The following is a 71,714-nucleotide window of genomic DNA, read 5'->3' on the forward strand; positions in this document are numbered from 1 at the left end:
TTAAAAAGCCACATCACTTGAATATTACAGTGTATGTCGATGCTATGAGCCTCCATAAATTACTGCTAAGGCCAAATCTTGAATTCTAACTGTCGAGCTATGGTGACCTTGACCCCTAATATCAACATGCATACTGAAAGGGGAGGAAACAGATCTACAATGATTGCCCAAAGGCCATTTAAATTTTTTGTCTGATTTTGTTTTCCGCACCTCACAATTTAAGAGATAGCTACCATTGTAAAAATATAGTTGTTTTTTTTTTTTGTGGTGGTGGTGGTGGTGGTGGTGGGGGGGTCGGTCAGGTTGGATTTTCTGCATATCTAGTGTACAGTGAATTTTACTTAATATCAATTCCCACTTCACTGAGATGAATGCAAATGATGAGGGAGGTGGTTATAGCATGGCGTGGATAATGATGTGGGAAAATTAATGCACATCTGACAGAAGCTGAGAAGGGTGGATGTACTGGGCAAATAAAGCCATGAATCAGAAATTGGCGATATGCAACGGAAACATATATACATATATATGGACAAGGGACTGAGTCTTACCTCCAACAAACTTCAGAGGACGCACCGCGGAGAGCGGTTCCCTTGGAAGAACGAGGTACACCTGCACCGGATCACATCGCCTGGAATCGAGACTGGGAACGGATTCACTTGACTGGGCAGACTGGTGAGATGCTTGTCGGCAGCTGTGTTACCGATTTAAGGCTAAAATACAATTGAGCTTTCTACTAACCCTTCGTTTGCTCCCACCCACTTTTCCATAGCGACCCACCCTGTGGGGAACACGTTTTACTCGTAGTTTCAACAACAAAAAGCCACTCGTACCATGTCACGTCAAAATCCAAGACGTCATGCCTACCCATCCCCTTCTCCAGTCGGGTGAGTACTGATTCTTTCTCTCGCCACTTGCCGTTTAACTTAAAATCGATATTGCCGGCTCAAGACGTTATCCACATCTTTGGATTGGAGATCTAATGCTAGCCTGTCGTCCACAACCAACTTGCCATCTTCAGGATGATTCTATTTTGCCGGGTGACTTCAAGCTTCGAAAGCAATTCCTTCTTCCATTACAGTCAATACCCCTTGCTCATAAGACAGAGTTCCACATAGGTTAACTAGACAGTGACAAAGCGGGTGAATGGAAGCTGCGTGGAGTCAGCGCAGGATGCAAGCGCGTTGACAACCGGCTGAATGACAACAAACCTTCTCCTTTGTCCAGGAAATGCGTCACTTAGACGGTATCCAGAGCGTGCTTGATTCGGGTCACCGTAATTGTTGGAAGGGGCGGGGCTTGAGCCTGTTTTATGTTCTGCGCTTCATGTTTTTGTCATCTTGATACCCGGATTTTTTTTCTTGCTGAATGTTGACTCATGTGTTATCTGTAGTCACATATTAATATATAAGAAGAATTAAGATAAGTCCTTTATTAGTCTCAGAGAGAGAGAGGCTGGAAATTGAATTTAATTACATTAGTGTTACAGCGGTACAGGGTAAAACAGCAGGATTGAAAAAATAAAATAAAAAAGGTAGCACAACACAGTTATACACTTTTTTTGGGGGGGGGGGGTTCTCCAGGTACTCCAGTTTCCTTGCACATTCAAAAAACATGCACAGAAGGTTAATGGAACACTCCAAATTGTCCCTAGGTGTGATTGAGAGCATGAATGGTTGTTCGCATATGTGTGCCCTGCGATTGGCTGGCAAAAAGTGGGTGTCCCCCGCCTACTGCCCGAAGGCAGCTGCAATAGGCTGCAACACGCCCGCGACCCTCGTCCATCCATTTTCTGATCCACTTTATTCTCACAAGGGTCGCCGGGTGTGCTGGAGCCTATCCCAGCCGTCTTCGGGCAGTAGGAGGGGGACACCCTGAACTGGTTGCCAGCCAATCGCAGGGTACAGTCAGAGAACAACCATCCACGCTCACACTCACACCTAGGGACAATTTAGTGTTCAATCAGCCTGCCATGCATGTTTCTGGAATGTGGGAGGAAACAGGAGTACCCTGAGAAAACCCACGCAGGCTCAGGGAGAACATGTGAACTCCACACTAGGAGACCAGAACTGGAATCGAACCCTGCGCCTCTGCACTGTGAAGTCGACGCACTAACCACTGGACCTATACGTTTACAATACAAATTGGACAGAATTATGTGTTTAAAAAAAAGAAAAGACTCTTACGACTTATTGTTTTACGACGGACGTCTGATAGCGGCATCTTGTGGATTTATATTCACGTTACAGATGAATTATATCACTGTAGTAGAGGGCGCTAAGAACAGCACAAGTTTGTGCGACAAGTGATGTTGCTGGCGGCCATGTTGCGTTGCCATTCTGATTTTGCTTCGCTTGAATACATGGATTTCTGTGCGATGTTTCTCGTTACGTTCTGTCTATACAGCGAAAAGCCACCGGGTGTGGCTTACGGTTATATCAATAAGTGTGGGAGAAGTGCAACATGCTCATTTCACTAGTAAGCATGCGATTATTATATATTTTTTCTTACAAGGTACATTTCCGAGTGCTACTCAAAGATTCGTCTGCTTCATGTTGTCAAAACCATCAATAATGAAAGACAACTAACTTCACTAGAGTAAAACACGCACAGATAGCGGTGTTTTCGGTGGAAAAAAACCCAACACATTACCAGTAACAAGAGCAACTTAAGAAGGCTTCCCTCTGGCTTCAATCGGGAGCGGCCAATTGTTATGCTGCATTCAAGGTAGTGGGAAGTCGGAACGTTTCGACCTCCGACCTGGAAAAGTGCATTCGAACGCCTCTAATCTGTGAGTTGCGAAATACCTCGACCGATTTCGGTGTGTCGTCCATCGAGAATGGGAACCCCCGTCAAATGCAAAATATAATTTACGATATTAAAAACATATTTACGTATTTCTTTGTTATATTACACTAATTTAGTTATTTGACATAACTACGTAACAGAGATATATTGTTATCTCCCTGCATTAAGTTATTTGGTGAAATGAATGAAAATGTATTCCTTTATATAAATTCAGGAAATTATGATTATGGTAAAATGTGTTTTTATGAACAAGAACAACATACCATCTATCGGAATCGAGGTTTTAATATTATATTGAAGACTGCACTGTATTGGAAAAATTCGAGGAGAATCGGTCCGATTTGGTTCGTGCGTGTGACTGCGGTCAGGTCAGCCTGCACTCGCAAAACTGAAGTCAAACCAGCCGCACAGCGATTGTGACTACTCTGCATTAGGGTAATTTGCCGCAAGCGAGCGGCGCTGGTGACTTTCAAAATAAAAGTGCACCAACTAATGCATGCACACCAGTGGTTTGGATTTAAAATGTGATAAAATAATTTCTTGGCTGTCAGGCAATGACGATTTTACCCAGTGAGAATGAAAACTCTCTCAGAATAGCGCCAAAAACCGTTGTGAAGATTTTTAAAACATCATTAAAAATGAATTTTAGTTGTCCCGTAAACCGTTATGCACGGAATTATCTCTGTGGCGGTTGATTTGTCTTCCGTTTTGCGAGTGGAGGCTGGCCTGACCACAGTTGCGTGTGTGTGTGTGTGCGTGTGTGTGTGTGTGTGTGTGTTTGTGTGTGTGTGCGGGCGTGCGTGCGAGCGCGAGCGCGAGATTTGAGCGCGTGCGTGCGTGCGTGCGTGCGTGTGTGTGTGTGTGTGTGTTTGTGTGTGTGTGTCGACGCGCGATCGAAAGCGAGGCTCAATTTTGTTAAAATAAATGATCACTCGGCAAGATTATATTGTGCAAACGAGTCTGTATGACTAACACATGATCAAACGCCTCTTTGACGTGCAGCACAGCACTAAATCTGTTGAGTAAATCAATAACATCCGTTTTATGCCTACTTTTTGAAGGGCGTCATGGGCGTCATTAGGCCTATTTTAGGGAGGCTTCAGCCTCCCTAAAAATGTCTTTAGCCCCCCTAAATAATTTCATTGCATTATTTAAAAAAAAGTCTTATTTATTTTTCCTGTACTTTTGCTAATATATTGCATCAAAATCAATGTAATGTGGCCATTTTAAATTATATTTCGATAACCTGCCATTATTGTAATGTTAAATCTCCCAGGTTTCCTGAACGCAACAGGTGTTGCGTTAGCATTTGACGTGTCTGTCACCATCGCCACATCAAATGCTAACGCAACAACTGACAGTTCATTGCCGAAAGTCAGGTTGAGTCGACAGCATGGATCTTCGACAATTTTTTAGAAAGGTAAATTAAATATTCAATGCATCCATGCTGGTAAAACTAGTGACTATAGTCCGCTAAAATATCTCCAGTAACAGCAGAAACTGCACTGTAACAAGTGTTCACTTTTTGATAAATTAAGGCGGTGCTTAATAAAAATTAATCAACATTTTATTATTAAATACATAAATAATCACTACACCAACTCTTTGAGGCAACACCTATTGAGATTTTGGCCTATATAAAATAAATAAATAAATATAAAATCAATTTATTTATTTGATAGGAATCAGGCTAAAGACGCACAGAGAGTGAGCCGGGGGGAGCTCTGCTGGACAGGTGAGTCTATCAGATCTCAAGGCTAATTTTACTTGCAAGGCTGTTCCCAAAATGCAATCGGAGCTTACAGTAAGTATTATTGAGAAGCAAACTTGTGTTTTTCCAAAGTGATGAAGCTTTTGCATTTCATTGTACTAATTTAATTGCATATCACGGCAGACATCTCAAAATACATAGTCTTCTGGGGGCTAAGCATATATTAATACATTTTGGTAGAGAGGAATATAGGACTACTGTCATATAGGTTATGTTATCGGGCATCCTTCTAATTCCCTTGAACAACCAAGATTGAACTTTTGAACTCTTTATAATTTCTATTATCTAGTCCAGTTAAAGTCCAGGGGAGGAAGCCCCATCATAGTAAAGAGGATACTAATGTGATGTGTGTAGTTCTTCATAGCCTCTTCATTTTGCTCTCAAAGTGCACGGAATTGATGGATTTTTAACAGAATGTAGAAAAAAAATTCTCCCGGGGGGGCATGCCTCCGGACCCACCTAAAGGGGCTGTGTTCCCCTTGGGGCTAAGCCCCCCTTGTTCTTGAAACCTAGTGACGCCCCTGAAGGGCGTTATCAAAGTACAAATTCGACAAATGTTTAGACTTCTTGGTGCTATTCTGAGAGACTTCTCATTCTCCCCGGGTGAACTCATCGTTGCCTGACAGCCAAGAAATTATTTTATTACTTTATTTTAAAAATAAAACACTGACGTGCATGCATTAGTTGTAGTGCTTTTATTTTGAAGGCAGCCAACGCCGCTCGCTGGCGGCAGATTACCGTAATGCACAGTATTAACAATCGCGCTGGCGGCTGGTTTGACTTTAATTTTGCGAGTGTAGACTGGCCTGACCGCAGTTGCGTGTGTGCGTGACACTGCGTGTGTGTGTCGACGTGCGACCTAAAGCGAGACACAACTTTGTTAAAATAAATGACCTGTCGGCAAGGTTATATCGTGCAAAGAAGTTTGCATTAATAAAACATATGGTCAAACGCCTCTTTGACGTCAGCGGAGCACTAAATAGGTGAGTAAAACAACAACGTCAATTTTATGCCTACTTTTTGAAGGGGGTTTATCAAAGTACTAATTCGAGAAATGTTTGCAGTTTTATATCGCGTGCACTTGATTTTACGAGAAATTGCGAAGTGATTATTTAAATTGGGACATATTTAGTGGTGCAAAGAGGTAAAACGGAAATACGCGAACGCAATGAAACACGAAAACAGTGTCACTCAAATATAAGCGAGTTTGTGTGGCCCGTCGAATCACCACTTTCGGGAGACATTCGGCGGCGGATACACACTAAGCACAGATATTGTATTTTAAACCAGGCGAGCGCCTGGCCACAGCGCTCAAGCATGCACCTTGCTTGAAAAGTCAAATCGGATAATTTTCCTCAACAAGAACTGTTTTTGAATTTTTTCAGCACAGGCTTATGATTTGGGCGGGGTTGCCAAGTACTCAGAGAGGACAATGATCTGTGTAAAACTGTAAATATGTTTTCATGAGGGTTTCACAAATTATGCTCTTGTGAAAGTGCAACCTTCCCCATTTGAAAAGTACATTAATATAATTGTAATTGAAGTTCAGGAGGTTTGATCTTCATACTGGTTTTAAAACCCCTTTTGAAGATTCATAGTACATAATAAGTCAAAAGTATGGACTTGAAATTCAAAGAGGAGTTGAAATTATTTAATCCAAAAATAACACTCTTATACTTCAACAAGTGGTGTCAAGTCTTTTTCTTTCCAGGTCCACATATAGAAAAATCAAAGGAGGCTCAGATCCATCCACCCTTGCCCTGAGCAAAACAAATCACATTTCCACATTTAAAACCATAACAGAAGTGTTTTGTACTAAACCGACCTTGGAGTCATGGATTTATGGAATGATGTGTGATTGGCTGAAAACCAGGATGCGAGAGAATGAATTTCTCTTCTCCTGCCTTGCCACAGATTTTGGAAATGGAAGCACTGTAGTACAATGCAGGCAAATGACACTGGCCGTGTTAAATGTTCGTTTTAGTTTATGCCGCAGGCCGCTAATAAATGGATGGCAGTAGTTTGGACACGCTTGATTTAAATCATGCAAACGTTTTTTGACTCGGCCTGCCCCCTAAAAGAATCAGACTATGTGCAAATTCAAACAAAGCCTTAAACTACTTTCTACTCAACGTGTATTCTAGGGCTGCCAAAATTAGTCGATGACGACGTCGACGACCAAAAGCGTCGACAATTAATTTAAGTCCTCGACTAGTCAATATTATTTTTGCAGTTTTGTTTCTCCCCTGAAAGCGGCATCTGTGACTCCCGCCGCCCAGTCTGCATTTTTTTGTGCCCAGTTGACGCACATGCGCAGTAGCGTTGATCCGGGCCAGCTGTGATGCCACTGGCAAAGCTACGCCTACACCCACCAGTCGGAATGAACAGGATACAGTCAGTGTAGTATGCTAATGCTATAATGGCTAACCGTCATCGGACATCGAAAGTTTGGGAACATTTCAACGAAGACGTCAGAGCGAAGAATGTGCAATGTAGAATATGCAAAGTAGAAATTGCCTTTCATGGCAGCACGACGGCAATGCGCGAGCATTTGCGACGGAAGCACCTTTTGTCCGATTCTATTTCTGACGACGAGGGACAGTCGTCTCGGATTCTGTAAACAGCTTGTCTGGTTAGCTTAGCTGCTAACATTAATGTCAACGTGAGTGAGTTATTCATAGCTGTAGAGTTGTAATGTAAACTTTAATATGATCTTTAGAACAACAATGACATCAGCACTTATCCCACTGTGTGTATTGCAAACATCGTTACAGCAATGCTATAACTGAATAGGAAATGTGGCGACGATGTTTTTTTTTAACGCTACCTCCATCCCGTCGGAGCGGATCTTCACTGCAGCAAGGAACATCTGCGCTCAAAAGCTAGCAAGCGTTCCGCCAGAACACATAGAAATGTTCACCTTCCTGGCAATGAACAACAGAGTACTGTAGACTAAGATGAGAGGTGGAACGTAGTACAAATTGTGAGCACTGAGCACAAAATGAACTTTTTCATTGTCTTTTATTGAGACGAAAACTTCATTTTTGTGGAGAATGTACTTTTCGATTTCGCTGTCTACCTCATTTGGTTTTGAAATATGATTGAATACTTTAAAGATGTGTTTAATTTTGTTTTCTTGAGCCCAAATTTACTCAGATGGTAGCACAGTCTTGTAAATGTAAAAACAGAATTTATAAGGCATTTAAGGCAATTGAAGTTAAAATGTATTTTTATATGACGATAATTTGTATTCATAACAGTAATTGGTGTGTATACTGTAACTATGCAGTTTTTTGTTCTATGTTTAAATGCACCTAACATTGTTATAAATGTTAAAGGCAACAGTACTTAACTAAAAGTTCAAATATTGTACTATCAGCATAATTGTCTTTGTTTTTAGATTGCCCAAGGAATGCTGGAAATTGAATAAAATTTGAATGTACGATCATAATTTTCTTCATGATTAATTTTTACATACCTTGAGGAATTCAAGATGTCAGATAATGGTCTATAAGAGGAGCTGCTTGCTAGTGCTGTATGCTGTGATTTGCATACCGTCGCCCTCTTAAAATAATGGCTTAAGTCATTTTAAAAAATCTTAAATATCGGCTACATTCAAAGTTAAACAGATCATTTATTTATACACCTGAAATGAAATCAGAATCTGGTAAAAAAAAAAGTTTTCTGGGAAAAAAAAAGACTGAAGCAGTTACTTTAGGAGGCTGACGATATGATCCGATTTGTCGACTAATCGTGATTACTGTTGGTGATTAGTCAACTACTAAAATAAGCGTTTGTTGCAGCCTGACTGTATTCTGAAATACTATACTACATACGTGTACGTCTGTGTGTCTCAAGTTGTGATGATAATGTTTAGCTTGCTGATTCTTCTTGCCAGTTTTGCAGATAACGTCGTCACATAACCTCCAGCCAGAGGAAAGATGGACCCTCATTGCAGAAGGCACGAGCGAGGCAGCAACTGGACAGACCAAGAGATCGTGGAGCTGCTCCAGCTGTGGTCCGAGGACTCCATCCAGATAGAATTGGAAAGCTCATTGCGCAACCAGCGTGTGTTTGACCGCATCGCACTCATTCTGCGCGAAAAGGGCATGTTCCGCACAGGCGACCAGTGCAGGGAGAAAATTAAAAAGATGAAGCTGGAGTATCGTCGTATTAAGGACAACCACAAATCGAGATCTTGGAAATTTTACGATGTGATGGATCGAGTTTTAGCTAACCGACCGGCTCTCACATCATCCACTCAGGGTGGAACATTTGTTGCGCACCATTTGTATCAAAGCCCAGATAGAAGTGACTCATTGCAGGGGAATTACTCCCTAGGCTCTTTTGGTCCAGCTACTTCGGGTGGGTTTCTATTTGGTCAGCCCCCTAAAACTGAAGATCCACTGGATGTAAAATGTGAGGATGCTGAGGCAATCCTGCTGAACACTGATGTTGCACAACCAGATCTGTGTTCCAGATCAGGAGATGAACCAGAAACCGATGGAAGATCTTTACTCGGAACAGAGGATATACTCGCTCAAGGCGACAATTCTGCTTTTTCAAAAATTTCCCCTTCAGGTTGTTTTTTTTTTTTTAAATTACCGGTACATTATTTTTTACAGCAGACATTGCATCACAACATTATTGACACTTGTGAAATTTTAACTGAAAACTGTACAAAGATAATGTTACATTTTGATTGAAAGGGTCAGAGCTTTAGTAATTTAACATTGATTCCGTTTACATGCAAAAAAAAAGTCAACCTCTGCTTTGTGGATTTTGCAAGTATATAATTTTTCAACATAACAAAAAACGGATCAAAGGATAAAGGAGGAACTTGGTCTTCCTACGCATTTAAACGATTTGTTCTCAATGTTTAAAACATTTGAATTTTGACCTTTACCTGAATACTCTATTGACGGCATGTAAATGTAGTCAGCATTAATTATTGTGGGTATGGTTTGCAACAATAATATTACTCCGTCCTGTGAGGAATTTAAAGGATATTTTAGGTTGAAGTTAAAATATCACATACAGTTCAACCACTATAAGTGCTTAATAGTACTTCTCTTTTTCTAACGGTGGAATTTTCTGCTAATTGGAAAAATTTGTTTTCATAGAGCCCGTTATGCTTCGTTCAAACCGAAGGCAAAGTGTCATTTCACCTCACATTTCTTGCAAGAGTTTGATAGGGGGGATGCAAACATAACTCCTCCATTGAGGCCACGCCACAACGGAGAAAAAGAGATGCTTCCTCATGTGACAGAAAAAAAAAAAACATGTTTTGAAACATCGCTTCTCAGGATGCTCTGGTTTCCTCCCACATTCCAAAAAACTTGCGTGGCAGGTTAATGGAACACTTTAACTAATCCCTATAGGTGTGACTTTTACCACTAATGGTTATTATATGTGTATGTTTGTCCTGCAACTGGCTGGCAACCAGTTCAGGCCCGTCTACTGCCCGAAGGCGGCTGGGATAGGCTCCAGCATGCTCCGTGAAAACTTGTGAGGATAAACAGATCAGAAAATGTGGATGGATGGACGCAACATGGCTCGCCTATTCGGTGGCCGGTGGTTGTGCTAAGATTTTGGCTTATGTCAAATGCTATTGATAGCTGGGGTTTAGATAAGCAAATGTTGCAAATATTTGTCCACTGTAGGTTTGTGACTCCCCTTGAGACACTTGTAATTAAAACTCCTTCACTGCCAGCCATTTTAGAGCATTTTGACACCAACAGGATTTTTTGGCAATGATTATATATACTAAATTAGAGAATAGACCCTCTCCTTTCACTTGAAAAAAAAAGTTTGATTCTGCCTTTTTACATTTTTTTTTAATAGCCATTTCTCCAAGTAGACTCACAAACAGTGGACTGACGAACTGTACTGATCTCATATCTAAAATGGGGCATCGACTGGCGGTTGTGCATCACTAAAGCTATTTCCCAGTTTGAAATTTACAGTAGAGTAGCATCATATGCTCTCCCACCCATTACTGTTGAAAAACAGAAATTGACTTGTCAATGGCAATGATTTAATTAAGGGCTATAAATATAAACTTGACTTGCTAGTTCATCGGCGTAACAGGTAAATACAACAGTCTCTCACTACTGAGGGAAATGTAAACAAAGGAAATGTTTCAACCAATATTAATCTATTTTTTTGCTGCTTGTCCTCATTAGGTTCACAAGTGATGTGTCTCATGTCCAACTACACGCTGACATTGGGCGAGAGGCAAAATAAACCTTGAAATGGTCATCAGCCATCGCATAGCACACAGACAAACATTTCACACTTACATTCACGCTTATGGGAAAGGCATTAATAAATCTAACATGCATGTTGTTGGAAAGTTGGAGGAAGCAGGAGTACCCAGAGAAAACCCACACAAGGGCAGGGAGAATGTACAAACTCCACTCAGCCGGACTCAAGATTTGGAGTAGACTTTACACAGATCTGATCCGCAGGATCAAATCAATGGCATCATTGATCAGATCTGCAAAATTAGCACAAACGCAATCCCATTCACTCCAGGGGCATTCTGTGCTGCCATCATTAATGATCCAAGGTTTCTTATGATCTAGAATCAGATTTTTTTTCCCCAAAAATGTTAATTTAGGCATTTAGTTTTGGGGTGGTCAGTTTCCCTCCATTTTCCGTGTATTGAATAGTTATCGTTTTTCTGAGAAATCTTAGGGCTCAATCAATTATTTTTTTTCCTCAACACGCAGGGTCAGCCTGACATTTTTTATAGCCCCCCATCACTCACCAAAGCAAACCAAAACAAACAAAAAAGACAATTGTTTTACAAAAAAATATTTTTTTCTTTTATGCATGTGAGGTAATAATATTGATGTTTAGAGTATTTGAACTACTCATGCTTAGCATTAACAATATTGAGAACACTAATAACGTGCCGCAAAATATTAATATGCTTTCGACAATTTTAATTCACTCAACATCCAACTAGGATTAAAACCCTGACAAATAAAGTGGAAAGGCAAGTAGCATTAGACTATGAATAGCAGGGGGAAAAAACAACACCATTTGGAGTACTGTTATTCTCGACAAATTATTTTAAGACCCCTTTGCGGCCCAGCTAAATAATAAAAAAACATTGAGAATGCATCACCATCAAGTCTGTCAGAGATAGGAATCAGACAAAAGAGGGCAGCAGTGGGAAGGAGTGTCGATGCCTGGACTTACTTGGAATTATTTTTTCATTTTACAGTAATTGATCATTGCTTTGCATTTGATCCTATAGGCCTACTGTCTTTTCCATGTTAAGAGTTAATAGAAACTACTGTCATGATACTCTATGCTTTTCTCGCATCCACAGGTTTAACTGACCTGAACATTGCTTCGTCTGCTTCCCACTTAGGCAATGTTCCTGTGCCACATGACACATCTCAGGAGAGCCTCCCTTCCCCAGCTGCAACAAAACAGAGGAGACGTCGTAAGGCAGGCAAAACCGTGTGTGGCCATGGAGGTGGAAAGTGTTGCAGCCAGGGCCCCCTCAACAAAGCGCTTGCCAACCTCCTCGTGTGGCAGCAGTGCGCTGAAGATCGCCTCCTCTCCTGGGAGGAGGCACGGCTCGAGAAGGAGTTGCAAGCTGATGAGCGCAGACAGCAGCAAGAAGAGAAGAGAGCGGAACGGGAGCGCCAACATGAGATGCACCTGTTCAACATGCTCACTGGGGCGTTAACTGCAGTCAGACAGGGTGCTACGACCACCGAAACGGCACCCACTAACACCGCCGTCTCCCTGCTAGACCATCAGTCAGCTTTCCTGGCGACATCAACGGCCTCCTCTGCCCCATCCTCATCTCAGCCACATACACAGGCTCCCTCCGCACTCGCTGTTTCCACTAAGGCGACAATGAAGTCGGAGCTGCACCCATCAGTCAAAACCTGCACATCTTCTGAGAGTGTGTTGGCAACTGTGAGAGGTGCGAAGTCTCCTGAGGCCAGCGTGTACCTGTCCAATCGTGGTAACAGTATTCGACAGCAACAAGGCATCCTCCAGGCAGGCTTTGCTCACTATGGAGCAAACAGATATGACATAGACAACCCTAACGTGAGTCAACTGTTCCACAGTGCCGGTAACATTTAGCAGATAGGTTTTAGAAACGCAAAAGTCATTACATCTCTCTGTGCCCCGTGTCCCAGGGTGTTATCAATTTGGGCACAAGCGAGAACAAGCTCTGCTATGATCTTCTTCATAAAAGGGTAATACGTGCTGGGATTTATATTTTGATGAACTTTGTCATGCATTAATACAGTACGAGACAGTACAGTTTCACTTTGCTTTCCAATGCAGTTGACCCGATCTGACATGCTACATGTTGACCCAGCACTGTTGCAGTATGGCGATTGGAGAGGACATACGTTGTAAGTGATTTGCCTTTATTTTGAATTTAAAAAAAAAAAAAGGACAATTTCTGAATAATTCTATTTCAATCTTGTTCTTTCAGCCTGAGAGAAGCGGTTGCCGAGTTTCTAACTCACTATTGCCATTCTCCAAAGCTATTGAAAGCTGACAATGTAAGTGGAATTCATTTCATAATGTAATGGTTACTGGTTAAATGTTTTCTCACCATTTCATTACATTTGCAATGACTTCATGTACATGTGCAATATAGATTGTTCTACTTCACCTCTACCTTTTGTGAAATACATCAATGGTGATCAGATCAACAATTTCAGTTAAATGAAAAAAATTGAAAAGTGAAATGAGATTGTTCTACTTCACCTCTACCTTTTCCTTTATACATCAATGGTGATCAGATCAACAATTTCAGTTAAATGAAAAAAATTGAAAAGTGAAATGAAGTTTATAGGATTTACCGAAAGTGTGCAATAATTACTTATAATTACTGTGCAATACTTACATCAATACAGCAGTTTCATTATTACAACATAAAGAGGTTTTGTCATGTTATCATACAGTAGTCATATAATTTCATTCAACGTGTCATAGTTTCCTGACTTTGTCTGGCAAACATAAACAGTTGACATTGTTAGTCTTGCAATTGAATGTTTATGCTCTTAAACAGCAAGAGATTGGGGACTTGCATTTTGAAGAGGTGCAACATACGTGTTATCGTGCTGTTGTTTTCATGTGCATGCAGATTGTGCAGGAGACATACAAGTACAATGGCAGCTGGAAAGAAGTCAGGATCCAGACTATCATATCACCATCAACCAGTTCCAATTAGTGTTTGGGCAGCTTTATTTGGGGTTCTTTGACAATTTGACAATAAAGTTGTATTCAATTCAATTCAATTCAATTCTTCGTTTGACGTTGATTGACATACCGATAGCATGCCTTCTTGGCTGTCGCCTCTAAATATGACTCGGTAAATTAGCACTATTTGCTGTATTGAAGAAGACTGAGACTAGTGAATGTGATTAAAAATGAATGAGGAAATTGTTATTGGTGTAATTTTCATGAGAGGAATTACCCCACACTGGCTTTGCAGGCTGTAGGCAATTCTCCAACTAATTTAAATTGAGAGAGAGAAAAAAAAAAACAAGGCCACACGTTTGTTTTTGTTTTTTTTTTTGCTTTTTTATAGCTGATGTTGCCAATTGAGTTAATTTGAATTTCTTGATTGGCCAAACTGCCATTTGCTTCAAGTTTAGCAACTTAATTAATTTGTGCATCATCAGGCCCTCCATGGTGACAACAAGGTTATTTTTGGCTGTGAAATAACGCGGTTCATTTGTGTACTTATTTCAGGTTGTGGTGATGAATGGATGTAGTGCCCTCTTTTCGTGCATTGCAGCAGTCATTTGTGACCCAAAAGGTAAGTTTACAAATGTATATAATAAGCTCTTACTGTCACTGTGCTCGCTGACAACTAAAAAAAACACATTAACCGCTGGAAATTGAGAGTTTGAATGAACCAGAGTGGCCGGAAATATAATTTTAGGAGGTGCGTATTCACAAAATAGGGGAATGAAGTCTGCTATTTGCCATTTAAAGAACTAAACCCAAGATGTCAAGACTTGTACATATTTTATTTATCAGCAGCTGTTCGTTGTGCATATATGTGTGTGTGTGTGTGTGTGTGTGTGTGTGTGTGTGTGTGTGTGTGTGTGTGTGCGCGCGTGTGTGTGTGCGCTCGTCGCTCTATGGTGTAGAGAGAGAGAGAGAGAGAGAGAGAGAGAGAGAGAGAGAGAGAGAGAAGTTTAAAACGTTCTATCCACCTTCTTATTCTCGCCTATGGTCTTTTCACTCTCCCGAGGGTGCGAATTGATGAAATGGTGACGTGTTTGCCATTTCCTCCCCTGCTTGTTTACGAAGAATGCCAAGGAGTTAGTAAAGAATAAACAACTCTCCACCGGCGCTTCTGGCTTCTGGTCTGCAGCTGATAATGATTTCACTCAACAATAATCAATCACTGTAAAAGGGCACCACCCTTTTACATTGATTGATTATTCTGTTGAATTCTTATTGCATAAAAGCTGTAATAGACTAACGTGACTGGTGCTGGAACATATATGGTATTTTCTTTACATTTTTTAAAAGTTTTGTTCCCCTTTAAGCACTATACATTTTGCATTTTACTAGAAAATGTTTCCACCTCCAGTGTCCAAGTGGCATTGTATATCAAAACAATGTTTTCTTTTTTGTAGATGCCATTCTCATTCCTAGCCCTTTCTATGGTGCTATTACTGAGGACGTGCAGTTGTACAGTGATGTCAAGTTGTTCCATGCCCCTCTCGAATCTGAGGTAGGAACACACATCTTGGATTAATTTGCTTCATATCAACAGTAGATATCCAATTGAACCCCTGAATATTAGTGATACGGCATTTGCAAATTCACCTATCTTGACAACACTCACCCCTCATCCACCACTTGATCACTTTTTTTTTTCAGATCCCTGCTTATTTGCATTTTTCCCATATTTTTAAAATTACAATTATAAGGGAATGTCAATTATTCACAAATTTTCCCTATCCGCAAACGGACTCCATATTCCCACAGACATCGGGGGTCCCTTATACTGCCATGATTATACTGTGTATAGTACAATCAGCTACACTCTTTCCACTTTAGCTCCAGTTAATGTGATACAGCGGGCTTTCTGTTGATGCTGAGACCTACCTTCTTTTTCTGAAAAACATTTATAGGATGGTAACGAAGATGGTCGACTTTTTCACCTCACCGTGAGCAAACTGGAGGAAGCTATGCAAAGAGCTAAGCAAGAGGTAATCTACGCATCCGTTTGCTTCACGGTGCAATTCTACAGCGAATTCCAGAAGCACAAATCCTGTTTCATTGATGAGCAACTGTCGCTTTTCAAATAGGGGGTGAACATTCGGGCTATTATTCTTGTGAACCCTCACAATCCTCTTGCTGAGATCTACACCCCAAACGAGATGCTTTCCTTCTTGCAGTTTGCCAAAAGGTGTGTTTTGCCTCTCACTTCATACATGCTTTTGGTAAAGCATAACATAATTTATCACTGAAGGTAACATACAGCAGATATAAAAATTCGACACACCCCTGCAGAATTGCCAGGCTTTTGTGATTATTGAAGAAAAGCGTTATATAAGTGACAGCACATTTACATATTTAGGTTAGAAAAGGGGTAACCCAGGAGTCTTATTTGGGTTTTTAAAAGCCCCAATCTGAGCATATTCGGGTTTACATGGCCAAAACACGCCATACACAGCTTGACATTTTACGGTCGATAGCCTCTGTCTCACGAGAAGTGACACGTGTCCTTCATGTTGTTTTAACAGCCTTCTTAAGAATCAGCATAAGATAAGATAAGAAATCCTTTATTCGTCTCCCAATGGAGAAATTCCCAATTCACAGCAGCAAAGTTATGAAAGGAAGAAGTAGAAGAACAAAATATAGGAGCTGCCTGAAAGGCAGCCACTCTCGCGGCACCATCTTGAAGTCAAAATAACAAAATAACACAACACAACACATAAGACACAGACAGTTGTGCAATCTTAATCACCTTTCCTGCATACACTTTGTTGTTTGAAGCAGTTATAGATGAAAGAGGAGAGGATCGTATCGTCATTTTCAGCAATGTGATCCAGAAGGTCCTGACATTTTTGTTTTGTAAGTGGCCTTGCCAAGAAAAAGGCCAGTGTAGACCTTCACAGTCACTCGGCTGCTGTAACCATGAATCACAGTGGGGTTTTTTTTCTACTTGTGTAGTATGCCTCTACTGTAGGTCATGTTGTCTTTGTTGTAAAACAGTTGTCATACTTTTTGCGCTATATGTGGCTATTCTGCGCTAAATCGCTGTGCCGTCTGCTTTAGAAATGAGATCCATGCCATCATAGATGAAGTGTACATGCTGACAGTGTTTGATGAATCAGTAACATTTCACAGTGTCCTCAGTCTAGAAAGGTACGGTGTTAACTTCTCCTCTTTATTATTACTCATGTGTACCCTTTATCATGGTAATTATGGCTGAAGATCGCCTCTTAACTGCTAATGATGTGCCCTTATTTCAGTTTGCCCGACCCACAGAGGACACATATAATGTGGGGGCTGAGCAAGGTACGTGCTTGTGCTGCTTCACATTATGCGGTCGACTTTTTTTATTTTATTTTTTTTAATGACTCCTGACAGAACTGTAAATTCTCTGCTTTTCCTTTACGAAAGATTTGCTGTCAGTGCTCTTTTGCTTGTTGAATTCATCTTGCCCTTTCCAGGACTTTGCAATGGCTGGAAACAGGATAGGCACTCTTTATACTGAGAACCAAGACCTTGTGGAGGCTTTGACCAAATTGGGCTCTTTCCATGGTGTTACCGGGACATCTCAGCATCAGGTTGCACAACTTCTTCAGGACAGAGGTATGGGTCAATGCCTTGTGAAAAATCTGCCGTTGTAGTTTTACCCTAAATATTGGAAAATGTATTTATTTTATTTCTTGCACAAAACCTGACAATTTTTAGTGTGACCTCTCTTCCTTTTGAATTGCTTGCATGACAAATGGCGCATACTGGATTGTTCCAGTGAGGTTGTCAAGTCGGTTGATGAAAGCATGTGATTGACATGTTATTGAATGGTTTGTTGTCTTTTCTAAACCTTAGATACCTTTTTTTTTTCAGGACAGCTGCTTAACGACCACTCAAATATATGAATAACTCAAATTATTTCTTGAAATAGAAATTGTATGCTACACCCTCACATTTATTTTACAAAGCACCAATTATAAAAAAATCATCTGCATTTGCATTTAGAATAATACATTTTGTTTTAGCCTTTTTTGCCAACGCAGCATACGAATGGGTCCTTGATAGATGGCAAGGGTGTACCTGATCACGATTCAAGTCTGTCATGGATATCAAATGTCAGTGCCTTTGAAATGTAACGAATTCATACCAATACAGTGGAAAATTACCGTTCTCAAACTAAAGGGTCACTTTATCGGATGACACTTTCTTTGATAAAGTTGGTAAACCTGGCTGTAGAAGATCAGTTTGCATAGTCGAGTTCAACATGTATGCTTCAGATTGATGTGTGTCTCTCTCTCACTCACTTCCAAGGTAAATCTTTGTGCCATTCAGCTTTTGCCGCAAATTGTGCTGCACAAATACATAATGTGCACTGCTGCGGCCCAGCTAATGACTCCTCCCACTGTCACATTGTAGAGTGGATCAGCAAGGAGTTTTTGCCTGAGAACAGACGCCGATTGAAAGCTGCTCATCGCTACCTGACGGATGAGTTGCAGACAATGGACATTCACTACCTGGACAGTTCTGCTACTTTGTATGTCTGGGCTGACTTCAGGAAGGTAACTTGACCAAGGTCACATTGTGATGCTCTGGATGCTGGGTTGATAATCAAATGCTAATTTGTGCAAAGGTAATTGGATAGCAAGCTGAAAGTCATCGTCTTTAAAATCATTGTATTCACTGGGTTTGATGCCACTTGCGTGTCTCTTTTGTTAGTTTCTCAGATCCCCATCATTTGAGGAGGAGTTGTATATGTGGCGATGCTTCCTCAAACATAACGTTGTCTTAAGCTGTGGGCAAGCCTTCTCCTGCTGTACACCTGGCTGGTTTCGCATCGTATTCGCTGACCAACAGGACCACCTTCAACTTGGTCTGTCATTATCTATACAGGAGTAATATTTAGTATAGCCAATTGTGTATATGCCATTGTCTACGAATTAACAAGTACCGTATGTTTTTTAAATTTTTTTATTTGTATAGGTGATAGGGGAACAAAGCCGTGCCACCAATAGTGAACGGCAAATAATTGCCCCCTTGCCCCCAAAGAAAATAGGTTATATTTCCCTATAGAAGCCACAGGGTGGCAGCAAAGCCCTACTTTTGTCTAAGTGAAGCTCTGCAATTTACCCGTTCTTCAACAAAACTCATTGGCACCAAAATGTCACCAGATTGTGGCTAAGCAATACTTTTATTGTTTTGCCCTGAGCAAATTAGCAGTTAGAAAATGCCAAACTGAGATTATTTTATAAATGATCAATCATTAGCCTTGTCTGTGTGCCGAACAATGTAACATTACATTCATACGAGGGTATCGGTTTACAGCTAAGTACACTTGCACTTGTCACATTTCAGTATTTAAGATGCACATATTCTACAGCTGAAAAAAAATGCCTTTTTTTTTTTTTGCTATCCAAGGGGAGTTTACTCAAATGTCAAATGTTTAGCTTAAACTTTAAGGGTTAAGGAGTCCTTAGTAAAAATGTATGAAATGAACACTCAACCTTTTGTTTATTGCGCAATAAATGAATGAATAGCTTTGATATTACTTGCTCAGATCCTCGTTCATACGTTAACTGAATTCCAATTGCTGACTTCTTTTGTGTTCACTTTGTTTTGTTTTGTTTTAGGACTCAAAAGAATCAGAGAGGCCTTAAAAGAAATCAAAGAAAGCAGTACCAACAGAGATTTCTTCATTGTCAAAGAAGCCAGTGAGGAGAGCGAGAGACCAGTGAATGAGGACAGTGCACCTTCCGACAATGCTACTATTGAAAATTCAACATCATCCCCCCAGAGCAAGTCATCAGACCAGCTGAAGGAGAAGGCGTGTTCTGTTCTTGACACGAGCTCGCTGGGCCCTGATGAGCTTGTGTTGCTTGACTGCCAAGCCGCTAAGCCTGCAGAGAGCCTGGACACTCTGATTGGTACTCTCAAGCATCAAATCCGCTCTTCTGATTGGTTGGAAAAGAACACGCCAGAGCGGTCTGCAGGGGAGGACCCAGAGATTCTTGATGTTTTTCAAACCCTTTTGGCACAAGCCAGAAAGTAAAATTATGGATAAACAGGCAAAGATGTGGCTGCCAAATTACAGCGAGCAGCACCTAAGAAACTCTGTTGTGACTTTATGTTTATGGCGAAAAGCTCAACACCCAAAGGGGGTCGGTTGATTTTTTTTTTTTTTTTTAAATGTATTTCTATTTATGGGAGCGGGGGGTGGGGCTCAAGCTGAGAGACCGACCGCAAGAATTAGGTATTTGGTTGACCAGGCTTTATATCTGAAATGATGCTTTATAGTTGGGATTTGATGGGAGACCAATTTGCTTTGCAATCCATCCATAGGCATGATATTTGTATGATAAGATAAGAAACCTGTATTCGTCTCACAATGGAGAAATTCGCAATCTACAGCAGCAAAATTTACAGGGAAGAAAAAAAAACCCTAAATATTTGCATGCACACATACATTTTAAACAAATGAACTGTACACAGTACAGAATGCAATGTAAAATATAAGATATAAGCATATATGCAACTGCTTATATATGCTGCATAAGGTGGCTATGCTATTTACAATGGGTGAGTGGGGTGGAGTCCAGGTTTTCACGTGTGTTTATTCAGCAGCCTGACAGCAGTCGGCAGGGACGAGAGGCGGTACCTCTCCCTCTTGATGAATTAAATGTCAAATGTAATGAAACCAAAACAACCAACATTAAAATTTTTCTGATCCAATTTCATTGTATTCGAATTTTCATATATACACTCATAACAGCAGTCATTTTACATTAAGATTTTTTTAAGCTTTATTTATTCAGCAAGCCAATTAAGAATAGATTTTCAACTTTTGCAATTTTGACTTGGCTGCATTTGAATATGTATTGATAATCTTTGCTCTATAATTACATAGTATGCTTTATGTACAAAAAATGTGCATCACCATTGAAGAGAGTAAGGACTTGGTCCCCCTTTGCAAGTAAAACAGCTTACACTTTATCTGTATCTGTGTGTGTGTGTGTGTGTGTGTGTGTGTGTGTGTGTGTGTGTGTGTGTGTCTATAAAAAAATGTTTATTGAGTCATGCAGCTCACTGATGCAAGACTCAAGGGCCTGGCTCACAATTTCTGCTGTAGTTCTTCCCAAAACTGTTTGATAAGCTTGAGGCCAGGGCTCCTGGGTTCTACCGAACCAGATTCACCCAAGCATGATTGGACATTACTTTGTGACCTGCGGCAGTCATTCCTGAAAAGAAAAATACATTCTCCAAACTTTTCTTATAAAGTTGGAAGGAAATATTTTTTTCCCCCCAATTGTCATTGGCAAATGAAAACTGAAAAAAATGCTGTGGGAAATAAGGAGTCTTTCTTTCCAAGTGGTAATTGATTCACTGAAAAGACAACGGTGTCACAATGCCTTTTTCCATGCTGATACTGTATCATTATATTTTGTCATCATGTAGAGGATAAAATAAAACATACTGTATGCATTTTAGAATTGATATCCAGCTGAGTTTCTTAGTACAGTACAAGTTATAAAACCTTGTGTGGGCTGTAGCAGTTCTGCCTCAAGAATGCAAAGCGAAGAGAGCGATAGTTGAACGACAAAGGGGAGCCATTTGTGATGACACTTTGTGTGTGTGTGTGTGTGTGTGTGTGTGTCTATAAAAAAATGTTTATTGAGTCATGCAGCTCACTGATGCAAGACTCAAGGGCCTGGCTCACAATTTCTGCTGTAGTTCTTCCCAAAACTGTTTGATAAGCTTGAGGCCAGGGCTCCTGGGTTCTACCGAACCAGATTCACCCAAGCATGATTGGACATTACTTTGTGACCTGCGGCAGTCATTCCTGAAAAGAAAAATACATTCTCCAAACTTTTCTTATAAAGTTGGAAGGAAATATTTTTTTCCCCCCAATTGTCATTGGCAAATGAAAACTGAAAAAAATGCTGTGGGAAATAAGGAGTCTTTCTTTCCAAGTGGTAATTGATTCACTGAAAAGACAACGGTGTCACAATGCCTTTTTCCATGCTGATACTGTATCATTATATTTTGTCATCATGTAGAGGATAAAATAAAACATACTGTATGCATTTTAGAATTGATATCCAGCTGAGTTTCTAGATACAGTACAAGTTATAAAACCTTGTGTGGGCTGTAGCAGTTCTGCCTCAAGAATGCAAAGCGAAGAGAGCGATAGTTGAACGACAAAGGGGAGCCATTTGTGATGACACTTTGAAAAGTCGAGGGTGGGTTTCTCTCACTGTGCTGTCACACGCAGCGGCGCAATGGCACCAACAAAGTACTGTATCTCACACAAATATGAGCGCGCAGCTGGCTTGCTTTTCATTTTTGTTTTTCGTTTGTCAAGCTTCCTCAACTTGGCCTACCACGTGTTCTGTTCACTTTCAGTGTGAGATGATGGGCTGCAGAGATGTCATGGGAATATGATACAACTAGGGGTGTTTCCACTTCAATGTAGGCGGAGTATGACGAAGGGGGTTGATCTGCGGGTTGAGCACTGCAGAAAAATGAATATGTGAGGAGGTGTTGAGTAAAGTACAGTAGAGGTACAGCCAAGAGAGACTGAAATGCTTTAATTTAGCTTTGGGCTTTCATATTATTTCTAACAGCTCAAACAAAGGTAAGGTCATTATCATCATTTGGCATCATAAAACAGGTTTGTATTTGATAAACAATGTGAACTTTGAAGGATGGTTAACTTGCAATTTTTCACTTCTGTTTCCCCCACTCTTAGTGCTCACTAACATGAAGTTGCCAGAATTAAAGGACACAATCAGTCGCTTTAGGTTCACACAATCTTGTGTGGGGCTTAGTGGTTGCCTGTGTGTGTCTTATGCGGTCTGGACACCCTTCTGGTTAAAGGATGGCGGACTCTGGACTGAGTGGAATGACACAAGGGGTGACCGTGGCGGTAATGGTGTGATCTTCAACGGTGAGCATGAAGTGCCAATTAGTGTTTAATGGCTTTCAAACATAAAAGCAATTGCAAACTTAAACATTTGTCTTTTATGCTGAAAATAAGCAAACCTGCTTTACCACAAGTCAGGCTTTGGGAGTCATACCTCATGGTTAACATCAGCGCCTTTTCTGAAGACAAACAAGTTTGAGCTTGCTTCTGTGCTGAGAGGTGCATTCTTTTTACCAACTAGAGCTTACATTTGCTGGATTGGAGACATGCACTTGACCAGCTTGAAAGTACCGGTAGTTAAAAATCTTTCATTTATTTCGATATGTTGTTTTTTTTTTTTTTTGAAAGTTGCTGTGGAAGAAAAGGAAAATTCCTGCAACATGTTTGTTGCAGGAATGTCAAACTAACGTTATGCGTTCCACACAGTAGTTATGGTTTCCTTCCAAAGGCCAATATGACTGCGCAAAACATCAGTCACCTCATTTTATTATGTCATTCACGTACAGTAGACAACTGCCCCTGCATTTCATTGTCGTGCCTATTTTTTAACAACTAATTGCATTTCAAATGGTGAGAACCAAATATTTAAGCATACCATTGTTTAATTTGTGAAAGTGATTTGGTGAGAACAAAATACTGGGAAAAAAATGCTTGACTTTTTGCTTTGTCACCTAGATCAGATTTTTCTGCCAAAATGAAAATAACTAATCCATTTAGCAAGAAATGTGACGATGATGGACTGATGATGATGGACTGATTTGATTTAGATACGCTTTATTTGATTTGGTAGGCCTCAAAAATTGCTGCGGGATGCTGGATGTGGCCCACGGGCCACGAGTTTGACACATATGTTTGATAGTAACAGGCTCCAAACAGTAGCACATTGAGACCCCAAATTTGTGTTTTGGCACATGAAAAAAATAAATGGAGCATCTATTAAATACTACAAAAAAAAGATAGACCTACCACATCATTATAACAATTTGCACTTCTAAATGCTCTCCAATGTAAGCATTATATCAGCCGTAGTGGGCATTGTCAGTCCAGTGATTCTGTCAGTGAGCTGCCATCAGTATTTGAGGCCGGCCAAGTCTGTCCGGGTCACCGGTGACAACCAGATGGCATTGAAAATGGATTTTTTCCAATGTCAGACCACATGAATGTAGTCCGATTTTGAGCCGACAGACGTTTCGCAGACAAACGTTATATAATGTCTTGTAGCCGATTAAGAGATGTGTTTTGACACATTGTAACCCGTTAAGTGTAACATACTAAACAATTGGTCGTCTGGCGTCTGGGATTCTTCACAACCACGACAAGGAAAGTTTGGCCTGTCAGAATTTCTGCTCGTCTTACCACATAGTGTGACATGTTCCATGTTGTCCTTCGATCAGTTCTTTGGCATTGACCAATGGGAAGACAAGTGCGCTCTACTTATGTTGAGAGACCGGACGTGGCGCACACAATCACAATGTGGTGCACAGTATGGAAAAAGCGACTTATTGGGGAAATATTGGAAAGTATACGTATCATTTCAACTCATTCAATGTTTAATAACCACAAAGCTAGTAGCTGATTAGCAAACATGGTGTCATGAAACAAATTTGTCTTTTTGGAGAATGGACAGTCCATACTGCCCTCCCCCACCATCCTGAAACAGGTCCATAGAGTATTTTTCTTTTCCTTTTCTGAGCAGAAAACAAACACACATGCACATAATGCCTCCATCTTTGACAGATGCTCAGACCTCAATGACATTCTTTTTATTTCACCAATCACCACGCCGTGCGTGTGTTTTTATTTTTATTCTATTCTTTATATGGCTGCGTGTCAGTGCCTGTATGTGACTTGAATATGACGGTCTCGATACCGATTGGCTATCGCCGACGAGGAATGGATGGAGTCGACGTGGTTTGGCCCGAAATACTGATGGAAACGGTGATGGACTGACGGCGTTTCCGTCAGTCTAACAGAATGCCCACCTCAGGTAACAAAGATACATTATTTGTTATAAATAGTAATTTTCAGAACAATCAAGTTTCCTGTGGCACAGCTGATGATCTCTAACAGCACACTGGTTGGGAATCACTGCTCTGCCAGACTAAAAAGTGATGTGAGGTTTACAAAAACGAATGAAGAGTGAACAACTTTTAGAGCAAGTAAGCACATTTTTCTCGCGGAAGTTTCAAGAAAAGTGGAAGAAGAGAGTGAAGTCTGGGCTTTCCTGCTAAAGCTGTTGCCCCCACGACTTGACCCCGGATAAGCGGAAGAAAAAGGAACGGGTGGATGGAAGTTTCAAGAAAGCGTCACTCATATTGACTTGTCTTTATTTTGTGCCTGTTACGATGCAGCCCTACAAGCAGAGCGAGTTTTTGGGGTTCTGTCCTTCCTATTGGCCTTGAGCGCAGGGGCTCTCTCGCTTGTTTTTGCCCTCTGCTGGACATCAGAGACAGTGCGTTCCTACTCCAACACTCGCGCTCTGCTGATGGCAGGCCAGGCACTCTATCCCACCACCTTGTTGCTCCTCACCATGTCATCTACAGGTAATAGCATTACATGCCCAAGATGACTTTCATTTGACTGAGTAACAGTGTCGGAAATATGAATAATCAGTGTCAGTTTTTCACTAATGCACCGCAAGTAATTGTCAGGTAAAAACAGTCAGTAATCAAACAGCCGGTGGTGCTGTATTTTTCTCATGTACATTTTATTTTTAACACTGGGAAGTTATGGACCAAAAATTGTGAAACTAACCCCACTGAAACCCTCCACTTCAGTTAAATGAAGATAAAATTATCCATCGGCGTATCTATAAACAGTTGTCTGTGTGCTACACATAGACGGCTCCAGAATTTTTTTTCTGCCCTGAGGCTAAAGGGAGCACATAGGGGAGCTGAGGAAATCATTCATAAATGTATTTTATAACCCGACGGGGTTATAAATACTTTAAAATATGTTCAAACGTATTTACAAGTTCTCAAGTATTTACAACATACTTGTAGGCTAAATGCTAAAAACTGAACATTTTTCCCCACATAATGCCGCAGGGTATGGGGTTGCCATGCGCAAGTTTTTTTTTTTGAGCATTATACCATGAAGTTAGAAAATTAGGTAAAAATGCAGAATGGAAATCATGCACTGCAGACATCATAATAAATCATTAAAAATTATCACTAAACAATGTTAACTTAATTTTCAAATGTATTGGTATAATGTCGGCCAAATGTTAAAAAAATAGCATTATTTTTATTTGCACACGTGCAAGTCAATACCCCAGGGCAATTATGTGGAAAAAAAGTTATTAACATTAAGTCAACAAGTACATTTGAACGTACTTTCAAATATGTTCCAATGTGTTTGCGAATATGTTTGAACATATTCGCAAACATCTTTGAATGTATTTGGCAGTCAAAAATGTTAACTCCACTTGGGAGTTCTACGCTTCCGTACATTTTTTATTTATTTTTTGGTCTTTTCTAAATACACAAAAGAGCAAAAGACATCTATCTCCTGGATCTGGTGGGACATTGTTGCTGTCTTGTATTACTTTTAAATATAGCAGACTTTCTGAGCAAAGTCCTAAAAATAGCAGAGTTTTCTTTTAACCTCCAAAAAGACTTTGTTGTGTTGGTTTGGGTTGGTTTCAAGAAGACTTTAATGTGTTGCATTTACATATCCTCAAGGGCAGCATGTATTTAAATAGACTTTTTAATTTCCTTGTTCATTATCATAAAAACACGTTTGTAAAGCTTGAGGCATCCAATAATAGACCTTAACGACGTTTTTCATTTTGTGACTCGTGGTTTTACCACTTGTTTTTTTCCTTCCATTGGCAGGTTTCTTCTTCCTACTCAGCTGGTCCTTTTTCACCTATCATCACTCTGAAGAAATCTACCAGGACTTTTCCATCTTAGGCTCGTCTTACTGGCTGGGGGCTTTAGGCTGGATCCTATTGTTGGTTGTCGAAACGATCATCTTCGTAGCTGAGCAAGCTATTGTGCCAGACATCCTAGAAGACCTGGAGAAGGCACTGAAGTCATGGCGGGTCAACTCTCGGCTCAATCGTAGCTTCAGTGATGGTTGTCCTCACCTTGCAATCAGTAAAAGTAAGATAGCTCCAAAGCGGTACATGTCAGTACCTTGAATGGGCTCCGACACATGGATATGACAGCGAAAATGAGTGCAATACTTTCACATGAATATGTTCAAACTCAATGTGGAAAACAGCATCTTCCAAACATATGAACTCACAAAAAGACACTTAAGCCCGATTTCCTAACGGTTTGCAAAGTGATTTATCACACCTGACTGAGCAATAGCTTATTTTTCGTTTTTAAATACAGCGACGCAAAGGCTGCTGAAAACAGCACCTCTGTGTCGAACCGTGTTGAGAAGGTGCAGACAAAGTGAGAGGTGATGGGGAAAACAGATCTTTTGTGCTTGAGTAAATGTTTTTCAAATGCTCGAATCAAAAATGATGCTGATATATTGTTTGTTCGCCAATGCGATTTTGGAGCTTTGTTGAATGACGTAAGGGATTACAAAAGACTTCCAACTTTGTATTTCCTCGTGTGTGCTCATTTCAGTGCACTGTGACAATTGCCTGGTGCAGTTTTTTCGAGTGTGCTATCCCAAGTATTGTATTGAACGTTCTGAATGTCATTCAGAATGGGTACTCGGGCTTTTCTGCAGTTGCTGGCTACACCAAAATTGCACAGGTGATCGATTTGTTCTTTGTGGCTCAATAATATGTTTGTTTTCCACTAACACTTCCAATTCCACAACTTCAAACTTAATTTGTTCTCAGATGCCATCCCAAATGTTCCATGATGAAAACCATCTGCAATACCTTAAGCGCAAAAACCTCTTTTAATGCGGCTCCCTCCCCCACTTGGACACCTGTTGCCATCGCTTGGCGCAATCTGTTAGAGACTGAACGTGCTATTCAGCTTCTGTTGTGTGGGATCTTGGGAAAAGATTGTAATCTTAGGACATCGTGTCCAACATGTCCAACCAAGAGCGCGCACAGTAAGTTGGAGTGAACACGCAGTTCAGGGCCTGCTTTTTGGGATCTTTCTAAATCAGCCTCAAAGTTACTGGCTCCACAATTGGATGGCTGGCGACCAGTCCAGTTCTCTTGCCCAATACATGTTTATTTATATAGCGCTTTCACAACAGCTGCAGCTCTATTATGGGTCAGTTGAACATTTTTACAACAATAAAAGTATCATTCATTTGCAAATACATTCAATGGAACAATATTTTCCTTCTCTTTAAACGCGGTCATACATAGTTATGTACTTGAGAGCATGGTGGACGAGTGTTGAGCACATCTGCCTCGCAGTACAGAGGTTTTTGGGTTAGGATCTCTGCTTCGTCCCTACTGTGTGGCGTTTGTGTGTTTTTCCAAGCTTCCATGAGTTTTTTTGCAGGTACTACGCCTTCTACTCACATTCCAAAACACGCTTACTGGGTTCACCGAAGACTAAATTTTCCATAGGTGTGAATATAAGCACTATAGAAAATGGATGGATGGATAGTTATTTACTTGATCTATGGTTTTTTTTGTTTGTTTGTTTGTTTTTTTAAATAGATACGAACATACGGAAGCGGTGGAACTATGGTGGGACGCCACTCATTCCCTACCGTGGACATTTATTTTTCTCATTTGGAATCCAACCATTCACTGCCACTGACCGATGTATTTGTCAAGTACGATTTTCAGCGGGTAGGTGGGGAAGAGGGTCTCTTCTATTGTTTCTCTTTATTTGGAAGTCTTTTTAAGAACTTAAATGCAATGATTGGGGTGCCATTGATGCGCCCATTTGCTCCTTTTAGCACACATCTTATCACACCCCTTATTTAATGCACTGGGTGGTGTCTCTCTGACCATATGATGCTTATCTGTAGCATAATTACATCAAAGATGAACATGAACAACAGAGTGCATTTCAGCATGGTTGTTACAAACTGTTTCACAGCCTCTGCATAAATATTGTACATACAGATGGTACTGTAAATACTGTATCATACATAGACATTAAAAAAACAATTCGGCACCACCGTGTTAATGTCTTTACGGGACTATTTTAGGCTTCTATTTTTATGTTTGTCTCCTTGGTTTTTTTGTTTTTGTTTTTTTTAAAGGCAGGCATGTCCAAAAGTGCCGTTTAAAACACAAACACGACCTCTTCAATTGGAGCAACAGCTATTTACATTGTACTGAGGATCTGTTGCAGGTGTTTGTCACCGAGTATTTTGGCTGTTCAGATAAATGTTATCTTTTCAGCTAAATAAACCAAATCCTTTCAAGGTTTTCATTTGTCTGCTTGTTGTATCCGGGTGTGACAATGCATGCATCATCCTATTGTGAGTTAGAAGTGTGCTGCGAAAAGATCGCTGCTGCCATGTGTTAGGACCACCAGACCACCAGCAGACTGACTCCAAAGACATTACATTTAACGTCTCACATTCCCCTGACTAGGGGTACCACCGACTTTAGGCTGCTTCTGCTTGTTTTCTCAATGTGCCAAAGTGGGAAAATTAAGAGGCCTCGGCTTTGTTAATTGGGCGTTAATCAGATGATGCTCTGATTAAAAGGCAGTTCCACCCTGTTGGACCCTGCTAATAAATTTGTTATTTAATCCACAGAGGATTTTTGTCTCTTTTTCAATTTAGCAACGGGGTGGTGCTTAATTGCTGTGTAAATGAGGCAAACGTCCTTGAGGGTCATCCTGCATCAGCTCTCAAACCACAAATAGAATCCCACCTAAACATAAAACTATCCAATTCACTGTGGAGTGTACTCTTGTGTCCACCTGTGCCTCTCAGCATTTGCTATTGTTTGAGGTCCGCCCACTCCTCTCGAAAAGAAAGCTCTTAAAATCTAATTTGATACATGAGAGAACTGGAAACCCACTTTATGTCTAATAGGGAAATACTTTTCAAATGGATTCATTCTTACTTGAAGCTTCTATTCTCTCTTGCAAGGTGGCATATCATCCCATGGCAGTATCAATTCCAATGTCCAGCAACAAACATTTAGACTTCCTGCTTTGGGGGAGGTTCGAGAGGGAGGGGGGGGGGGATTTTTCAAAATGTCTTCAAAAAAGAAGTGCGAATCAAGCTACAGTGAAAAAAAGAGGAAGCAATACCAGGCGGACGCAACCAGAGAGATACGAGATTGTGGATGCTGATGATTGAAGGGCATTTGCTAAACTGACATCAATCAGAGGACGTCTCCCTGCTTAAAGGCCACTGGCACTTCCTGCAGGCAGCTGGCAGCATGTATAGAACACAACCTGTGCTCATCCAATGCTTTCATACCAATTAGAGACTCATTATCCAGCCATGTCGTGCTAATTATGTTACACCACGCCCAACAGGAAGAAAGCTTAGTATGTACTTGCCGTTCTGTAGTTGCGCTAACTGAGTTAAATAAATGTACCGAGAAAGCATTGTAAGATTTTACAGATACGTTTGCAGGAGACCAAAGTGTGCCACTGGCTGAAGCAAGCAGTTTCCTATTTGGCCTGTTGGTGGTGCTAGTGTAACATTCATATTTTACAATGTCATTTGGCGAAGCAGAGGAAATCTAGTCGGATGAGTAATGCAGCATACGTATCCGCAGGTATACATGCATTTATTTATTTATTTTTATTCTGTGAAATAGGTAGAATGAGACAAGTATAAAAAACCAAATAATATGTTGACTGCCAGACGCCATTTTTGAAGCACAATAAATTATCAAATAAAGCCAGGCTTTCATGCTTTTTACGATTTCATTTCTTTGGAGATTACATAATTCGGTTTGAACATTTTCAACTTTCCTGATAGATTAGTACGACTGTGTTGAAAGTTAAAAAGAAAAAAAAAAGTGGAAACGTGCATACTACAAGACAGCAGGAGAAGAGCAGACTCGAGATGAGGGAGAAGAGAGCAGAGAACAAAGAGTTGGAGGGAGGATTTTCGACGCCGTAGAATAGCTTCACAATGCCCCTGAAATCTGTAGAGCATTGTGATGAACCTTCTACCTCACTCTTGTTCCATCTCCCTTGTCATCATCATCCCTCTTTTGCCTCGAAACATCTGATGTAGTTGAAATAAGAACATGGCCACTGCAATACTGTGTCCTTCACTGCATCAAGTGGACACTTTTGGAGAAGTCAGGAATTTCGATGTGAACGGCTCCACAATCTTTGAAAAAGCCTAAAGAGGGAGGGAGGGATGCGGGATGCGAATATACATTGTGTCCTTCAGCCATGCTTTTTGCCAAGACTTCAGTTCATCTCGCCTGTGGAATCCTCAATGAGCCACTGCTCTTTGTGATGGACGCGCCACCCAGCCTACCCTGCTGATTACATTTGTCCACCAGAACTGACATTGAAACGAGACAGACAGAAGGAAGAAGAGTTTCAGTCTTTTTCCTGCACTTGAATTTGCCCTGAGAAGACATAAGTCTTTGCATTGCTCAACCCTTAATGCTGTTTGGTACGTTAACGTTGCTTTTGTGTCCTTGACTTCTTATTGAATCATCACATGTACTATAAATTCCCACTGGGTCCTTTGCTCATGCAAGTGGTGTCGTCTTTGACATCTACGTTCAAACAATGAAGCTTTAGTTCCGTTCGAACCTCGCTCTAGTCAACATTGGCCAACTGTAGCCGTTCCATTCTCTTATCTGTGTGACCAAGGAAATTAAATTACAAATATAATCACTTCCCGCCCGTTTCTTTAACAATGCGCCTCTGCTTTGCATATAGAGTGTACTTGCTTTGCAGACACACACTGTGAGGTTACTTATTGGCTTATTTACAATAATGGGCTGAGCTCCACAAGAATAGTCACACGTAACTTCTCATAATGGCATGAGGAGGCGGAATGAGGGAATACAAATACCTTTGCTTCTGATATCTAGAGGACAGGTAATTTTTGAAAATACCGTGCTGCATTCAGTATGCAGATAAAACATGATGATGCCAAGACACCCAACGACAAATCAGGCATGTTAACCATTTGTTTCAAAGCGCAGTACACTAGTAGTCCCTTTGAAAAGAAAAGCTGAAAACAAATGAACCTAAGTATGTCCAGGCAGTTTTATAATTCTCATCCATTTGACCCAATGCTTTGGATACAGCGTCGGTGACTTCCTCGCCGTGCCAAGAGCCTTTTGAAGATGGTTTTCTCTTCAGCTCAAATCAATTTTGCACACGATAGACCATCTGACTGAATAAACAATCCCCATCTTTCATCTCTTTCCTCCCTCCATTGCACCAGCAGGTCTTTCACTGAAAGGGAAGGGATGAAAATCACTGCATATCACAGTCATGTGGGAGCAAGCTGATAAAGCCTGAGTGAGTATGAATAGAAGAATAGAGGTTATAATGACACACCATACTTGCTTCCTTCCCTAAATCCCTATTCAGGTCAGACTGTAAATACTTATGCAGAGTCTGCTGCACTTGACTGCATAAACTGATCTTCAAATGCAGAACTGTATCAATACCTCAACATCCAGTACATCAGGCCCCAAGTAGACAGGTGGATATTGATTGACTTACGAATTCAGAGCCATTTAGTCCCCTCAAATCTCACATGGCTCGCGTTTGCAAAGCCCTGTTTTCACCAAGTAGTGTGGTTTGATTTCGTTTGAATGATATGCTCTGACAGAGCGGGCCCTCGCAACGGTGGTGTACGTGACGACCATGCCAAAGCATTCAGTATCTCGGCTGACGTTTTGTCCTGAAGCACTCAGTGGCGTGCCCATTTGGAGGGACCCAACGGATGGCTGACCCCCGTTTCATTCAACCTGTAACACCGTTGTACTATTTTGTTGGGGTACTGCTCCGAGTAATACTGTAATGTATGCTTTTGTGGTTAGCAGCTACTGCTATACGCATTGATTAGGTGAGAGACAATTGGCACTTCAGGGACAGAATTAAAAAAAAAAAAAAAGAACTGTGTTGAAGCATGTGTGCAAAACTCACATTACACTTCTTTTAATTGCCTCAGTATTTGATTCCCTCTCACATCCACACATCCATTTTCCCCATTACCCGTGCTCGGGTTCAGCTGGGGCGTCCTCCCGATTGCCTGAGAGGCGGGAGTGTACTGATCGCCAGTCAATCATAAGGCTTTTTTGCAGACAATTTACTTGAGTGTCTGCCTGTGAACGCCATCGCGACCGTCATTCTCACAATCAGCAAGTTGCACCAAGAGGCCGAGCCAGAGCAATATTGCCTTCCTTCCCCTGAAAAAAATTACCTCATGTCCGTAAATTGGACTTCAGGCTAGTCACTGGAACTCAATGTTTTCAACATTTTTGAGCCACGGCCCTTTTTTTTCATTCAAATTTCATGAGGCGCACCACTAGCAGAAAGTGAAATTATGTAGCTTATATTGACAATACTGTATCAAGTTGTTCTCATCAAAGCGTCGTGTATAGCAATCAAATAAACACAAAGGAAAGGTGTTTTACAATCATTGATATTTCTACTCACTCAGTGTGAAACCTGGGCCTGTTTGGATGAAAACAGAGCTTATGTGCTGGCAGGAATCAAAGAAAGACACACAGAGCTCTTCCTCAACAACTCTCATTGACAACTGTGACCCATCCTCACCAAAATTCGTATGCACAGCTCTACTCATGTCCACTTCAACCTATGAAAAATATAAAATCGATCAGCTCAATATTTTGGATCTTTTTTACATTAAACGTCAGCTCCAAGGAGGAAAAGCCGTGATCACTTTCACAAAATTGAAAATATTGTGCTGATCATTTCTACGTTTTTACAGGTTGAAGTGGACAATAGTTCTTTTTTATTTATTGTCTTTTACGATGTTGAGTCCTTTTTGAAGCACTTTACAAATGACATTTATCATTATTATCCATCCATCCATCCATTTTCCAATGCGCTTTATCCTCACAAGGGTCGCGGGGCGTGCTGGAGCCTATCCCAGCCGTCTTTGGGCAGTAGGCGGGGGACACCCTGAACCGGTTGCCAGCCAATTGCAGGGCACACACAGACAAACAACTATCCACGCTCACACCTAGGGACAATTTAGAGCGTTCAATCAGCCTGCCATGCAGGTTTTTGGAATGTGGGAGGAAACCGGAGTACCCGGAGAAAACCCACGCAGGCACGGAAGAACATGCAAACTCCACACAGGAAGGACAGAGCTGTAATCGAACCTCTGCACTGTGAGATCGATGCGCTAACCACTGGACTACCGGGCCACCATTATTATTATTTTTATTATTATTATGTAAGCATATCATAAATACAAAATACATGACCTACTTGTTGCAGTCACTTTCAAAATCAGTCAAATGTTACCTTTTAAGGCAAATCATTAGGCCAGAGCAATATTGCCATCCTTCCCCTGAAAAAAATTACCTCATGTCCGTAAATTGGACTTCAGGCTAGTCACTGGAACTCAATGTTTTCAACATTTTTGAGCCACGGCCCTTTTTTTTCATTCAAATTTCATGAGGCGCACCACTAGCAGAAAGTGAAATTATGTAGCTTATATTGACAATACTGTATCAAGTTGTTCTCATCAAAGCGTCGTGTATAGCAATCAAATAAACACAAAGGAAAGGTGTTTTATAATCATTGATATTTCTACTCACTCAGTGTGAAACCTGGGCCTGTTTGGATGAAAACAGAGCTTATGTGCTGGCAGGAATCAAAGAAAGACACACAGAGCTCTTCCTCAACAACTCTCATTGACAACTGTGACCCATCCTCACCAAAATTCGTATGCACAGCTCTACTCATGTCCACTTCAACCTATGAAAAATATAAAATCGATCAGCTCAATATTTTGGATCTTTTTTACATTAAACGTCAGCTCCAAGGAGGAAAAGCCGTGATCACTTTCACAAAATTGAAAATATTGTGCTGATCATTTCTACGTTTTTACAGGTTGAAGTGGACAATAGTTCTTTTTTATTTATTGTCTTTTACGATGTTGAGTCTTTTTTGAAGCACTTTACAAATAACATTTATCATTATTATCCATCCATCCATCCATTTTCCAATGCGCTTTATCCTCACAAGGGTCGCGGGGCGTGCGGGACCCTCCCCCAGCCGTCTTTGGGCAGTAGGCGGGGGACACCCTGAACCGGTTGCCAGCCAATTGCAGGGCACACACAGACAAACAACTATCCACGCTCACACCTAGGGACAATTTAGAGCGTTCAATCAGCCTGCCATGCAGGTTTTTGGAATGTGGGAGGAAACCGGAGTACCCGGAGAAAACCCACGCAGGCACGGAAGAACATGCAAACTCCACACAGGAAGGACAGAGCTGTAATCGAACCTCTGCACTGTGAGATCGATGCGCTAACCACTGGACTACCGGGCCACCATTATTATTATTTTTATTATTATTATGTAAGCATATCATAAATACAAAATACATGACCTACTTGTTGCAGTCACTTTCAAAATCAGTCAAATGTTACCTTTTAAGGCAAATCATTAGGTAAGTTCCTTTTGCAAAGTAATTGTGGCAACACTGGCCGCGGTAGAATGTTGGAAAAACACTGTTCAAAATCAGCAATTCATCTGAATGTGTTTCTGTGCCCATTGTTCCTTTGTCTCAGCTCTGAGCAGCGACGTTGAAGAAAAGAGCACAGCTCAACTGGTATTTCTTATAATGAGATTTTAGTTAAAAAAAGACAAGACAACAATGAAAGGATCTCCATGCAGAATGGCTTTTTTTGTTTGGGGGACATTTAAAACCATGTGCATTTCCCACTCCTTGACACATAATAGAACCGATTTTTCTTTCTACATAGCTTCCCTTGCAACAACAATTTGCTCATTGCTTAGAGGGGGGCAGGTCTGACCAATTGAGACCAGACTGAACATGGACTGTTTTTTTTTTGTCATTCTTGATTTCAGAATTGCACAAATATGAAACACACAAACACATACTGAAGTGGACAAGTTGCCATTAAAGATGAAATGTGAACATTTGAAATATTAAGTGGTTGTTTGAAAGCGACTATTCCTCAGCTGACAGACCTTCTGTGTAAATCTTCATCAGACAGTGAGAAAAAGAGGCTGAATACTTGGTTAAACACAAGCCAAATGCAGTTCAGTGGGTTTTTACTCGACTGTAAGTCCCCTAGCAACAGAAGAACCGTTCTCCAATGAGGACGATCGCCATTTAATTAAACACAGAATACACAGAAGAAGTATACTGCTGTTTTGATTCAAGACACTGGGCCTGATTTCACAATCTTCTTTAGTGGCCTTGAAACGGCATGGCTTAGACTTTTAATTTCATTTAGTTGTCTACAAGTGGATCATCATCCATCTGGATTGCCTTCACAGTTGTAGGTTTTGCTTTAGGGAAGGCTAAACATAATCCCACTGAGTACACTTTAATTTCTGCAAGTTATTTCACTTTGGATGCTCGTCATGCTGTGCTAATAGGAAATTTCCATTTCTGAAAAAACCCCACAAATGGTCTGAACAAATTTGCTCTAACTTGCTTTCCATATTGTTTAACAAATCGGAGGAGACACATGGAACCAGTGTAAGTCCAAAATAAACCTGCAGCTTGGGGGAAGGTTTTTGGGACAAATCAATGAGGCCTAAAGGCTCTCCAATAAAATTGATATTAGAAAAGCTCGACAAGGATAGTATTGGGATATCGGGCGGCCAGCGGCTTGTGAAGGGGATGCTATTTGTGAAAGCCGTGACGCTGTCGTGCGGCTCGACACTCGTTCAAAGCTCCATCAGTCGTGATTAGCAAACAGCAAAAGCAGCAGAGTCACCCGCAGTCACACAAGGCCTAAGACCACAACTCGGATGTCCCCCTGTTCTTCGCACTGTTACTACAGACCCACTAATACGAAAGTAAAGTGGGCTGTGGCGGACACTCGTCAACCATCTCATTGGAATAATCGCAATTGATGATGAAAAATAAATAAGTAAATGAATAACAGAGGTGAGGGCAAAAAGAAAGAGACGAGAAGACTACAGCATCAACAGTAAGCGATGTATGGATTTCATTGCTGCTTAATGTTCCACGCTGCCAAATCATCAATGCATTGGTGAGGAGAGGCTACATAGTATAATAAAAATGTGCCCCCGAATGTTCATTGTTTTACATGCAGAGAAATGCATCCATTTTTCGGGACATTTAGAAAGATGCCACAGTGATTTCGTTCACATGTGGATATAAAAAGTCGACACACCCCTGTTCAAATGCCAAGTTATTGTGATCAAGATAAGTCGTTTAAAAACCCGTCACAGCAGGCGTGTGGACAATCTGTGCAATCCCATTTGGAGTCTGTTTACAATTTTATGTGCACATTATCCTGGAAAATGTTTTGAAATGATTTATTTTGGTGTCACTCTTTTTATATCAGAAAAACCTGGCATTTCAACAGGGTTGATTTTTATTTTTTATTTTATATTCACTTCACACCATGTTGACATTTTACTCCCTATGAGAAAGATCGTGAAGCACCAGTGCTGTTCATTCATTGTTCATTTCTGCTGTTGACATTTTTCTTTAAGCTGCACTGGGACCGAGTCTTTTTCGACTTGTAGCTTTAACAGTTGTATTTGGAAGGCTTGATCTCTGCGCCCCTTTCCTTGTCACAGCCTGCAATCAACCCAAAGCCCTGACGTGTTTTTTTACTCTGAACTAAGCCTGCTATCCTTTGCAACTCCTTCATATCAGCTCACTCCTATATCCTTTATCAATGCCATTCCTCTCTTATACCATTCTCTTCTCTTCGATGTTTTATATAGACAAACCCTATGGAAATGATTCGAGGGTGAATCCGGTACAGATTCTGCAGGTCGGGCTTCTTTCTATTCATTTCGACTCCTTCTTGGACATCACATTAAAAGCAGACAGAAAATGCACGCAGACTATTGCAACTACAGTCCAAGACTACTGTTACCTTGACTTAGGAGTTTAATTTGTTCCATGACCAAGCTTGAAACTCAAGGCGGATTGGGGCTTTGGGGATAAAAATTAAACATTGTTTTTTTTTTTTTTTTTTTTTTTTTTAAATTAGCAAAATTATCACAAAATCCCTGTTTGACGAGCAGCTCCAGTGTAACGGATGAAAACAACGGCATTGCAGATTCATTTGAACATCATTTTACAAAATTTTTACTTTCAATTTGAAGATCAATTTTGTGCCAGTATCCTCTATATAGAAGGCACAACTCTGAGACATCAAGTTGAAGCGAACTGCAAGTTGTTTTAATCCACTCCTTAAACAGACCCTTAAATTACACCAGGAAATATGCTGTATTTAGACCAGAGAATAAACTATGCCACCTTTGGGCACACGACTCCCTTTTTGAGGTCTAACGTAATACCACAGTTTACCCTTATACCATGTTCGTGCATACAAGATTTGTTAAACTTGATTTATACCTGGCTTAATGTATTCTGCCGCTATTCTACTTTCATGCATACAGTTAGTTACGAGGCAGTTTTTACTAATACCATGTTCATGCATCTACCAATAGTGGTAAAACCCTTGTTTTATTGCTGCTTTAATCTATACTTCTGCTATTCTGCTTTCATACATATGGTTCTCCGGAAATGCATTCAAAACTAATGGGAAACATAATTTAACAAACATTGGTTAAAATGATGAACAAAAACAACGAGCCGCTGATGGTGTCGTGGTGCACTCGGTTGGCTTGTGTGCTGGAAACGTGGGATCGGTTCCCACTCAGTGACAGTGTGATTGTGGGTGTGAATGGTTGGGTGTCTATATGTGCCCTGCAAGTGACTGGCGACCAGTTCAGGGTGTAATCTGACTTTCGCCCAAGGTCAGCTGGGACGGGCTCCAATAAACGCTGTGAACCCTCTTCAGGATAAGCGGTGTTGAAAATGGATGCATTTATGTACAATAAACAACAGCATCAATGAAATGAGAAAGACTGAAAGGAAACAGGGAAGTCACTACAAACAAACTGACAGGGCAACAAAGCAAGACACAAATGGGCGGACGGAGCTGACTGGTAGACACAAAGAACAGGGGCAAACTGAACCCTAATGAGCAGATGTGGAAAAAAAAAGGGACACAGGGAAAACCTGACAAAAAACATGAAACAAAACTAAATCGAATGAATACTAAATCAACAAAACTACAGCACCCGATACACCTCTTTTGCACATACACAACGAATTAATTTTTCTCGTTCTATTAAAATTCACAAAGCGTCACTGCAGTATAGCCTTGACAACCGCAGAAGAAACAGCTCATCATCTTCATGACACACCACTCTATGCCACAGTGGTTTCTCCAAAAGTCTTCCTCCCTATAAATCATGATGCCCATGAGTTGATCAATAGCAAGTCAATTAGCAGGCAGCGAGAGACGAAGGTCTCAGGATGTCATTGCCTGTTTGTTTCATCTGACAGTCTCATCTGTGCCGACCACAAAGCTGGCTTCGTTATTCAGCACAAGAGTGCATATAAATGCGTAACATCGTGTCAATCTTATTAATATCAAAATGAGTGGAACATCTTGTTATAATGCATCATTTTGTGCTACCCTGATAAACTATCAAATAACTTGCACATTGTCTCTCAGTAGAATGTGGCTCGCTAATGTACACAAAACAGTGTCAAATTACGCTCTGCCTATTTGTCACAAAGCACACACTGCATACCATATCACACAAACCCGGTCATAAGCAGCAAATATATAAAATGCCAGCCATTCTCCCCCTTTTTGCGATACAGGCAAACGAGAAAGATTTTCGACAAGTAATTGTCATTGATCCGAAAATCCAACTCAAATTGTGTTGTTGTCTTCCCAGCAAACAAATCTGTCGAAAACACCCCCATAGTCTTTTTCTTGGTCATAAAATGTAATAACAGTCCGGCTTTTCAAATGATGGTATCTTGCTTTGTCTGAAAAGCTTGCCTTTTACTTTCCTGCACAAAATCAGCCCAAAACACATGAGTTATTCTGCACTTATTATGCGTTCACACACACAAACGCACGCACGCACGCGCACGCGCACACGCACACGCACACACACACACACAAATCATCTCCACTTACATAGCCATTCTGATGATTTCAGCGGTGCTTGATCCTGACCCAAGGTGATCGCCAACATCAGTGATTCCCAAATTGAGGTAAATGCTGGGGCGTAAGCAGAAATTATTTTAGTGAGGTGACCAGGGTGACACAACACCTCAGTGAAGGATGGCCAGTGGTGGCCGTGCATCATAGCATCCACAGTCAAAGTTTCATGAAATGAAATTCAAACTTGGGCCCCACCGATTATTTCTGAGGCCGATGCCATTGCAGAGATTTGCTTTGTTTTGGATGACAAGCCCATAAAATTATCTTTCGAACTAATGTCTCTCTCTCTCTCTCTCTCTCTCTCTCTCTCTCCCTCTGTGTGTGTGTGTGTGTGTGTGTGTATATATATATATATATATATATATATATATATATATACACACACACACACACACACACACACACACACAGAAAGTTAGATTTCGAGTTAACCAGTATGCATGTGTTTTTGGAATGTGTGTGTGTGTGCGTGTGTGTGTGGGGAGCAGGGGTGGCCAGAGAAAACACAAAAAAGCATGGGACAACAAACTACCATCCCCAGTCTAGGAAGGCTTGAGCTGAGATTTGAAACTTGGAGGTCAAACATGTAAATTGCAGAAAACATACATTTTTCTGCATATTTTAATGTCATAGACTGAATATGGTACATCTTCAAACGGACGTGACATTTAAATGACATTTTAAAATGACAACCCTAAGTTCTTCAGCAAGATATCTGGCCACCTTCTCGATGCTATGGCTGGTTCTTTTTTAGTGCTGGACCAAATTTGTCAGCTACAACCGATTTTCTCCCTGTGAATCAAACATCGCTTTGTAAGAATTGCCTTAGGCCTGCAGTTAAAGATTCTTTTAATAATCGATTAATCTGTTGATTATTCAGTCTACTTTCATGGAGGACTACAGACATTGGCCAATATTTACAGCTGAGAAGCTGAAATGCAGAGCTTTTGGACACAACACTGGAAGTTAAAAAAATCTATCTAAATGATTAATTGAACATCAAAAATAATGCTCAATTAGTTTGAGAAATGATTAGTTGTCAATTAATCATTACACGTCTAAATTGCTGATCGCAACACAGTATATACAACACATTTTCGCGACTTAAATAGACTAAATATAACATTTCATTTTGCCATTATAAGAAAGTTGCGGACAAAACCAAATTCCTTTACTTATTAAATTCCAGATATCAATTCTCTCTCTCTCTTTCTCTCTCTCTGTTGCTCTCTCCACACCCCCTTCCCATCTACATTTTAACATATACACATTTGGTTGTGATTGGACAAATTTTACATGTTGTTGTCATTCTTTAATTGTGCATAATCTGCTGTTTGGTGGGGTAGAAAATGTGTTTGTCTGCAGCCCAAACTATGCACATGTGGAAAACCACTACTGCTCTGAACTTGTTCCCCGCACCCCCCCCCCCCCAAAAAAAATATCAGCTGTTTGCATCAGGTGGCCAGGGTTGACTGTTGGGATTCTGACAAGGAAAGAGTATAAATACAAGCCACAAAAGTAAAGACAGCATCAATTACTGTGTATGGAGCTTTGACTCCTGGTAACAGATGCCTCAAGCTGTGAGAAACAAACACATTGAGGAGTGTGTTTAGGCCTATCGCTCCAGGGCTTCCCTTGTGCCCTCACGCAGAGAGGAGCCCCGAGGGACTGACGCCAGCTGAGAATGAAAAACAAGGTAGGAGCCCAGCTGACTCTCATGTACACAGGCTCAGCTGTTTGTCTCAAAAGAGACTTCAGCATGAGAAGTAAATAAAGGCCTCTAAAATGAAAGAGCTTTCTAGGGAGCATGCTGATAGATGGTTAGACACGAGATGCTTCTGGAAGAGCGCCATTGGTATAATATGGTAAGGTTTAAATAGTTAACAGATTATTCAACATTGTTTTGACCAGCTTGCTTTAATGTCTGATGTGGTCATGGAATTTAGCTAGGATAAGATAAACACTGTCATGTTTCCAGTATCGTTGATCCTTCCCGTACATCCCATATGTTCACTTATCTGCTGAATTATAAGCTGTTAAACCGAACAATGTTGTATTTGGAATAATTCATCATGATCTCGATTCAGTGTGATGGCTTCTTGTTTTCTTTTCCTCCTTACCTCTCTAGCCACTATCAATGTATTGTGAAATAAGTATAACTGTCTTCAATTCCTCCCCCCTGCCTTCACAAAGCCAGTTTATGGCTCCCGGGGCTCGGATTCGCTATCCAGCTTAGAAAATGACAAATATAAAGGACTGACAGTCTTGCAGGGATAAGGGGGGCGATTTAGCAAGTGCTCTGTGTCAAAGAAATACAGTCTCATAGGCTCCTAGAGCAGGAAGAATGGAGATGAGAGAAATGAAGATCCTTGGCGTTGTGTCGATCACACAGTGTTTGTTTCATGCGTTCAGTATATTGGCAATGCACGTCAGTAGTCACTGCCTTTTTCAGTGGATCTTAGGGTATGTAAAGAAGTGTTTTATTGGAATCACATACAATGGTTCGGGCTCCAAGCTCAAATACCCTTGCTGGGGACTAATGAGTAATTGAAATCCAACATCATTTTCTGTATCCTTAAATCTGTCTCTCCGCTGCACTTTTCTTCCCATACTTTTTTTGAGGTCTGTGAAGATTAGTCACCCAGAGCTTTTGAATGCATGCACATCTCACTTTCCTTCTCATTGCATCCCCTTCTTCTCTCCCAGGCTTAAGTCCAATTATGGCAGAGGAAAGCCTGGAGACAGATGGCCCCAGATCATCCATGCCGGCTGAGCTCCCCCATCCCTACTCTAAGTACACTCAGTGGAAGTTTAAACTGTTTAGAGTGAAGTCCATTGAGAAGGCCCCTATGTCCAGTGAGAAGGAAGCCATGTCAGGGATCTCTAAACCTAACCTTGGTACAGCTCCAAATATACTCCTTGATAATGGTACGACTACAGGGAGTGTTATCAAATTGTGTCTCGGTGGGAAAAGCAAGGAAACTGCTGAACCACTTCACCAGAGCATGGATCTGAAGCTCGAAGAAACTGACAACCACATAAAGCACCTCAGGTGATGAGTGAACATGAAACCTTTCTTGATATTCTTCTATATTTGATCTCTCTTTGACAGAAACAGTAATGCATGTTTTCTTTTGAAGATGTCTGTGCCGTCTTTGTGGAATCCTGCTAAGGAAAGTCAGTGGCCCAATCCATGATGTTCACGCAGTTCTGGATAATGACAGCAAGAATTCCCTCCGCAAAATGGGCTGCACATTCACAAAATGGCCGGAGGTCATACACAAAGTCTTTAAAGTGGACGTAACAACAGATACAGAATCTGTTCATCCGCTTTCCTTCTGCCATCGCTGCTGGATGACTGCTATACGGGGAGGGGGGGTATGCAATTTGTCCGAGACAAAAGTCCCCGAGTGGAAACCTCATTGTGCTCTCTGCCACCTGTGTTCGCCTAAGAAACAATCATTCCACACGACTGGCAGAAAAAGGAGAACAGCCACTTCCAGAGCCCACAGCTTTGTCAAAAGAACCAGGTTGGAGCACAGCCATATCACTGTCAGCAGTGAAGGTCGAGTTCTGAGACCATTTGGCAGCCACCTTCATGGTGCTGCCCTTAAGACATGGAAAAGTCCCAGTATCCAAAGGAAGCACTGGATGAGGACCATCACACACTGTCAGAAACAACACCTGAGTAGCAAGCTTATGTCTGAGAATTTCCCTGTTGATTTCCTCCGTTCTTTCACTTGCATGGTGTGTGACCATCTGCTCTCTCACCCAGTTCAAGCCCCCTGCGGCCACCTCTTCTGCCACAGCTGTATTATAAAATACAAAAACTTGATAGGGCCTCACTGTCCTGCCTGCAACTTACCCTGTTCCAGCGATGACCTCATTCCTCCCGCAAAAACTTTTTTGTTCGTCCTGCATTCTCTGCTTTTGATCTGCCCAAGAGATGGCTGCGGTCAGCATGTAAGACTGGACTCATTTAAAGCTCACTGTATGAGCCATGAAGCGCAGGATGCACGGCAGCAATCATCACAGCTTGACGACTACCTGGTTGCCAATAAAGGGGGAAGGCCTCGCCAACACTTGCTATCCCTCACGCGTCGAGCCCAGAAGCATCGACTGAGGTCTCTGAAGAAACAGGTGAGGATGTTTGCGGATAAAGAAGAAGGCGGCGACCTAAAGTCAGTGTGTCTGACGCTGTATCTTCTGGCGCTGAGATCTGCGAATGAACACCGAATGGCAGATGAGCTGGAGGTCACAATGCAAGGTAAGTGGTTATGAATCAGTCTCTTGTTCAATCGGTGCGCACCGCCTTCGCACCGAAAGACAGACACAAACAAATTAATTAGATCTCATTAATTTCTGCCCTAGTCTGAGGGCTGCTCTCATCCCTTAATTAACAATGAGTTGAAAAGTTCACTGTTTAGGAGAGATTTTCTGTGCTTTTCATGCTTGTCCATCTCTATCTATTAAAGTACCATTCTTGGCCCTTCTTGAATTTCTCCAGCCCTCACTTTCTTTCTGCCCGACTGTCAGACTTTCATTTTCACTCCCCTTTTGATATACGATAACAACTCATGCGAAGGGCCCATTGGAATCAGAACATCAGCAGCTCTCGTATCTGCAAATGACACAGACAACACCAAAGTTTCCATTTGGGAATTGAAGCCAGCCAGTGTCAGTTTTCATTTGTAGCCAATACATCTCATCTTTTCAGCGACTACATTGTTTCCCCCTGCAGCCCATTATGACATTTAGAAATAAGGAAATATTACATTAGTTATCCAAAGGTTTGTGTGCTCTGGACAATGATACATTTACGGTCTTGCTGTGCTGTGGTAGGAACGACACCACATTCGAATGAGAAAAAGTTCATCTCTCCAGCTCTTTTGGAAGTTTGAGCTTCACAGTTTGGTCCTGAATTATTCTCTTAGTGCGCTTTTCTATCATCCTTTGTTGTTTCTGTTTTATTTTGCCTCTTTCTGTGTTCGACTGAAACTTTTTAATTTGTCTCTATCTACAGGCAGAGGCTTTGCATTACATCCTGCTGTGTGTTTGGCTATCCGGGTCAACACCTTCCTGAGCTGCAGCCAGTATCACAAAGTGTACCGGACTGTCAAAGCCACCAGCGGCCGCCAAATCTTTCAGCCTTTACACGCTTTGCGAGCTGCAGAGAAAGAACTTCTCCCTGGCTTTCACCAGTTTGAATGGCAGCCAGCTCTCAAGAACGTGTCTGCATCTTGCAATGTCAGGATCATAAATGGGCTCTCTGGATGGACTTCGACTTTGGATGACTCACCACCTGAGACCATCACACGTCGATTCCGCTACGATGTGGCTCTGGTGTCAGCAATAAAGGATCTGGAGGAGGACATAGTGGAGGGTATGAGAGAGAGGGGGATGGAAGACAGTGCCTGTACCCTAGGCTTCAGTGTTCTGATCAAAGAATCTTGTGACGGCATGGGAGATGTCAGTGAAAAGCACGGCGGAGGCCCAGTTGTTCCTGAGAAAGCTGTTCGCTTCTCTTTCACCATTATGTCTATTTCTGTATTGCTAGATGAAGGTAATAGGCAGGAGGTTACAATCTTCACTGAGCCAAAACCAAACTCAGAATTGTGCTGTAAGCCCCTCTGTCTGATGTTTGTGGACGAAGCGGACCACGAGTCACTCACAGCTGTCTTGGCGCCCATGGTCGCAGAGCGTAACGCAATAAAGGAGAGCAGGCTTATCCTGACCATAGCCGGCCTGCCTCGATCTTTCCGCTTCCACTTTAGAGGGTCGGGATACGATGAAAAGATGGTACGTGAATTTGAGGGCTTGGAAGCCTCCGGATCCACTTACGTCTGCACACTGTGTGACTCCAGTCGAGTGGAGGCTGCTAAAAATATGGTGCTCCACTCCGTCACACGCAGTCATGATGAGAACCTGGCACGTTATGAAATCTGGCGAACCAACCCATTTTCTGAGTCTGTAGAGGAACTGCGGGACAGAGTCAAAGGCGTCTCTACCAAGCCCTTCATAGAGACCCATTCCACACTTGATGCGTTGCACTGTGAGATTGGAAATGCCACAGAGTTCTACAAAATTTTCCAGGACGAAATAGGGGAGGTGTACCGAAAGGAAAATCCCAGCCGGGAGGAACGACGCAGCTGGCGGGCAGCCCTAGATAAAGAACTGAGGCAGAAGCTGAAGCTCAAACCTGTGATGAGGATGAACGGCAACTACGCCCGTAAGCTAATGACCCTTGAGGCGGTGCAAGTGGTGTGTGAGCTGGTCCCCTCGGAGGAGAGGAGGGAGGCCCTGAGGGAGCTGATGAGGCTGTATCTTCAGATGAAGCCTGTGTGGCGCTCCACCTGCCCAGCCAAGGAATGTCCTGACCAACTCTGCCGCTACTCCTTTAACTCCCAGAGTTTCGCTGACCTAATCTCCACTACCTTCAAATACCGCTACAAAGGTAAAATAACCAACTACCTGCACAAGACCCTGGCCCACGTCCCCGAAATAATAGAGCGAGATGGATCTATCGGTGCTTGGGCCAGTGAGGGGAACGAGTCGGCGAACAAACTGTTCAGGCGTTTCCGCAAGATGAACGCGCGCCAGTCAAAAGCCTTTGAGCTGGAGGATGTCCTGAAACATCACTGGCTCTACACGTCAAAGTACTTGCAGAGGTTCATGCAGGCTCATAAGTACTCTGTGAAAACCCTGCAGGCAACCATTGACCCTGCAGAGATCCAGGACAGTAAAAGTATGTCGCAGGAGGTCATTGATTTTTGATTTTGAAATTAACCCGAAAGCTTTGATTTATTTAATGTTCCAAGTTGTTAAATAACACACTATTTACTAAAAAAATGATGACAATGAGTGGAAATATTTATTTTTAGTAGTTCATGTAATAACCAATAACCAAGCAACCAAAGGCCAATTTTAAGTTTATTTATTCATTCATTTATTGTTCATTAATGTTGGACGATGTTAAGGCTGTTGGACTAGTTAATTGTGTATCTTGGCTGTTTGGATGGTTACTGTGTAGGAACGGATTGTAAATTGATATAGACGGTAACCCACAGACTCATTTTGCAACACAAAAGTAATTTCCCCGCCCTCCAATATGTGAAGTATAGCTCAGTTTATTGTATTGCAAGGATGTGACATTTTTATGACTTTATCAAGTGAATATTTACGGAGCCAGATGAAAATGGTGGAAGTCATTATGGGGAAAGTGTGTTAAGTTGACCATATTTGTGGATTTGTGGCCATTTCGAATGGAGAGAAACCCATTCACAGAGTTTAATGCTCTTTGTTTCATGACTGCCCTCTGCAAAAGATTAATTTATTGCTTTATCCTGGCACCCCTAAGGGCCGAATATATGCCAGGTCACTTTGAACCGAATTTTATCTTTTTTATTTTGCGCGTCTCAGATGATACATCATGCTTATTCGACACCTTCACATAAAATAAAGCATCTAATGGCCTTTTTCATATATCATGAAAATGCAATTTACAGCCAAACACCAAGCCCAGTCTTGAGCAGGGATTTTTCTTTAGCTTGGTACAAAACTGCACTTTTCCTCTTTTGACATTTCTTCATCACAATGGCCCGAGATGGAAGAAAGACAGAAGGACGTTGTGTAAACTGAGTTTGTTGGCAACTTTATTTCTTTGATCGATTGCATTGTCTCTTCCTGCCCTTGACATTTGTGGGTGCGGCAAGCAATTTTGTTTTCTTATTTTATTGGATGTGTGATTCCATTTTACTGTCATAAGTGCAACAATACAACAACGTGGCTGTCACCGGCCTCAACAGGCATCATCTTTTAGAATGCATTTTATGACGGCGTGTCTCAAAGTTGTGTTTTGCCAAAATAAATTGCGCTTCCAAGTAAATCGGTGATGGATGATTCACAAGCATTTCTGTCTTAGCTTTCCTCATTTTCTCGTTCCCTTCTCCAATAAATTACATGCCAGTTTGCACACCAGGTTTTCACAGTTGAAAGTGTTTTTTTTCCCCCTCTTTCTTATTTTTAATAAAGTCAACATCATTCAAACTAAATTTCCAAGTAATTATTTCTCCATTCCACTGTATCTTTAAACCATATTTAATTGTAGATTCTTTTTTTTCTTCGATAGTATGCTTTCAGAGATAGCCAAAATGATTTAATTGTGTTTCTTTTCATACCATTTAGATAATATGCACTGAGTAACTCTTTGGATTTTCTTTTATATATTAATGAATACATTTGACATGTAATCTGCAGTTCTTTCAATTTTTTTTGCTACTTTCAACAGTGCAGAAATATTTCAGTTTATTTGAAAAACATTAGAATTGATCAAATTCAGATTATTTTTTTAATAACATACATACTATCACTTATAGAGAGCACTTTTATACCTTAGGTCACAGGTGTCGAGGTCAAGGCCCGGGGGCCAGATCCGACTAGCCATGTCATTTTATGTAACCCGGAAAAGCAAATCATGTGTGTCAACTTCTATGATTCTTGGTAAGATATGTACCAAAATGTCAAATTGTCAGGTGTAATAAATAACGTTGAGATTTTGCAATCATTTTGTTACCCTGTTTATACTCGAACGATAATTGAACAATCTATTATGATTTCAAAACTAGTTATCCATCAGTTTTTTGTGTACAAGTAATAATACAATGAGACGATTAGACATTGATTTGGTTTTATTGTCATAACGGCCCTCCGAGGGAAGACGTAACTCCAAAGTGGCCCGTGACAAGAAATGAGTTTGACCCCCCCCCCCCTGCCTTTACACTGTGCTTTACACTGTTTCCTCATTCACCTACCGATGACAATCGCAAACACTTGGAAAAACAAACAAGCAAACAAACTGTCTTACAATTTATTTATCCTACGATCCAACATCAACACAAGGGGGACTGAAAATTTACAATTTATTATCAAAAACACTGTGTGAGATTGTAATTTCATATATCCCTTTTACACAAAGTTCAGTTGCACAATAAGTTAAATTGCACACCGGGTTTCATAGAAAGTCAACAGAAACGATTCAAATTGAGTTTCATGACACAATACTGGGTCAAATGTATGTAAATATATAATTAACATCCATTTGAGATTATTTTCTCGTGTTACTATTTGAATCAGTCCAGAAAGTTAAAGGCAAAATAGATTTTGTTTATGTTTCGATTAAAAAAAAAAATTGTGAGGACACGTAAACTGTTTCTTCACAATTCATTTTGCGGATTAGTTTTCTGTTTGAACCAAAGGAACCAATTTTGACTTAACTTCACAACAACAACACAACACAAGGGCCATTAAAAAGCTGCAAAGAAAAACAAGCGGCAAAGACTCATTTCCATAGTTTCTTTTGGAATAATCACAAATGCAGAAGAAAATACTCTTACTGATAGGCATTAACACACCTGTGACACACCTTTCTTAGCTTTAACACTCAATTCGTACAGTGACTTTAATATTTCAATTTTGTATTTGTCTGTAACCTATTTTCATTTTTACTCCCTCCTTCAGGGGTTACCAAATTGGGGCCGGCGGGCCTCCAAGGACAACTGCCCGCAAACCTGTTCTGAAAATAGTTGATAGTTGGAATATTGGAGAAGTGATCATTTGAAAATTTGAACAATGGCAGAGATTTACAGAAAAAAAAGTGTTGCATTTTGATATGTATCTGTTTTTCTTTTAGTTATGTTATAATAGGGTCATTTGTAGTTTGAGAAATGCGTTTCAAACTGCAAGCGCTTCATCTAATCATCACTCATGAAGCAGCTGTCATCTTCAAAATGGTCGGTGACTCCTGCTCTATATGACAAAGACAAATTTCACACACAGATATTTCTCGGCTGTCACTTCACAACCTCAATAAAACGTGTTAAACAAAAAGTCTCCTGAAAACGCCTTTTTTGGTTCTGGACATCTTGAAAGCTGTCTGGGGTTTCCTCTGTTTCACTTTTAAAGGGGGACGTGTTAGTGGCATGACCTTTTGAGGTGGGGTCATCCCCTGGATAGGAAGACCCCCATGTTCTAAGCAGAAGTATTTTTTGTTGCCCTGGGAGAGTGTTAGGAGCAGTGTCTCAGACAGCTCCATGCACTGAGCGTGGACCCAGTGCCCGGCCTCTCCTGTGGAGCAAAAGATCATGGCTGGTCGTTGGAGCTCAGTGGTGTAATACGGCTCCCATGTACTGAGATCCAGCTGACAACTATGGCTACATTTGATCCAGTAGCCTGATTGTGACTCATCCTCCTCATCTTTCTCATTGTAGCTATTATCTTCACCTTCACTACTCCCATCCAATTCTTGAGGCTCACGACCAAAATAGAGCTCGTCTGAATCTTCTAGAGGAGTAGAATTGTCATAATCTGTCAGCTCCTGGCTGCAAACCTGCTGGGCTTGTATGCCTTCTTTGGCGTCTTCCACTTTCTGGAAGTTTACGAGGTAAAAGTATTGCATATTTGTTTGGCACGATCTGCGCTCACTTGGCACAGCTAGCAACATACTTTGTTCCCCTGCAGCACCGCCATACCAAGTTTGACTGTGGATGATATCTGGGGTCCATTTTGGCGGTTCAAGAGGTTCGATGTGAATCCCCTTCTCATCCAGAATGACAGTGCTGCACTCCATTCTTTTCTGAGACTTTGACTGATATCCTCCCAATATGATATAGTTGTGAGCGGGGCCTGTGCGAGTGATGATCGCACTTGAGATAGATAGACCAAAGTCGAGAAGCTCACATGACAATAATGGACAACCTTGGAGGAGATCGACGTGCAGACAAAAGAGCTGAGGTGGTCGGCCGTCACATTTCAAAAAGTGACCCCCGAGGATGTAAACATGGTCCTCTCTCGCAAGGGCCACATGGAAAGACTGTCCGTCAGTGAGCTCTGGAAAAGTGTAAGCAGAACAACAACCAAACTGCCTGTCAAACAAGAACACTTGAGGAGGACAGTCGATCACACGGTTCCAGTTCTCTGAGGTCCTCTCTTTTGCGGGCATGTAGGACCTTCCACCAAAAACTACAAAGGCAGTCTTCCCTCTGCTCTGAACCACACTGACTGTGTGGCCATATCTGGCACCTGGCACTTCTCCGACCAGTTCTTCCTCTTTACACCGCAGGGTCAGTTTGCGATTGCCGCCACGACTATCGATGCTAAGTGCATAGAGACTGGATGAGATGTCATTGTTGGGGGTGCGGCCGCCATGGATGAGATAACTTTCCGGAAGTCCATCGTGTGGATCAAGGCGGCAAACAGCAGGACAGCGCAAGGGAGGAAGGTATTGGGAGTCACTGGAGAAAGATATGGCTCTCAACCTGAGCTCACCATGTTTCAAGTGCACGGCAAATACGCCTGTTGGACAGGAGCGCTTTGGCCATCCTTTCTGGCCAAATAGGAGAACTTCACCATCAAGATGTAGAAGAGAACAACCGGTTTGCAGAAGGCCTTCGCAGTTCACTGGATTTAATGGCTGCAGAGTCATCGTGGGTGCAGGTGTCTGCTTCAAAACAACACACACATGCACACAAACACATGCATGCATGCACACAAAGATGTTGTTTTCATCACCTTTTAAAATAACTTACTGGTCATCATCTTTATCGCCATAATGGTTCTCGCCCTTAACTTCATAACCTATTAAACATTGAACCTCATACGCGGACGTTACAATAAAATTGTAATTAGAATCACCCACAGTTGTAAAGCCTTTTCTGTTATGCCACAAGTTAATTCAGACTGAATCGAGTGGCGTTAATTTGCGGTAACTGGCTCTGCAAACCAAACGATGATAACCACAACAATAATAATTGGCTATCGGACAAGCAACTTCGTTATCCCATCAATCCTTGCTTGTATCATCTTTATAGGCTAACAATGGTTAATTGGGTTATTTGTCTACATAACGCTGCTCTTTATTTGGCCACACAGTGTTTTAAATTGGCTGCATTTAATGTGGCGCTGGAGCAACAAGTCATTAAAATGTTATCAGCCTAATCTAAAAGTTTGGTTCATCATTACTGAAGTACAGTTGCTAGACAAACACAATGACAAAACTAAACACTTCAGTATCAACAGGACATGTTGGAATTTATTTTCAGCATTCCTTTCATCATGCCATTTTTATATCCGCTGCGGGTAGCAGAACCTTTACACTAATACACTCAACTGACTAAAGTGGCCATGCAAATTTGTAACCTCATAACTTCCAGTTATTTCCGATCAATTTTAATGCACTTACCTTGCAGTCAGGGTGAGGAGACGAGAGCGTTGAGACCTTTAGCTCACTTTACTGTGAATTTTAAGATCACTAAGCTAGACCTAATCACTCTTTATAGCCTATCTTTGACAAAAGCAGACACTGGCAGTGAGTTTGTAAAGCTTCGTTGACTCACAAACACTTCCAGATCTTGAGGTTAACTGTGTGTGACTGCTGCTCTTTGGCGGCACTGTCTGAATGCGTTTAGCAAGTCACTTCAGAGGTACAGCCACAGATCAAATGCACCTAAGATGCTAAGAAAAGCAGCGACAGATTTTGCTGCGCAGTTCAAAGTCATCAGATGTTTAAATATGTTGAGAGATGCTTCTAAGAAGAAAAAAAAAAAACCTTAATGACATCTCTAAAAGACCAAGTGGTCTGCTTGTTATACTTGTACTTCCTTACTTTCCACAAGGGGCCACATAAATTAAGTGTGTCATACAAAAATTGCTCTAATTAGGCAACAGCTAAATAATTAACACATGCTGATTACCGCAACAGAGGGCCAAATCACAACCAGCATGAAAATAAAATACAGCGGAAAAAAATGACCTAAATTATAGAGGCAACATGATGACAGAAATTTAGTCGTCAGCTCTTGGGGCACAGCAGACGTATTTAGGGCCGCCTGTACTCAATGCCATAACAAGACGCGGGCTATCACACACAAAATAATACGTGACAAAATTATAATGCCACAACCCCCTGACTGACGTTTCTGTTTTATCGCCTTTAAGAGAAGGCTCATTTGTTACACATCACAATGTCCTCATCATTATTAATAGTAAACGAGCAATTTGCATGTAGCCGATTAATATATGAAATGGACATTAAATGTCATCTTAATTGACACTGGTCAACAATTTTTTTTACTCAGAGATGCAAGTAAACGAGATTTTTTTTTTTTTTGTGCTGAGTCCGAATCTGCACTCATTTTTTTCCCTCTAGTACATAATTTTTTCATCAGTTACCACCATCATCATTATCATCATAATATGATCACAGTTATGTAATATATATATATATAGTATGTGGATTTTTTCAAGCTATAAATTACAATGCATGGTAAAATAAATCTGTAGTGTGCAAGCTTTTATAGGTCAAAATTAAAAACAACAAACTAAACTATTTCAAAGACCGAATGTGTGAGAAAAAAGTTAAGACACATAAGAAATCAGCGTTAAAAATCACATAGAGACATTTTTGATTAAAATCTGCTGTTAACCAGTGTAATTAATTGTTTCCAACCGCTTTGGAAAACAATTATTTCATCTTGTCTTCACTAATATTTTTTGGGACAGGAAAAAAGAATTTTTTCCAGTGTATTTATCAAGTGAATGCAGTATTAGTCTGCAGCCTTTTATTGCTGCGCAGCCTAGATTCTGTTGCATTCAATACAACACTTGGTTTCACTGTTTCTTGATTTGCACTTATTTTCTTATGTATTTACCCACACACAAAGCCTCTTCTGTCTTCCTTCTGCTCATCCCTTAAGGTTGTGCTCATTTCTGGCATCAAAATTAATTGCAGGCTTTAAGAATTGCCAGAAAGCCAAACAGACCCACAGACATTTTAATGGAGTTACTTCTTGAAGGCATTCCATTGGTGCACATCTTATTCACTTGCTGATTGAAATCTGTACATTGCGCATGGGCCATTGAACCACACAGAACAGTGTGTGTGTACACATTATTCTCCTATGATGCTGTATTATGAGCTGATGAAAAAGATGTCTGTCCACCCATCTGTCTGATCAGCTGAGGGTTGAAGAGAAAGTAGCACGCCCAAACACCCGGAGAAAAACTGAACTCGAAGCAGATGTACGCTCTCTCATTATCATAATGTTTTTGTGCACTGAGTGGCTGAGAGAACACTCGAGCGGTGAAAAACAAAGACTGAAACCACAAGTGCCTGGAAAATCGTTAGGGCTTGAAAAGTGTGCAGCACCTGTGTGCCTAAACTGATGCTGACAGAGCGGAGTTTTGGAGAGAAGACTTTTCCCTCGTTGCTTGAGGACATTACATGATGTCAGATTCACGTGTTTTGTCTTTATTCTCTAACAATTGTTACATCGGTAGGTATTCAGCGACGGGAAGAAAAATTAAACGTCGAGGCACCGTTGAAGCCTGCTGTGTAGCCAAAGATGGGCTTTTGTGGAATGTGCAGTGTATGTCGTGTGGGCGCACCTCAGGCGGTGCATGGGTCTGTACGTAATTAATAGAAGAAAGTCATTACAATCTACAGCGGCACCTGTTTCTGTCCTTGGTAATGCATCACTACCTGGCTGTTGCTACCCCGATTTTGACAGAGGACATCTGTTCAAATCCTTCTTTTGTAAATCTGAAACAAGGCGCAATCGTTTACCATCACCACAATATTAGGTGTAAAAATTTGCCAGACATTGACCCTGCGTACCTATGCACAACCTCAAAAGTTGAATCCAATCCAGTTTGTGATGTTGCTCGGCTTCAGTGTTATTCTAATTGCTACAGTCCATCCATCCATCCATTCATGTTCCGATCCGCGTATCCTCACAAGGGTCGCGCAGAGTGCTGGAGCCCATCCCAGCCGTCTCAGGGCAATAGGCGGGGGACACCCTGAACTGGTTTGCCAGCCAATCGCAGGGCACACAGATGATCAACTATCCGCGCTCACACTCACACCTAGGGACAATTTAGAGTCTTCAATCAGCCTGCCATGCATGTTTTTGGAATGTGGGAGGAAACCGGAGTAACAGGAGAAAACTCATGCAGGCCCGGGGAGGACATGCAAACTCCACACAGGGAGGCCGGAGCTGGAATTGAACCCGGTACCTCTGCACTGTGAGGTCGACGCACTCACCACGGGGTCACCGGGCCGCCCGCTACAGTACATATTTATATCAAAACACCTCACCATGAATCGACAACAATAAAATGAAAAACAGTAAATAGGGCAGTAACTGCGTCTGCCTTCTTATACAGACGACGTATGCTGACACCGCAGAGAAAACTCGTTCAATGTGTGCCCGTAAAAAATAACATGTTTTATTCACAATTAATATTTCCTGGAAAAAAAAAAACTCTAGACCATAAATACAAAACAATCAAAAGTAAAACAGTAAGTAGCTCTTGTACGGTGTGCCGCAAATTATCAGCTTTTTTGGAAGTGAACAATGAGAACCGATTCCTGATTGGGTTGTTTTTTCCTGTCTCTTTCCTGTAAAAGAAACGAGTGGTTCATCAAGATGTACGGCTTAAACTTCGTTCTGTTTTCACTATGTATCTATCATAATGCCAACGTCCACGGTGGCAGTACCAAAAAATAAAAAAATAACACCATTGCAGAGGAAAAAATGTTCCGGCATCAAGGGGATACAGATCTGTCATTCTGCATGACCTGGCAGCTGAAGAGGACAGGTTGAGAAAAAGAAAAGAAAAAAAACATCAACAACAACAACTGTGGTGGTCTGTGTGTGAACAAGAAGCAGACTACTCGGGGGGGTTGGGGGAGGGGACACTCAACACAGCACAAAAACAAGCGGGTACAAGAAAGCACTGCTACACTGTATATTGAGATGTTACAGGTAGGGTGAAAAAATGAGCCTCAAACATGAAAGTCAAATTTGGCCACGTTTTAAAATGAATAAATAGATTGAGGGCAAGTGCAGATTCTCCAAAAATTAAATTTTCTCGTCGTGTAGGCTCCACAAACAAACAACCTGCACACCCATCTCTTCAGTTAGAGGAGAAAAGACAAGGAAGGGAACATGCTTCGGGGACGTGAGAGTGTGTCACCTGCACCTGTTTCTGCTTCTACAATAGTTCAACAGGCAGCATTAAAACACATTTGGAGCTTTGTTAGTTTGGGCTGTTGAAGAAAATGATCAATATTGCTTCGCGTAATTGTTTTTATGCGACAGGCTATTTCATTAGTGTCTGTTTGATAAAAAATATTTTGCATGAAGAATTTTGGCAATACAATGATACAATCTTATTTAACATTGGGATATTAAACAGGGCAAAGTTAAAAAAAAAAAAATATATATATATGTATATTCTATGTCTATAGAATCACAAAATGATTTCAACTTTGTGCATGCAACAAGTCTGGAGAATCATTTGTATGTGAATTTTGTTCATATACGGTAAGCCTTCAACTCTGCATGTGGTCTTGACACAAAGAGCGAGTCACGCATTGTGCTTGGGGCATTGTGTTTCCGTGCACTTACATCCAGTATATAGGCTATTACAGTTTGTGTTGCCTTTGGGGCTAAAGATTGAGTGCATTCCATTGTTGGGTTTCGGTCTTTGCACATGCACAAAGTGAAATCTCTAGATTCTCTTGTAATGCCCTAATGATTGTGGAAAGAGAACAATGCTTTTACTTGATGAATTCTGTACAACTGTGCATTGAGAAATACTTTGGCGTGGCTTTACCAGGTTTTTCATGAGGTGATGAACATCCTTTGTCGAAAAAAGAAAAAAAAATGTCTCCAGTGGATTAAATCAGTGTTATAATTTCACCAATAACTTTGACTTCTACTACTACTACTACACCTAATTGTAATATCCATTCATCCATCCAGATTCTGATCTGCTTATCCTCACAAGGGTCACGGGCCGTGCTGGAGCTGCTTTCTCTTGAGGCAAACGGAGGGGCTGTTTGGACGCTTGGGAGTTAAGTACAGATGTGTACACTGAAGCATGGGCAGAGCTTCAGCCTACAACAGCTATTGATTTTGCCCTGACTCTGATTAGGGGGCTCCTGGTTGCAGTCAACATCATAGATCAATGGACTATACAGTGAAACCGATGGTCCCAGCAGGGATCCAATATTTGGCTTCTAATTAATAACAGTCTTGATTAGCTTTAAAATGAGAAGAGTCCCTTAGCATAGGAGACAGTTCAGCATGAGTGGCTTCCAACTGTCCAGGCACTAGATGGAAAAATGACAATCGATAATACATGCAAGATCCTTGCAATTACTTGTTTTGGAGTGCTGGGCACTTTAACTGGCCCAGTAACATTATGATGAAATATGCTCCTCTCCTACAGCTGTATATCTTGTGTTGTAAAAATAAGAATGTCAAATACACGACATAAAACAACTGCTTCTATGAACCAATTCATTTTACTTTGAGATTCTTGATAACAGCAAAACAGCTAGATGTCAACATTTCAATCAAATTTACTTTTTCGGAACAATAATAATAATTATAATTGTCATTATAATTATTTTTGGGTGGTCGACTGGTTAGCGCATCGAGCCTCACAGCGCAGAGGTGCAGCATTCGATTCCAGCTCCGGCCTTCCTGTGTGGAGTTTGGATGTTCTCCCTGTGCCTGCGTGGGTTTTCTCCGGGTTCTCCGGTTTCCTCCTACATTCCAAAAACATGCATGGCAGGTTAATGGAACACTCTAAATCAGGGGTGTCAAACTCCGGTCCTGGAGGGCCGCTGTCCTGCATGTTTTCCAAGTCTCCCTGTTGCAACACTCCTGATTCAAATGAACAGGTTTAATGTCAGGCTTGCGCAGAGCTTGCTGATGATCTGATCATTTGAATCAGGTGTGTTGCAACAGGGAAACTTGGAAAACATGCAGGACAGCGGCCCTCCAGGACCGGAATTTGACACCCCTGCTCTAAATTGTCCCTAGGTATGAGTGTGAGCGTGGATGGTTGCTTGTCTCTGTGTGCCTTGCGATTGGCTGGCAACCGGTTCAGGGTGTCCCCCGCCTACTGCCCGAAGACGGCTGGGATGGGCTCCAGCACCCCCCGCAACCCTCGTGAGGATAAGCGGATTGGAAAATGGATGGATGGATGAATGAATGGCTTTGTTGTCTTTTTAAGCAACGCTGCAAAGCAAACAGGAAATGTTATCGGTTTGCCTCCTCTCTAAGCTTGTCAACAACATTGAATGTACTGCCCTAATGTGCTGAGTTGTAGATAATGTTAACTACAGGTTATCATTTTCATGAATAATCAGAGTTCCATGCAAAGTACTATTTTTGTTTAAAGACATAACCTTGACACCGCTCCGATCATCCAAGCAAGAATAGATGCTTGGCTCATGCATGTTGCATGTCGGGCAGAAGTGTTCAATCAACGGCATGCGTGGGATTTGATGTTGAGAGGCAAAGCAGCAGGCTAAGGTCATCGCTGCCAATTGACACAGAAGTTATTTGGCAGGAGCCTGTATTGCCACTCAGCGATGCTGACATAATGGAAGAGCCCACTGTGAGCGCCCACCTTGATTATCAGCTTTAATTATGAATGTACGGCTGCAAGCATAAAATGAGAGTGAAAGATGGTGTTTTGGAAAGTGTCTTTATGACTTTGAGTGCAAACACCCCGGCTCTGTTGCAGAACAAATCATCGCTGGACGTTTTGCATCAGCATGAATAAATCAGTTATTTGGAGAGAGTTAGGCCTCATTGGAATTTGGCTGAACAATACATTTTGTCGTCTGCGCTGCTAAAACTCAAGATAGTTAAAACTAAACCATACAGCGTTGAAACACAAAACATTGTTGGCACGGTGAATAATAACCAATGTGTGAATGTCAAGGGGCTTATTATTTTAAATGGTCCTGCCAGTGGAAAGCGGCCATATTTGTTTTGAAGGGATGAGTTTATTTTGGCTGATTTGGCACATGCCATTGTCGGGACTCTTTGCAGTCCTATTTATTTCTTTTATTAAGTGAACCTGCCAATTATTTAATGACTTCACAGGGGGAACGACTTTAATATGATGTGTGGACTCTCGTGAGCCATTTTACCATTCAAGTGCCAATAAAAAAGGAAAAACAACCTTATTCCTCTGCTCAAAGGAAATTATCTTCAGGTGCCCTTTTCTGATGGAAATGTTGCATCATAAGAGTTTCCGATTACAACATTGCATTGAATTGCCTCTTACTAATTAAACACTTACGGCTGAGAATTTCCTTGGAAGCAAATGATCACATCTTTCTTTCTTTTTAATGGTATTTCGTAAACCCTGTAACTCATGAAGCGTTTCATGTTAAGATACATCACGTTTGTGATGACCAAACCCAGGGGAGTGTATTAGCAGGATGGGAAAGTGGGGTTGGTCGGGTGGGGGTTCTCAATATTTAATGGTGTTGGCTCCTTCAAATGGCTTGAAACTCTTTTTAATGAACACAAGCGTACCAAATTGTATACGCCCTTTGACAGTCACCTCCTAGTCTGCCCCATCTGGGCCAATTGTGATCTTTTTATCTGCATGTTGTTATTCTGCATTTCTGACCGTGCTTGTCTCTTCTGCGTGTTGTCTGCCTTTAGATTCCATTAGTACAGTGACAGAGGTGATTACAACCAGCTCAGGTCTTTCAATACAAATGAATCATCATCTGTGACATCGTTCGTCTGCCAGTCTGCACAACAGCTTTCCCTCTGGTAAATTGTCTTAGGCCTCTTCCCCCCCAGACTTGTTGATATGGCTCTGCTGTGCTCCTGCAATGCCATATCTATTTTCTGTGCTTTGCCACGGTGGAGCTCAAGATTTGACTCCCTGGGTCAGGTCTTTCATTCTGATAATCTGTGAAACCAGGGGTTTTAACTCATTGGAATGAAGCTCGATGTTGGGGCTATTAGTGGAGACTTCACAAAAATGCCCCCCCCCCAAAAAAAAATAAATCACACTTTCTGGGGGTAGGTTTGGTTGTTTGTGGTTTTACAGGCCAAAACATAGCAATTCTTGTGGTTTGAACATTTGAAAGATATCCTATGTCTTTCATAGAAACATATGTATCTCTCTCTATATATAGATATAGATATATATTTTCATTGATTTTCTGAACCGCTTTATCCTCACTAGGGTCGCGCGGGGTGCTGGAGCCTAGTCCAGCTGTCTTCGGGCAGTAGGCGGGGGACACCCTGAACCGGTTGCCAGCCAATCGCAGGGCACACAGAAACGAACAAGCATTCGCGCTCACACCCACACCTAGGGACAATGTGGAGTGTTCAACCAGCCTGCCATGCATGTTTTTGGAATGTGGGAGGAAACCGGAGAACCTGGAGAAAACCCACACAGGCCCGGGAAGAACATGCAAACTCCACACAGGGAATACAAATGCAGCAATTTTGTGTTTTTCAAGTTACGAGCTGTCACTTTTTTTTTTACTTTGGGTTACAAGCAAGTCTATTCAGCCACTCTTGTGCCAGGGTATGAGAATAAAACATTCTTTGCCAATCTGTACCCAGTTTACTAATCCGTACCCACAGTTTAGCAGGTCTAAGAATCGAAGAACACATCACCAAGAAGAAAAGGTAGTGTGGTATCATATTGAATGGCTCCTGTTCAATAGCTTTCTGTGCCAAACTGTCAAAAAAGTAAATAAAAAAGAAATACCAAGTTATTCTTGAGGGAACAGATGACTAAATTGTGGGTTTGTATTCTTAAACTGTGGGAACAGATTAGTAAACTGTGGGTTCTCACACTCCAGCACCAGAGTGGCATCGTATGAGTCAAAGTTCAGAATGAAGAAAAAAAACAACACACATTAAAAAAAAAAAAAAAAAGAAAAAAAAAGTTGCTCCTTTTTTTGCTGTTTACAGTCAAACACACAAATACAAAATGAGAATACTCACAAGATAAACAAGCAGACAAACCGCCCAAGTCACAACTGTTATTTCTCACCCTAAGATCCAAAACTAAAGCAGTGTCAACAAAATCACACTTCACAAATATCGAATACAAATTCTGGCTTTTCAGAAGATGGAAAGATCATTTCTCAGTTTTTGCTGTAATGTATTTTGTGGGTGGGTATTGTCTTGTTTTTCTCTATTTTGTCATGACTCTCATTTGTTCCTAAAACCACACTGGCAGAGCACTGACACATTTTTTGCAACCTGTTCCCGTTTGGCCCCTGGTGAGACACAATAATTACCCTCAAATTGCTTCCTATCACTCAATATTACAAATTTTGTAAAGGCAGAATGTTTGTTACAGCTCCTCTCGCATCTTATGAAACTGGGCAGGTATACCTAATGGAGTGTCCACAGGAGCATGATATCCTGGCGATGCATCTCAATATCACCACATTATAAGTGACCCACTCAGAAATAACCGAAGGCTGATTTTAATTGCACACAAAGTCAGCTCTGATTTCCACTAATGTGATTGTCTTTCCCCAGAATTGTGTTTGACGATCGCACCAAATTCACTCAATGAGACAATAGTCTAAAGTGTTTTTCTCAGCTGTTTGTCCACACATTGTGATCTAAAGGGTGCACAGATATACCATGCAAGGAAGGGAAGCCGTCATTCTAAATCAAGCGGAACCAGTGGAGCGTCTGACGACATGATGGGAAAAGCTGGAAAAGGACTGAGTGGTTTGGTCTCTCACATTTAATCACAAGGTTGTCAGCATTAAGTGCCCATTGGAGGCAACATTTGTTGTTATGTTGATGTACTCGCAGTGACCCAGATGGACAATCTCTATTTTTTCGAATGCATTTCAGAAGGCAGGATCAATCACTTGTCCTCTGGCGTTTTTCATTTGGTGAAAGTGAGGGCTTGTGTTCTGATTCACCTTCTTGTGTTCTCTCTCACAGCTGCAAATGACCCTCAGCGCCACATGAGGACACCCAAAATGTCAAATCACACCTTGAAGCGATAATGAAACACTGGAGCCCATGTTTGTTGTCATATGACACGAGAGCTCAAAACATATATGTAACCCAGGTCTTATACTAGCAACTAGTATTTGGTAATATTGACTTTGAGGGGCATCAACAATGAACAAACTCGTGAGGATGACAGTTTTGTATATCATCATTTGTTCTGTCAATCGTTGAGATGCAGTGGTGCCCTGAGACATTGAGGGAGATTAATTAATTAATTTATTTTTAATACGAGCCGATCCCGGCCTCGGCCTTCCTGTGTAGAGTTTGCATGTTCTCCCGTTCCTGAGTGGTTTTTCTCCGGGTCCTCCGGTTTCCTCCCACTTTCCAAAAAAACATGCATGGCAGGTGAAAGGAACACTCCAAATTGTCCCTCGGTGTGAGTGTGAGCGTGGATGGTTGTTCGTCTCTGTGTGCCCTGCGAGTGGCTGGCAACTGGTCCAGGGTGTCCCCTGCCTACTGCCCAAAGACTGCTGGGATAGGCTCCAGCATGCCCCGCGACCTTTGTGAGGATAAAGTGGATCAGAAAATGGATGTCTGGATGGATAATACGAGCCGTCATTTGGCCAATTTGTTGCTTTGACTTGCATGCAAATATTTGCGATACAAGCACTGTGTGGTGGCAGTGAACTCAGCTCATTTTGCAACAAGCAGCAGCTTGGCAGATTGTAAATGATTCTTAAAAACAAGCAAAACAACAAAAAAAAACATTGTTCTTTGTGGGCGGCCCGGTGGCAGCTGGTTAGCCTGTCGGCCTCACAGTGCCGAGGTGCAGGGTTCGATTCCGGCTCCGGCTTTCCTGTGTGGAATTTGCATGTTCTACCCGGTGCCTGCATGGGTTTTCTCCAGGTACTCCGGTTTTCTCCCACATTCCAAAAACATGCATGACAGGCTGACTGAACACTCAAAATTATCCGTAGGTGTGAGTGTGAGTGCGAATGGTTGTTCGTCTCTGTGTGCCCTGCGATTGGCTGGCAACCGGTTCAGAGTGTCCCCCGCCTATTGCCCGAAGATAGCTGGGATAGGCTCCAGCACGCCCCGCGACCCTTGTGAGGATAAAGCGGATCAGAAAATGAATGGACGGTGGATGATTCTTTTGTGTTCTATTTAGTGATAGAAAAATGAAGCTTCAAATTTGCTTCATTGAACCATTTTTTTTTTTACTCCTGTAGATGACACAGTTGTTTTGAATAAACGGGGTTAAAAAATGGCAAGTCACTGAGCTTTCAGCCCAATTTGAACAAAGAGTGGCGGAGCAGCAGCTCTACTCTTCTTCCCTCCTGGATGATGTAGCTTCTCACTCTGTCACAACAGGGGAACTGACATTGTGTGAAGGAAATTTGTGACCATAGGTTAGGGTAGGAATGTCGCTCAAGCGGTAGATTGAGAGCTTCAACATTCGGGTCAGCTCCTTCTTTACTACGACAGAACGATGCTGAGTACGCATCCTTCCAGAAGCTGCTTCAATCTGCCTGTCGATCTCTATTCTTCCCTCATTCATGAACAAGACCCCAAGAGAATTGAAGCTCTCCAGTTGGGGCAGGATCTCATTCCCAATGTGAAATAATTTATGGATCTATTTCAATGCATCATAGAATAAAAAGTCATCGAAAAAGAAAGCCATTTAAAAAATTTTACACAATATTTTGCAGGCGATCTTGCAGCCCAGCCTGCATGGCACGCTATGCGACTGTACACATGTACTGCATTACCAGTGCGCGTTTCGTTTGAAAATGCGTGTTACTTTGCCGTATCTATGAACCGGAATGCGATGTTGCCATTGCAGCACTTATTTTTCCCGATTAGAAGAAATGGATGAGTCTGGGAGTCATAAAAGGCCGTGGACGGCGTCATACAGGCAGAAGATCGACACCCACACAAGTTTTACATCAAATTTATGACTATTTAAGCAAACATGCTTTAATTGGAATGATGAATTGTAGGTTTGCTGAAGAAGAAAAATACTGTGCGCTAATGAGATGATGTTGAATGTTGTTTTATTGTAGAAGTCTTCTCTTTTGTGACATAAGTTTCATGTCAATTTGTGGTCGGAGTCATTATTCTTCTTTAAAGACAACCTGCACAAATTCTGATTACGTTTCATTTGAAAACATTAGTGGGAGTATGTTAACATGTGCACACTAGTTCTGAAGCGATGCCGATTCAATGCTCACCCTCAGTCACTGAATTTTAATTGGGAGGTGGAAAAGCACAGCAAGTCCAAAGGACAAGACCTTTTCAAATGTGTCAAGATTTTCTTGCAGTTGCTCAAAGTAAAAATTGCTCACAGGCCTGACACTTTTGCTATTGTCAGTCTATGAATCATGGTAGCCTGTAGAGCACACATTGTACACCTCCGCGGATACCCATATTATTATGCATGACTACATTTCTTTGCTTAGTAATGGGGAATATCTCTGAATGTTCTGTCCACACCAGCCTCGAATTTTGCTGAAGTTTTGCCATCAATAGCTAAACTTCCCATTGCAGACACCACATTGTTCTTCATTAAACAAATGACTGACTAAACAGTGTCCATACTCAAATATTATGGCCAGCTCTCATCTGCGCCAAAAAGATTTATGCTAATTTAGTTTTGGGCTAAACCTACTGCAAACACCCAACTAACAAACAAAAGCTCTCTGCAAAAGCTCATCTTGCGAAGAAATTCTTATAACAAATTTATCCATTCAATGAATCTAGTATATTTAGTGCTACTTTCCCTGTTGCTGATTGTGTTTGTATGGATGAGAAGTGACTCTACCCAAACAAATATGCCCTAGACTAGTGGGGGTCCTGCAGCACTAACGCTCAGACTCATTCTCCCTCCAGGAGGTGCTTCTGCCTGTTGTGGCGAAAACGTGGAGGTCATAACCACAGCCTTTCAGTTAGATAAAAGAGGCACAGGAAGCCTCAACTTGCCTCCTGTGTTGTCTGCAGGTGTGTTGGAGTGGGGCACCAACAGTAGCAAGCAGGTGACAGAAAGGGAATGATGTAAGATGACAACTTGCATCAGCTGCTCACAGCACTGTTTGTCCACACAGATTAGATTCGGTCAATATTAAACCCTTATCATGAACTCATTATCAAATACTTTCACATTCTACATGTAAACCCAAGGATAGTGCTGTATAACCCAGTTAATATGTTTGTATTCTGCAATGCAGCAGTGAGCACTTACAGTCAATGACAGGACCATTATCCATCCATCCATCCGTCCATCCATCCATTTTTGATACCACTTGTCCCGTGCAGCGCCATGAGGAGTCAGGGCCTTTCCCAGCCAACTCTAGGGAATAGACAGACTCCCTGGATTGGTTGTCAGTGAATGACAGAGAACAGAGTGACAACTAGTATTAACCACCACATTCACACCATCACTGAATAAGAATTTGACCCTACACAGCCTGCATGGAAGTCAAGCGAATGTGCCATGACACCATCAGTGACTCAAGACTATTATCCATAGAATTATCCTGTGATGATTCCTTTCAAATTGCTACAAACATTATTTGTTGACTGTCTGAGAGGAAAAAAAAACATGTTCTATTGCGCGGTCGGGACTACAGTAGCGCCCCATTTTGAACAGTCACGTCCCAAATGTTCAAGGATTTATTGCCAAAAATTAATTACAGCATGCTATTTATCGAAAATGAAGCCGCTTTGGTTATGACGTGGGAAAAAAATGTATGTTGTTTTTTTTTGCTTCTGTGAAAAAGGGTTGGATATAATTGGTTCTATTTACATTTATGGGCTCCAATTGCTGGATGCAAGACATCTACATTGTGTACAACTGAAAAACACTGGGACATGGCTTGTCACAATACTATATTCATCACCCCGATTCAACAAACAACTTAACAATTTAGCCCGTTAAGCTTGATGGACTGCCAAGTAGACAGCAGCTGGAGTACAAAGACGTGAACATTGTACAATCAACATTTGGCATTCGGATGACATTCAGAACAAACTAAACTGGGCAAAGCCAGATGGGTAATTGATGAATATTACGGAAATAGTTAAGTTTATTACAAGCAGAATCTAAACGTGGGCTCTGAGGACAGTAGGGGTGACTGTATGTTGCCTAACCGAGGTGATTTGAGGCCCTGGTGGAGGGCACACTCATTTGTCCATTTCACAGGCAGATGGAAACTAGAGTGAATCATGATTGATTTGCTATGATGTGTCTGATCTCTCCCATAACTTCCATGTTGCACACAGCAACTTTGAAGCTTCAACAATGGCAAACATTTTGTCACATTTTGCGAGGTGGTAGTTGGAGGACCCCAAAAAGCAGGGAGGCAGGGAGGAGCAGGGTGGAGTGACCAAGATGTATTTAACAAAATTGCAAACAGGAATACACCGGAGAAACTAACTCAAAAAAAAAAAAAAAAAAAATCTCACTCAATTAAAGTCCAGAAAAACCAAAAGAAATCAAAGTAGCAAAAACCTAAGACAGAAAACAAAACATGCCACGTGCACAGAGACACACATAATCCGACACTGACTGTTCGGGCAGGGAGTCCTTTTAATCACACACTAATGAAACAATGACCAACAGGTGTGCCACTGCAGGAGGAGCCCTACAGTGCCACCTGTTGGTCACAAACAGAACCACCCTAACACATTTATCAAAATCTCTATTTTACTCAATATTTTTGACAATCATAATTTTGACCATAAATGTAAATATGACATAACAGAGAAATGCTAATGTTACTTGAAAGAGAAATATTTTCATACACAAAACATCACAGAATCAGATTTTATGCTATTTAAGTGGTTGAACACCCAGGTTTTGGGGACAAATATGCCTCAAAAGTCAAACACACTTGATAATAAGGTATGAAGCGACTTGAGATGTCAACAAATGTCTGCGTGCGCATCTCAAAGTTCTCTTCATAAGTTTTTTTCTTTGCCTTTGGGGCATTTCCAATTGAAGTAAACTGAAGTAAGCACATAGGAAAAGACATGTTAGTGGCCTGTAAGTGAGAGCTGGAGAAACAAGAAATGCAGTCATGACATGAAGACCATTATAATGAAAAGCATAGAACCGGAAAATCAACTTTGGGCTCTACACAGTAAAATTGGTAGAGTAATTTTTACAGATGCATTTTTTCCCCTCTCTAATTAGTCCCCGCAGGAATCAGCTGAGAAAAAGTGTTGATTCTGTGGAGGAGTTGATTTTCCACAGGCATTAAAAAAAACAACCTAAAATGACCAGTTTTTAAGAAAATTAACATACAAATGAAGTTAAAATTCTTTTCCGAAATTATTTCCAAAACCAAAACACCGTGGTACATCATGGTTGTAAAATCATCATCAGTATTCTCTTTCTCTCCCTAGGGACGATTTATTTTATAATAATAAATAAATAAATAAATAAATAAATAATAATAATAACAATAATAATAATAATAATAATAATAATAATAATAATATTAACAGGCGGCACAAGGTTAACTGGTTATCATGTCCATCTCACAGTGTAGAGGTGCAGGGTTCGATTTCCCCTCTGGCCTTCCTGTGTGGAGTTTGCATGGTCTCCCCCTGCCTGGGTGGGTTTTCTTCGGGTACTCCCACATTCCAAAAACATGCCTGGCAAATTACTAGAACACCCTAACTTGTCCCTAGGTGTGATTGTGAGCATGGATAGTTATTCATCGATGTTTGCCCTGTGACTGTGTGACTGGACAGGGTGTCCCCCATTTCCTGCCCGAAGAAAGCTGGGTTAGGCTTCTGTACGCCCGCGACCCTCGTGAGGATAAGCAGATCAAATAATGGATGGATAATAATAATAATAATAATAATCCATTGGTTTTATTTTCATTCCTCATTAAGAGCAAAACAAGTGTGTAATCGTCAGTTGGTCAGTCCATCCTATTTTAACCGCACTTCGATCATCACTTTTATCAATAAATTTCACCAGTCCGCCAGCCGTCTGTTGTCAGCCAGCTGGAAAAAAAACACATCACTGTCCAACAGATGAAAATTCCAATGTGATTAAAATAGAGTGCACGATACATACAAAGAGCTTTCACCACACATCACATACACTCACATAAATTTCACATACATTTATGCCAAAGTTGAACTGTTTAGTACAACAGTAACATGCTGATGGCTGCCTGGAGCGGTTTTAACTTTTAAAATGACAACAAGTTTTAATTTATAGTTTAAAATGGCTTGCCTTAACCAGAATCCCGCTCTGCATTCTGGCCAAGCATGAAATCCAATCCAATTAGCTCACATTTCTACTCCAGTCTATAAATGTTCGCTGTTGCCATTGTCTGCTCCTTCTTCTTCTCCTTGTTCTTAGTTCATTGGTGAATTAAAGCTCTTTTGTGGATACCGTACAGAAAACGCAATGTGTTTCCATATATAGTCAAATGGTAGCAACCCTGCTTTTATTCAGCCCCACGAACAAACAGACAAGACTCGTGGAGCGTGTTTCTGTCAGTTGGCAGCAAAACGAGAGTCCGTCAGTGACGGGCTGAGTGGTCCCTCGGTACTTGACTCGGTTCCTGATGATTACGCTGACGGATGAAAATCCCCCCCGTCAGTGATTAGTCCATCATCAAAAAAAAAAAAAGAAATTCCCATCATTCGTCAATCGTCAGCAAAATGGCTGTCCGTCAATGATGGACTGACCGAAGTTCGGTCAGTACTGACGGAATGACCGCTTCTTGCAATAGCTACATATTACTTGTTTATTTCAAAGTCTGAGACATTCCTCATTGATTTACAAGTGAACACATCATGTGATTTAACAGAATTATTTTTCCTTCTTTTTATTTGTTACTCTATTTACAGTATTTTTAACGACAAGGTATAACAAGGTAAAGATTGTTTCACTATTTCGCATTACTTTGTTTTACGGACTTTTTAGCTTGCTCCCAAAGTCTGTGAATCAAACAAGTTTGTACTGTACTCGCTTTGTGCACAGTGGAGCAGTCCACGATGTGATCTATCCATTCATTTTTGTACACCACTTGTCCTTGCTAGGGTCACAGCTGAGTTGGAGCCTATCCCAGCTGACTTTTAACGATAGGTGGGGTGCACCCCAGACTGGTTGCCAGACAACTGTCGGCTCCACTCTGAGATACAAGTTGGAAAGTGAACTAAAAAGCCTTTGGTCATGTTCTCAAAGAACATTTGTAATTCTCATGTTTTTACCTGACAAATAGAGATTTTTTAAAAGGTGCCATTAATATTTGAGTGTTTTTCCCACCTCCCAATTTTGCATTCAGGCGATCAGGGATTAGGATACAGGTTCTGTAAAGAAGGTGGGAATGCGTTTTTCTTGTCCTGTGGGTGTCACTGTTACTTCACATCATCTAATTCAGGGCTGCCTCTGTATAAATGCCTTACACTGGCTGATGAACCCAAGCCATTACTAAAACACTATTTATGCAACCAACAAGAGACATGGCCAAGGCCACACACACACACACACACACACACACACACACACACACACACACACACACACACACACACACACACACACACACACACACGTGCGCGCACACACTCCTAGTGTATGTGTGAGCATTCATCCTGGCAGTGAGGAATGAGGCAGAAAGCCGAAAGCTCTAAATATGTTACATGGGAGAGTGTGTTAAGGTAGAAGCTCAGCTTTACTGTACTTATGGTGTTGTTAGATAAATAGAGGAAGACAACTAAGCAGGCAAATGGTCTAAAATAGATTCAATAGTAAGCACATTTCAAAGCTTTGGAGACAGAGGAGAACCTACTTGCGTTGTGAGATTTGCATTGGTCATTAAAGACCTTCCTAGTCTGCCATGTTAGTGAAAGCAGGAGACAAATGCACTTGTGGTGATAGCACCTTTGATTGTTGTTGATACGGATGTGATCAGGTTTTGTTTAATTTGATTCCAAGCTCAAAACACATTTTATCGATGTTGAAGCACCGGGCTAGGATTCATCCTGAATTGTAATGAATGCAGTGGTAATAATGTTTGATAACAAGGCACCGCGAATGTGGAAGAGATCAAAAGAAATACTAGAGATCAGCACTTTAGACTTTATTCACGGGACTGGTTCTGCTCCCTTATGGGAGAAAGTCACCTTGCCACAACTCAGTAACTTGCCCCGGGTGCCAGACCAAGCCCCAAAAGGACGAGTGTGGATTTTGTGATGGATGATTGGGAATTACTTGGACAAATACTTGCATAGGTGCTGCTGAAAACCATACGTTTGTTTTTTCTACACGTTGTCAGTATTTGAATATGCATAAAACCAGTCTAAAAAGCAAGTCCTTCCACTTAGAGCTGTGTGGTATATGTGGCATATGTGATGCATGGTATACATTTGTGTTACGATCTTGATTTGGATGCAACTGAGCAATCGTGACAATGCTTGATGTTGATGTCATCGCATCTGGCTCAGTGGGAAAATGGCTTCCAGCACGTCTGATCGAGGAGTTGGAGGAACTGCCAGCCATACATGTGACCTTGTCAAAGAGTCACCGATCCTTCCTGCATTTCAGGCTGCTCGAGGACTACCAGGTGAATGGTAGGCGCTAACCTACAGTATCTTGCTCCTCACCAGCTATGAGATACATCTGTCCAGCTGGCACAGCTAAACAATATTTTTCTGCGGTTTGGACCCTCTGCTCTATGTCACTAATCCTTGCCTCCAAAAGCTGCGCTTCTGAAGTATCATTTTCACTAAAAGAAGAGGAACACCTAATTGTGACTCAGGCAATTATGCAATGTGGCCAATAATATATCAAATATTAATTATGTATAATTTCAGCAATGTTATTTGCGTTTGATTGCTGTATTTTTCACAATAGAGTGCTGAATTTTAGTTCAGAGTTTTGAAATCTGTCCATTAAATCCTCTCAAAATTGACTGCCGACCAGTTGAGGGTATACCGGTACCTCTCGCCCTAAGTAAGATGGGATGGGATCAGCACACCCAAATGAGAAAACTAGGTATAGAGATCGGATGGATAGATATTTATTTTACCTCAGCTCAGAGGCTAAATATTTAAATTGTAATTTTTTTCCTCTTGAGTTTATGTTGCATTTCTGTATATTGTCATTAACCCCATTTTCTTTTGTTGGGAGGGTTACTTTAAAAATGTATTCCAATCCAATTAGTTCTTACATGTTAAAAAAAATTAAAAATGAATTATAATAATAAATATTGCAGCTGGATTACTGTATGTAATACAAGTGCTGTAATCTTAAAGCAATGTAACTGCCAAATTGTCAATTACTTTCAGATTACAACTAAACCAAATATGCAGAGCCAAAAGTTATTAAGTCACTAATATACATTTTAAAAGAGTGTGAACTGTCAAATTTGGCTCCAAAATGGTGAAAAATCCAGACTTTCTCTCAGCTTTCAGGCGCTGTGAGTGTGTCCTCTAAATAGGCTGTGAGCGCTTCTGCTCAAGTCTTACCTGTCACTCAAACAGTACCTTCTCACAATAGGTTCTCCAGTGTTTATAGTCACAAACAGTGTGCAGTGTGACTCACAAACGGGATAACATATACAGCTGTGTTAAATAAATGGTTAATTTCCCCTGAAGTGTCTCTGCTTTGTGGACCCACACCAAGCGAGGCGCTGACATATTGGATGACTCTGCAGCATGTCCGCAGCGTCCTGCAGGAACCTGTTAGCCAGCGAGCAAGCCACCAGCAACCTTAACAAACAGTAAACATTCCCTTTAGTGTCTCTGTTGTGTGGACCCGATTGAGTTTTTGTCTCGGTGAAACCCAAAGCTGCATTCTGCTTCGCTAACCAGTACCCATTAACTGCCGCTGGCGTTCCACAGGCCAAATAGGCCCAATAGGACTGCTTGTGTAGTTGTAGTAGTATTAGTAGGCTTGCATTTGCATTATAGTCTATCATAGACAGTTGTGTACTAGCAATTGCAGTAGTTTTTGTATTGTTATTATTCTTGCTATTATTAAGATGTATACCATTTCCAAATATCTGGATTGCCCTCCGCATTGCAGTAACTCTCTCTGTTTCAGTTGCCTTTGCTGAGCGCTGC

At 41.3% G+C, this 71,714-nt stretch overlaps 4 protein-coding genes across 8 annotated transcripts; 3 read left to right on the forward strand and 1 right to left on the reverse strand.

The window, feature by feature from the left end:
- Positions 1 to 538: 538 nt before the first annotated feature.
- On the forward strand, positions 539 to 20,154 carry accs (1-aminocyclopropane-1-carboxylate synthase homolog (Arabidopsis)(non-functional)). Of its 4 annotated transcripts, none has more exons than XM_019894269.1 (16): positions 539 to 887; positions 8,478 to 9,160; positions 11,964 to 12,658; positions 12,751 to 12,810; positions 12,902 to 12,972; positions 13,056 to 13,125; positions 14,324 to 14,390; positions 15,223 to 15,320; positions 15,724 to 15,801; positions 15,901 to 16,001; positions 16,874 to 16,963; positions 17,071 to 17,116; positions 17,272 to 17,413; positions 18,215 to 18,357; positions 18,515 to 18,668; positions 19,426 to 20,154. In XM_019894269.1, the coding sequence occupies exons 2-16, from the start codon at positions 8,521 to 8,523 to the stop codon at positions 19,842 to 19,844; spliced, it is 2,874 nt and encodes a 957-aa protein (XP_019749828.1). In that variant the 5' UTR covers positions 539 to 887; positions 8,478 to 8,520; the 3' UTR covers positions 19,845 to 20,154. The 4 variants fall into 4 exon arrangements, with proteins under 4 accessions (XP_019749828.1, XP_019749827.1, XP_019749829.1 ...); XM_019894268.1 differs by lacking the exon at positions 539 to 887 and adding an exon at positions 6,894 to 7,241; XM_019894270.1 differs by lacking the exon at positions 539 to 887 and adding an exon at positions 6,894 to 7,241 and having other exon boundaries at positions 8,478 to 8,944.
- A 2,143-nt stretch (positions 20,155 to 22,297) lies between these two features.
- On the forward strand, positions 22,298 to 27,277 carry LOC109530513 (uncharacterized). The gene is made up of 4 exons (XM_019894330.1): positions 22,298 to 22,427; positions 22,542 to 22,739; positions 25,067 to 25,258; positions 26,552 to 27,277. Exons 2-4 carry the CDS (start codon positions 22,553 to 22,555, stop codon positions 26,857 to 26,859), a joined length of 687 nt encoding a protein of 228 aa, XP_019749889.1. The 5' UTR covers positions 22,298 to 22,427; positions 22,542 to 22,552; the 3' UTR covers positions 26,860 to 27,277.
- A 14,080-nt stretch (positions 27,278 to 41,357) lies between these two features.
- On the forward strand, positions 41,358 to 47,713 carry rag1 (recombination activating 1). Of its 2 annotated transcripts, none has more exons than XM_019893918.1 (4): positions 41,358 to 41,503; positions 42,514 to 42,859; positions 42,948 to 44,074; positions 44,831 to 47,713. In XM_019893918.1, exons 2-4 carry the CDS (start codon positions 42,528 to 42,530, stop codon positions 46,579 to 46,581), a joined length of 3,210 nt encoding a protein of 1,069 aa, XP_019749477.1. In that variant the 5' UTR covers positions 41,358 to 41,503; positions 42,514 to 42,527; the 3' UTR covers positions 46,582 to 47,713. The 2 variants fall into 2 exon arrangements, with proteins under 2 accessions (XP_019749477.1, XP_019749478.1); XM_019893919.1 differs by lacking the exon at positions 41,358 to 41,503 and adding an exon at positions 41,569 to 41,672.
- A 1,281-nt stretch (positions 47,714 to 48,994) lies between these two features.
- Positions 48,995 to 52,243, reverse strand: rag2 (recombination activating gene 2). Its single transcript, XM_019893933.1, has 2 exons — positions 52,043 to 52,243; positions 48,995 to 51,301 (listed from the first exon to the last, which is right to left on the reverse strand). Exon 2 carries the CDS (start codon positions 51,284 to 51,286, stop codon positions 49,682 to 49,684), a length of 1,605 nt encoding a protein of 534 aa, XP_019749492.1. The 5' UTR covers positions 51,287 to 51,301; positions 52,043 to 52,243; the 3' UTR covers positions 48,995 to 49,681.
- Between the last annotated feature and the right edge of the window lie 19,471 nt (positions 52,244 to 71,714).

The sequence above is a fragment of the Hippocampus comes genome, unplaced genomic scaffold, assembly GCF_001891065.2.
Source record: "Hippocampus comes isolate QL1 unplaced genomic scaffold, H_comes_QL1_v1.1 scaffold104, whole genome shotgun sequence".
NCBI lineage: Eukaryota > Metazoa > Chordata > Actinopteri > Syngnathiformes > Syngnathidae > Hippocampus > Hippocampus comes.

Excerpts from the sequence above, each read along its gene's own strand:
- accs (XM_019894269.1), top strand. The coding sequence starts at position 8,521 with ATGGACCCTCATTGCAGAAGGCACGAGCGAGGCAGCAACTGGACAGAC. Across the intron at positions 15,321-15,723 it reads ATGCCCCTCTCGAATCTGAG|GATGGTAACGAAGATGGTCG; the intron begins GTAGGAACACAC and ends AAACATTTATAG. Across the intron at positions 15,802-15,900 it reads TGCAAAGAGCTAAGCAAGAG|GGGGTGAACATTCGGGCTAT; the intron begins GTAATCTACGCA and ends CTTTTCAAATAG.
- LOC109530513 (XM_019894330.1), top strand. The coding sequence starts at position 22,553 with ATGAAGTTGCCAGAATTAAAGGACACAATCAGTCGCTTTAGGTTCACA. Across the intron at positions 22,740-25,066 it reads TAATGGTGTGATCTTCAACG|CCCTACAAGCAGAGCGAGTT; the intron begins GTGAGCATGAAG and ends GTTACGATGCAG. Across the intron at positions 25,259-26,551 it reads CCTCACCATGTCATCTACAG|GTTTCTTCTTCCTACTCAGC; the intron begins GTAATAGCATTA and ends TTCCATTGGCAG.
- rag1 (XM_019893918.1), top strand. The coding sequence starts at position 42,528 with ATGGCAGAGGAAAGCCTGGAGACAGATGGCCCCAGATCATCCATGCCG. Across the intron at positions 42,860-42,947 it reads AACCACATAAAGCACCTCAG|ATGTCTGTGCCGTCTTTGTG; the intron begins GTGATGAGTGAA and ends TTTCTTTTGAAG. Across the intron at positions 44,075-44,830 it reads GCTGGAGGTCACAATGCAAG|GCAGAGGCTTTGCATTACAT; the intron begins GTAAGTGGTTAT and ends CTCTATCTACAG.
- rag2 (XM_019893933.1), bottom strand. The coding sequence starts at position 51,286 with ATGACTCTGCAGCCATTAAATCCAGTGAACTGCGAAGGCCTTCTGCAA.